A 68396-nucleotide genomic window follows, 5' to 3' on the forward strand; every position below is an offset into this window, starting at 1 on the left:
ATGTCCCGAAGCAAATCATTGACCAAAGCCTGGAAAACATGACCTGGTACTCATAATGTCCACTGGCTGTGTTGAAGGCTGTCTTCCACTCATCCCCCTCGCATATCCGAACCAGGTGGTAGGCATTTCGAAGGTCCAACTTGGAAAATATGGTGGCCCCCGGGAGAGGTTCAAACACAGAGGAGAGGAGAGGTAGGGGGTAACCATTCTTGACACTAATGTCATTAAGTCCCCGGGAGTCAATGCACAGATGCAGGGTCTTGTCCTTCTTCTCCACAAAGACAAACCCTGCACAGGCAGGAGATGCAGACAGACAGACGGTGGCCAGAGACTCCTCTATGTACTCTTTCATAGCTTTGGTCTCTGGTCCGGACAGAGAATACAATCGATCCTGAGGTGGTGTAGTGCCTGGGAGAAGATCAATGGTACAATCATAAGGACGAGGTCATGGTATTCTGTGGGGATAGCAGAGACATCCACAGTCTTGCTAACATCCAGAGGAAGAAGACTTGAGGAAGGCTATGCTGCTTGAAGGCAGTGGGAATGGCAAAATGGGCTCCAACCCAGGATGGAGCTTGTGGTCCAATCAGTCATCGGATTGTGCTTTTAAAGCCAGGAAAATCCCAAAACATGGGGAGATGCAATGAGGAGGAACTGTATTGTCTCACTGTGGTTACCAGAAACCCATAATTGAACGATCACAGTACAGACAACAGTTTTTATTCATCCTTTGTGAGTGTTCCCCAACTGATAACCTAGCTTCCCAACTGCATAGGCTCAGGAGTATCCAACTCACCCGTCGTAGATTCCCGAGAGAGCTCGGGTGGCTTTGAATCCTCTCTGAAGAGCTACCTTCGGAAACTTCCGGATTCCCTTGGAGGTGAACGCACCAAAGCAGGTGCACGAGTGTGCCCGAGACCAGACCTCCTCTCACTCTTGCGTTCCCTTAGGCATCCATCAATTTTAATGGTAATGGCGAGAAGGGAGTCCAGATCCATCGGCAATTCCCGAGCAGCTAGCTCATCCTTCACCTCCTCAGTGCAAAAAAGTATCAAAAAGAGACTGCGGATTCCAGGCACTCTCGGCGGCCAACGTGCGAAAATCAGTCCGCGTAGTCTGCCACACTACGGGAGTTGACGTAAGTCAAGCAGTTTACTGGCCGCCTTTCTCCCAGAAACCGGAGACTCAAATACCTTTCTCACATCTGCCATGATTTCCTCCAGATGACCACAAATGGCAGATTGTTGCTCCCAAACTGCCGTAGCCCAAGAGAGCGCCCATCCCGACATTAGCGTAATAATATACACTATCTTCGGTCTGTCTGAAGGAAACGAAGATGGCTGTAGCTCAAAAATAAGCATGCATTGAGAAAGAAAACCTCAGCAGAATTCCCCGAGAAACCCGCTTACCTCCTCCGGAGCGATATTCGGGGAATTCTTTCTCATTGCACGCTTATTTTGGAGCTAGGGGGTAAGCGGGTTTCTCGGGGAGCCGGGATAGGCTGTACAAACTCACCACAGATAGGGGGAAAATTACTGGGTGATTGGGGTTTTTCAGAGGTGGCAGGTAGCCTCTGAGCTAACTCCCTGATTTGATCCATAATGGCCTTTAACCCATGGTCGTGGCGTTCCATCAACGACCTGAGCCCTTCCAAAAGGCCCTGTATCAACTCCTCATGTCTCCTAATGATGGCTCCCTGCAGGGAGACAGCGTGGTGGAGCTGGTCCAAGTCTGCTGGGTCTCTCATGGCCAGTTCGTACTATAAGGGCACAAGGCGAGATCCAGATGCAGACACAGGAGGCACATGGTTGGAGTCTTACAATGTGTAATAATCCAAAGGGGTAGGCAAGAGAATGGTCATGGACAGGCAAAAAGGTCAAAACTAGATCAGAGTCCAGGAGGTACAGAGTGGCAGAGAGGCTCTTGGTCAAGGCAGGCAGAATGGTCAGGCAGGCAGGTACAGAGTCCAGAAACAGGCAAGGGTCAAAACCAGGATGACTAGAAAAAGGAGAATAGCAAAAGGAGTACAGGAAAAACACGCTGGTTGACTTGACTAAACATACAAGACGAACTGGCACAGAGACAGGAAACACAGAGATAAATACACTGGGGACAGTAAGTGACACCTGGAGGGGGTGGAGACAATCACAGGAACAGGTGAAACAGATCAGGGCATGATACCTGGAGCTGTCAAACCTATTTCATCAGTGGTGGAAAAAGTACCTGTGAAATTCATCCAGTTAAATACTACCTGAGTAAAAATCTAAAAGTATTTGGTTTTAAATATACTTAATTATTAAAAGTAAATGTAATTGCTAAAATATACTTAAGTATCAAAAGTAAAAGTATAAATCATTTCAAATTCTTTATATTAAGCAAACCAGACGGCACCATTTTCTTGTTTTTATTTATTTATGGATAGTCACGGGCTATTGCCATCACTCAGACATAATTTACAAATGAAGCATGTGTGTTTAGTGAGTCCGCCAGATCAGAGGCTGTAGGGATGACCAAGGATGTTCTATTGATAAGTGTAGGATTTTGACCATTTTCCTGTCCTGCTAAGCATTTAAAATGTAACAAGTACTTTTGGGTGTCAGTGAAAATGCATGGAGTAAAAAGTACATACTTCACTACATTCCTAAAAAAAGTAAAAGTAAAAGTTGTCAAAAATATAAATAGTAAAGTACAGATACTCTGCAAAAAACGACTTAAGTAGTACTATTACTTAAGTACTTTACACCACTGGATTTAATAAATAGGCTATTTTATAACTTCAGTTAATTGTTGTTGTAGCCTTGTGTTATTATGCAATTATTAATGCCAATGTTTAGTAAATTAAGTAGTAACTAGTAACCAAACCATAGCAAAGTTGAATTACAATCATAAACCAGATTTTAGTCAGTAGGCCTAGCCTATGGAAATGACAAGTCAATCTCGCAAACAGGCCATTTATAACGGTTTGTAGTCATAACATCTGGCACATAATAACAGCACAATTGCTAGAAAATAGCCTAACATTTGTTTTTTGAAGTTTAATAAGGGCACATTATATTTTCTCTTGCAACATATTCAAATTCCTTTATTAGTCACATTAGTTTACAAGAATGATTATTTTGATGGAAAACCTTCTTAGGTTGTTAGAAGTTAAGTCGATATCCCTTCTTATTTCACTCAATAACGTTATTGATAAAGGGTTTATTGGCTAAATGTGGCAACTTCTCTCTTACTGTGAAAAAAACATTTAGGCTAGCTTTCAGGGCGTGTTTTGAGTAGTCATTGGGCAAGAAATTTTAACTAGATTGGGTAACTATGGGGCAAAACATACGAGGTTGGCTTAGATTGTTGACATGTAAACTATATTTCATTTCCAATGTTTATTAAAAACATAAATACATTTGCACAATGAGCACTTGTTGTCTCTCAAATACTTTGTTACAGTTGTTGGTTAGCTAGCTAGCAAATTTTAGCCATATTAGCATTGACATGAAATCAGTCAAAACACCTCAAAACAAGACATGTTATAGAGAACAAGATGAAACCAGCCTCTTACGATTCACCACATGGCCATTTCTTGTCATTCTTGCTAGCAATCTGGCCACCCAGAATCACAATAGCTGACTTCTGCCCAATGGAAGCTCGCACATCGTTTTCATGATGTTGTCAGCTAACCCGTCGATAGGCTTACAATTTGTCAAGCACAAATGACTATCTCACAATTTTAACTATAGTTTGTTTATGAGTCTAAAAATATTTAATTGATGGTTAAAGTAATTGATCCATTGTCAAATGCACCGTTAAAGGATTTAACAATTTAAAGTATTTTATTGAGGTGAACCGTTTGTGAACCAGTTTTTACCATTGGGCCTGGGCATCAGACTTAAGATCTTTATTGCAGAGTTATGTCAATGAGGTGGTCGGTTTTCAATTGGCTTACACTTATCACATGGTTTGTGCAGGCTGAAATATGGTGCGTTTGGATGCTATCGGAAACTTTAAGATTTGTAACGAGCATTCGTTGTTACACCCCTGTAATTACAGACTGCAAGTACCACCAGTTACATGTTGTTATTACATTGTAACTATGAATTATTACAATTAATTACAATACTTGTTACAATGTAACTATTACACCATGATAAGGACTACTTAAAATGAAGTGTTACCAGAATTGTCATAATATTGTGGGCAGGCTAGCTCTGGAGCTACACACAAACTACTACCACAATTCAGTTAAATAATTCCTGACCAAAAATGTTTTAGATCATTCTCTTTTGAGTTACTTGTTTACTTTCATATTTGTCTCATTATTTTGAGATGCAAAGGGAAATGGCAAGCTAAGCTGTTGTGCAGAGCACTTATAGCCAGAAGAAGAAAGAAAAGGACTTGAATTTAGCACAGGCCAGTGGATCTGTGGATCTCCCAGCATGAGATACGACAGCCAGCTGAACTGTGTAGCTGCTGCATAACTGGGCTTAGATGGAATTGCAGGCGACAGCAGCCTGAGGGGGTGGCTGCACAGGGGCTTGTACCAATGATTTATACACTAGATGACTGATAGGGGGGCACTGAGTTGAAGCCACCGTGCCTCCATCTTGGCACTCCCCCCACCATTGTAAAAAAAAATATTTTGGAAGCTATAGAAATGCATTTATTAATGTCTACATTTGTTTTTGCCAAATGTATTCTATTACAGACATCTTAATGCATACTTTTTTTGTATTACTAATCTTACTGACACTCTACAACATTTAAATACTTAAATACATACATTTGGTCCTTGAAACATTTAATTGAAATACTGCACAATTCCATTCATTCCTATGGAGGATTGCTTTTACTGGGGAGTGCAAATAGGGCTACCCAGTGGCTTCAAAGCCTCTCAATGGCCAATACATAGCATCAGCAATGCAATGTTTATATACATAATTGTATTGTACTCACAGTTCTCTGCCGCTGTTGTTCTTTGATCCTTTTCCTCAGTCTGAAGAACTCTTTGTGTTGCCGTGAAACAAAGTTTACTGCTGCATACTCCAGCAGTGCAGCGAACACAAAAAGAAGACACACAGCCATCCAGATATCAATGGCCTTCACATAAGATACCTACACAACCCACAAAATAAATTAATAATGGTTAGAATCACAACTTTAACATGCAGGTAAACAACACGGTGATGGTGCTCTTAGTACAGGAACATTCCCACCACTGAAATAATGTGGGGGCCTCCCGAGAGGCTCAGTGGTCTAAGGCATTGCATCGCAGTGCTAGCTGTGCCACTAGAGATCCTGGGTTCGAGTCCAGGCTCTGTCACAGCCGGCCGCGACCGGGAGACCCATGGGACGGCAAACAATTGGCCCAGTGTCATCCGGGTTAGGGGAGGGTTTGGCCGGCAGGGATGTCCTTGTTCCATCGCGCACTAGCGACTCCTGTTGCGGGCCAGGTGCAGTGCACGCTGACATGGTCACCAGGTGTACGGTGTTTCCTCCGACACATTGGTGCGGCTGGCTTCCGGGTTAAGTGGGCGTTGTGTCATGAAGCAGTACGGCTTGGTTGGGTTGTGTTTCGGAGGACGCACGGCTCTGTACGGGAGTTGCAGCGATGAGACAAGACTGTAACTACCAATTGGATACCACGAAAAAGGGGTAAAAAATAAAAGAAATAATGTGTGATGATTGGGTATTAAGTATAGAACTGGTAGTTTCTGAGTTAAAACATATTTTTAAATAAATGTTTATTGACTATATGTTGGTTGTCCAGACAGAACACCTGAGCAGAATACAATATCATTTCTCTCTGACCTTAGGCAGGGATGCCCTGGACCCAGAGCTTTGGGTTGTCATGGTGAGCACTGTGGTGATACCAAGGCCCACTCTAGCCGGGGCGGCGTCCATATTGATCCAGAAGGAGACCCAGGAGAGGATAACGGTTAGCAGGCTGGGGATGTACATCTGGATTAGGTAGTAGCCCATCTGTCTCTCCAGGTGGAACTTTACCTCAATGCAGGCAAATTTACCTGCCAGCATGCCAGATGGTTGGAGATTACTTTTTTTTTTTTTTTTAAATGCACCTTTATTTAACCAGGTAGGCCAGTTGAAAACAAGTTCTCATTTACAACTGCGACCTGTCATAACCTCTCAAGGATTGGACCCTTTAAAATTATTTTTTTTTACCTAAAATGACATGCCCAAATCTAACTGCCTGTAGCTCAGGACCTGAAGCAAGGATATGCATATTCTTGATACAATTTGAAAGCAAACACTTTGAAGTTTGTGGAAATGTGAAATTAATGTAGGAGAATGTAACACATTAGACCCCCCCCCCATCTTTGAAATGCAAGTGAAAGGCCAAAATGTATGTCTATGTCCTGGGAAATGTTCTTGTTACTTACAACCTCATGCTAATCACATTAGCCTACATTAGCTCAACCGTCCCGCGGGGGGACACCGATCCTGTAGAGGTTTTAAGCAAAGTGTGACAATAACATACCATTGGGAGTCCAGAATCTACCTGTGTTATAGTGCTTGGTGCAGTAGCCCAAGTCTTTCTCCTCTTTCAACACAAACTGAGGAAGCATCAGGTCATCAGCCACCTGGACAGGACCAATGTCCAGCCACTGGAAACACAGGTCATTCATGGTGTAGCCAACTAGAGCACAGAGGAGAAGAAGGGAGACCATGGGTTTCTTTTATTCATGGTATAGCCAGTGACAGAGGGAGTTTATTTATAAAGTTGTCAACAGCAAAAGCCTGTGTAGTCAAGTGTAGAGAATGGGGAAAAAGAGGCATCAGGGAGTAAAACTAGCCAAGTGCAAAGAATAGATAAAAAGAGGGAAAAGAAAACTCACAGCTTTCCAGCTGCATAGAGCATGTCTGAATGTCCATTGGGAAATTCATCAGATCCATGGGGCAGGACAGGATCAGAGTTAACCTGGCTCACAAAACCAGAAGCACATAGTGAGAAGATGAATCGAAGACAGGTATGGGGAGCTTGGTACAATCTAACATTACCTGTGGCTTCAAATTGAGTGTAGAAAGTCAAAGATGTGAACTTTTGCTAATTATTGTTACTGATCACATTATAACATTTTACTATTATCTATCATTATGAGGAGACTACTGTTTTAGAGACACCAGTCACCTGATACTGTAGAGGACATTCCCATCTTGGAATATCCTCAGCAGTTTGTTATCTGTGGTGACTTCATGAAAGTTTGCCCCCTTTTCATTGGCAAAGAACAGGTCAGGTTTCCAGATGGAGTCCAACATGGAAGGATCCAGGTCCAGAGAGTCATCAGGGTACTCCTTATAGGCCAGTCGCGGGTCGTTCCATTGTTGACGTAGAAACACATTGAGACGATAATCCTATGGTAGTTATTGTATAAAAGAGACTATTAAATGGAGCGAACAGCCACTGTTTAGATGAAAGGTGGATGACGATAGTGAAAAGACCCTCACCATTGTGGTTTCTGTGATGGATCCAAAGCTGTTGATGAAGAGGTTAATGGTGACATTCACAGGAGGACCTGAAAAATTGTCCATGAGAAACTCAACCATTCATATGTAATATATCTGTAATATAAATATAAATTCCATGTTTCACTTTATGCTGCTTTCTGAAACAGGCAGTGTTCATAGCTTCAGATGTACAGTAAAATGTATTACTTATACATGTTCATTCATATATGTTTATTATCTCACTGAAAGGATGCAGCGTCTGTGGCAAACACAAACTGATCAGAAAACATTTTCAGGTCTACAGTATCTAAATTGCAATTACATGAGGATTGTATTGTCTACCATTGCATAATGGAATAACAGCTCTCTTACATTCATAATGTGGCAAGTTGTCTTGTATTAGATTGAGTTTTCACAAACAGACAAGAATAAAATGGTGTTGTCATTTCCAATACACTCTCATTAGTATATTGCATCTCTCAACTACTGACATCCTACATTCTTCCTAATATAATTTCCTAAGAGGGTATAATTTATTAATTCTACTTGAGTTACATTAGTGTATTTATAGACATCAGCAGGGAGTTACCCTGCAAGGCATGTACTGGCATATTTCAGTGATGTGGAGCATGCATGAAATATATATGACGAGATGTGACCCCTGAGAAATGAAGAGGAAGTATGTCAGAGGGAATCTGCTGGCTTCGCTGGCTGTGAAGAAACAAAATAAACTAGGCCTGTGGGTGAACATGCATTCAAAATGACACTTCTAACCAAAAACAAACACTGAGTTATTCTGGGTTCAAGTACCACAATAAATAGAAAGTGGAAATCTTTCTGATTTATGTCACATTGTGTCTTAGATTTATTCTGTAAAACTACTGTACTATACCCACCTGTTTAGGGTGTACTATACTGTAATGTGTATTAATTACTGTACTGTGTAATCTACTGTACTATGTATTGCAATATACCTTTGAAGTTGGGTCTAATGCGGGCGTCATACCCAGATGTCCTTCCCATAAGTTTATCCAGAAAGTCAGATGGGGAAGGGGCCTTCCCTACCCTGATAGGTAGCTTAATCTCCTTACAGGACCCAGGCCTGCCAAAGGGGAGGAGGAAACCGTGAGAGGAAAAGCAGGAGTGCTATTATCTGGAAGTGATGAGCAACTACTGCTTCAGATGATGGCCATGATAAAGGAAATTTGATTCATACAGGTGAAGGTGAGGAGTTACACTCTGTTTCACAAGTGGTTTTCTGCTAAAATATTTCTCAGAAAATATGAGGAAATAAGATATTCTCTTTGTATTTGCCATCTTTTTGTAATGAACCACATGCACTAAAGTAAATTCGTTTTTGGTAATACAATTGTAATATTACTATAATTACAATTAAAAGGATGGTACTTCAGTGGGAGTGATCAGTTATATATTATATTGAAATTAGAAACACCAAGGTCATGTAGCTTGCCCCTTTATGTAGACTGTTGTATTTCTCATCCAATGGACAAAATCCTATCTCCACTGTGTCTTTCCCAACATTCCAAATTGTCTCTTTCCGTCTCTCAGCGGTTTACAAATCCTAGTTATTGGTCATTCCTTTTACAAAATGCAATGTAAAACATGTTCAGCTCATCACCTCAATAAAATATATATGCTACATGTGTTCCTTAGGCACATTTAAATAACATGAATCTTTCAAATAACTATATTTCTCTGTAGGTAATTAGCCTGATTTTCATATAATTGGCAAAACATTGTAAATTCCCTATGGTTGAACAACTTCTCTCACTTCAAAAGTAGCTGATCTATATTTCTTCATTTGATTACACATTATAAATGTACACTGAAACAACATATTTCGTTTTTCTTAGTCTCCTCCCCAATTTTACTCAAAACAGGCAGAGGCATAGGCTATAATAAAACAATAATAAGTACCTAAAGGCTTAGTAAGCCCAAAGGCAAGACAATCATTAGATGTGTCTTACCTGCCTTGTAGAAAGCAGACAGAGGAGACCCATACCATCCATGGGACTAGTGAAAGCATTCTCTGCTTACAGCAATACACATAAAATAAAGGACAATTTTATTAAGTATTCAGAGGCATATAACTCAGTGAAGAGTCTGTGAACCTATGCAGAGAACCATGGTATTGTTCCGCTACCCAGACAAATCCTTATGGAGCCCTCTGAGCCTCCCGCTCTCTGCAGGTGTAACATCCAAGACGATGCTTGACTATAACTCAAGGTCTGGGGAAGTTTTGCTATATGAGTGTTTGTGTGGAAGACCACAAGCTTTATCTCTTTTTCATAGCCACATGCATGCTGCAGGAATTACGTCAGGAATATTTAAAGAGACAGCAGCATTTTAGACTCTCTTTTCAGTGCACTTTTGGGCCCAAAATACCTTGAGATTTTATCTTATGATGCTTTAGACTTTGACCACAGTTTGGATCCACACTCTTATTTTGCATTTTATGTGGAATAAATCATTTTTTCCCCCCACAAATAAAAACACATTCATAACAGAGAACGTGGACATACATTCCCCAAATATATACTGCTCCAAAAAATAAAGGGAACACTTAAACAACACAATGTAACTCCAAGTCAATCACACTTCTGTGAAATCAAACTGTCCACTTAGGAAGCAACACTGATTGACAATAAATTTCACATGCTGTTGTGCAAATGGAATAGACAACAGGTGGAAATTATAGGCAATAAGCAAGACACCCCCAATAAAGGAGTGGTTCTGCAGGTGGAGACCACAGACCACTTCTCAGTTCCTATGCTTCCTGGCTGATGTTTTGGTCACTTTTGAATGCTGGCGGTGCTTTCACTCTAGTGGTAGCATGAGACGGAGTCTACAACCCACACAAGTGGCTCAGGTAGTGCAGCTCATCCAGGATGGCCCATCAATGTGAGCTATGGCAAGAAGGTTTGCTGTGTCTGTCAGCGTAGTCTCCAGAGCACGGAGGCGCTACCAGGAGACAGGTCAGTACATCAGGAGACGTGGAGGAGGCCGTAGGAGGGCAACAACCCAGCAGCAGGACCGCTACCTCCGCCTTTGTGCAAGGAGGAGCAGGAGGAGCACTGCCAGAGCCCTGCAAAATGACCTCCAGCAGGCCACAAATGTGCATGTGTCTGCTCAAACTGTCAGAAACAGACTCCATGAGGGTGGTATGAGGGCCCGACGTCCACAGGTGGGGGTTGTGCTTACAGCCCAACACCGTGCAGTACGTTTGGCATTTGCCAGAGAACACCAAGATTGGCAAATTCGCCACTGGCGCCCTGTGCTCTTCACAGATGAAAGCAGGTTCACACTGAGCACGTGACAGACATGACAGAGTCTGGAGACGCCATGGAGAACGTTCTGCTGCCTGCAACATCCTCCAGCATGACCGGTTTGGCGGTGGGTCAGTCATGGTGTGGGGTGGCATTTCTTTGGGGGGCCGCACAGCCCTCCATGTGCTCGCCAGAGGTAGCCTGACAGCCATTAGGTACCGAGATGAGATCCTCAGACCCCTTGTGAGACCATATGCTGGTGCGGTTGGCCCTGGGTTCCTCCTAATGCAAGACAATGCTAGACCTCATGTGGCTAGAGTGTGTCAGCAGTTCCTGCAAGAGGAAGACATTGATGCTATGGACTGGCCCGCCCGTTCCCTAGACCAGAATCCTATTGAGCACATCTGGGACATCATGTCTCGCGTCATCCACCAACGCCACGTTGCACCACAGACTGTCCAGGAGTTGGCGGATGCTTTAGTCCAGGTCTGGGAGGAGATCCCTCAGGAGACCATCCGCCACCTCATCAGGAGCATGCCCAGGCGTTGTAGGGAGGTCATACAGGCACGTGGAGGCCACACACACTACTGAGCCTCATTTTGACTTGTTTTAAGGACATTACATCAAAGTTGGATCAGCCTGTAGTGTGGTTTTCCACTTTAATTTTGAGTGTGACTCCAAATCCAGACATTCATGGGTTGATAAATTGGATTTCCATTGATTATTTTTGTGTGATTTTGTTGTCAGCACATTCAACTATGTAAAGAAAAAAGTATTTAATAAGATAATTTCTTTCATTCAGATCTAGGATGTGTTGTTTAAGTGTTCCCTTTATTTTTTTGAGCAGTGTATATTTATAGATACTTCCATTATTAAAATAGTAATTAATTTCTATAATTATTTATTAAATAAATATTCATTGGTAAAAAGGATTTTGAAGTCTAGCATGAGAAGAGGGGCACTCAAGGCAGTCAAATGCAATAATAAAGGGTACAAAGTTAAAGGAAAGTACTTTCAAGGAGTAAAATAAAAAAGGTCAAAAGGGGAAGATATTTTGCATATTTCTTTCTTATGAGAAATGTTAGTTGTCTCAACTAGTTAATTAAACTCTCCCTCGGAGGGTTACATTTTCTGTTCACAGGTTAATTACTTCAGTATCTTTGAACACCTAAATAAATTACAACACGTATGGAGTAACCCCCCCCCCCCAAAAAAAAATGTTTTATTAAAAATAAAGGCACTTCCCTTTTACCACCAGTACAAACTTTGCTGATAAATACTTTGAGGGAAAATGTACATGATATGATTGTGATGTGTACCGTAAATTCCGGACTATAAGCCGCAACTTTTTTCCCAGCTTTGAACCTCGCGGCTTAAACAATGACGCGGCTAATATATGGATTTTTCCCGCTTTCAATTATTTTATTTTTTTTAAACACATTCTGTGACGTGCTCAGTTTTTTGGCGGCATGAAGCTTTCATTAGACCAATGAAATTGCCGAACGGGTTAAGGTCAAACAACATTTTTGTTTACTGTTGAGATTAAATCGAGCGCTCTCAAACTTCCCATCATTCTGATTACGGTAGTCATTTTGTCACCCTCATCATGGCAAAGACACAGAGAAATGCATATGATGCAGCTTTCAAGTTGAAGGTGATTGATCTGGCTGTTGGAAAAGGAAATAGAGCTGCTGCACGGGAGCTTGGTCTTAATGAGTCGATGATAAGACGTTGGAAACAGCAGCGTGAGGAATTGACTCAGTGCAAAAAAACAACTAAAGCTTACTGCAAATGTTGAATTTTTTGTTACAAGCCGTGTTTCGTTAAAGCCTGTGTAAAGTTAATTTGTTTCAATGTACCGGGACGCACCTGTGGCTTATAGACATGTGCGGCTTATTTATGTTAAAACATTTTTAAAAAAGTAAATTCAATGGGTGCGGCTTATATTAAGGTGCGCTTAATAGTCCGGAAATTACAGTAGTTGTCTTACCTAGCTACAGTATCATAAGATGAATGCATTAATTGTAAGTCTCTCTGGATAAGAGTGTCTGCTAAATTACTAAAATATAAATGTAACACAGATTTATAGTAAAAGTCAAACATAAGGTAGCAATACATTTCACACAGTTTTTAAAAATAGTAATTATGCCTACGACTATGCAACAGGGATGTTAGCTGCACATGTTGTCATAAGACCTTTCCCTCACATCTGTAAGACCTTTCCCACCTTCCCACAAGAAGGTGTTTAAGAGCCAAAGTGTCAGCGGATGGGGAAAAATCATTACAATCATGCAGTAAGTTTTCTGCATGTAAAACCATTTCCAGTTCCATAGTGGTGAAGTAGGCCGGCCTTAATTTTAATGTGGCAGCCTTCTTAAGAGCATAACGTATTCTGCAGAGCATACTGCAGACCTACTTTTCCAGTGAGTGGTTCTGTATGCTATAACCCGCACAGGTCAGGTACTCTCTGAGCAGGACTGCCTTTTCCCAGCCACTCCAAGGAGAGCCATGGCACTTTTACCAAGCCAGGAACAGTCTGTAGGAGCAGTGCAGGCAGGTTAGTAGTGATGGTTGAAATTTGGGAATGGCTCTTTTGATTAACTTCAACATGGTGAGCCCTTGCATAATAGATTCCAAATTTGAGCTTGTGTAATTTAATTACCAACATTTCAACGATGCGAAACCATGATGTCTTAATAAAGTACATTTCCAAGAAAACTTGCATCAAGGTGCTAGACTATAGTGCTATCATTTCATATCAGAACCAGTTCCCCGAACTGAGAGGTCATATCTTTGGACATAATAATGCAAATGGTAGGATAATTCAAAATATTTTTATTGCAGCCTTTAACATAATGAACTGCTCTGATCACACTGAAAAATAACCTCCACGTACCAGTATATTGTTAGTACTTTGTACACCGTCACCTGTATTCCCGGGATGAACAATTTCACCTTGATCACAAAATGCAACATTTATACTATAGATTGATTAGACAGGGTGAATATCACTATTCACTATCTTGAATAGAAAATAAAAAAACAGATGCATGTGATATAAATTACCAACATATGAAAATATTCCAGCGACATGAAATGTACATGTACAGAGTAGATGTGTCAGAGAGTCTCCCTTTTCTTTTCAAATGCATCATCATATCAGGGTCTGCCAAAGCCTGGCGATGACTGTGAAAGTTCAAAGCCTTCATGAGTAGTGACAGTGTACATCTCCCAGCATAGGCTCAGCCTCCCCAGAGGAGCGAAGACTCAGTCATCGTGAATGTTGAAGAGCTTAGCCACTTCATTCAGATCGGCATGTTCCTCTCCATCTTTGATGATCTGCAAAGACAAGAATGCAAAGCAAATCAGTCTATATTTAACTCTGCTTTGAACTTCACTTTGGTGACACTAAGTGTTAGAACAGAGAAAATATTTATCCTCCTACATTTGTGACGGTTCTCACCTTCCTTGCAATGGGCATTCTGTTGAACACGTTCCACTGGATAATGCCTACCACCACTTTGTGCCTACCACCACTTTGTCTCGCAGATAGAAGTTCACTCCTTTCCTGTAGTCGTCCTTCTGCTGGGGTATTGGAGGGGGTGCACAGGTGGAAGAGGCTACAGGGCTACTGGTCATCCCCTCAGTCTCTCTCCGAACGGATTCCAGTTATTACAGCAATCAGAGGAAAGACGCTCAGTCTATGTCTTCAAATCAATTGTTTTGGGGGGATATTAAATATTTATTCTTGATTTGTAAAGTACACAGAGGTCCTTCTGTAGAATCAGATGTTGACTGTAAATCAGTATATTGTGGAAGGTCATACCTGACTTCTCTGTGGCAGCTTTGGGGGTGTTCTTAGCAGTGGCTTTGGCAAACACTCCAACAGTTGGAAGGTTACTGTCTACTATCCCAATGGACTCATAGCCTACATCAGGCCCCAGGTCACTACTGTGGGACACAATAGGACATGAGATGCATAGTCAGGGTTCAGAGGTCAACGGAGAGGGAATCATTTGCTGAATCCCAAATTATTCCCTTCCCTCGCCCCTCCATTTGTGCGTTCACACGCGCCTCTGGCATATGCACAAGTATCCCAAAGCTGAGGGAGTGAAAATTACGGAGGGTGTAGGGGCTCATTAGACCCTCCAATAGCCACTTTGACTGAGCCAGCTACGCTGCCGGCTTCAGAGCTAAGTGGTATCCCATAACGCACTGCGTTGTTTTTTAGCTTGTGCAATTTCACACAAAAGAATGAAGAGGCATGCCTAATTATGAGCCACCTGTATTTGCTTGTGTCTGATTTCGAGGCTTGACACATGCATACAAAATACCTCAACATTTTAATGTTTCATTGTTACTGAGGTTTATGTCTTGTAAAACGGCAGCGGACATTTTTTTATTTGAATTTAATGCTTGTTTTATTATTTAAATGCTTTATTTATTTATTTTACCAGGTAAGTTGACTGAGAACGCATTCTCATTTATTGCAACGACCTGGGTAATAGTTACAGAGGAGAGGATGGGGGATGAATGAGCCAATTGGAAGCTGGGAATGATTAGGTGGCCATAATGGTATGAGGGTCAGATTTGGAATTTAGCCAGGACACTGGGGTTAACACCCCTACTCTTACAATTAGTGCCATGGGATCATCTCTTATCGGCTCTTAACCAACCATGCTATTTTGTTTAATTTTTCGCATTGTTGTTGCTACCGTCTCTTATGACCGCTAAAGTTCAATCGGTGGAAAACAAATGGGACGAACTCAAAGCACGTATATCCTACCAACGGGACATTAAAAACTGTAATATCTTATGTTTCACCGAGTCGTGGCTGAACGAGGACAGGTTATACAATCTATCGGCAGGATAGAACAGCAGCCTCTGGAAAGACACAGGGCGCGGTCTATGCATATATGTAAACAACAGCTGGTGCACGATATCTAAGAAAGTCTCGAGGTTTAGCTCGCCTGAGGTAGAGTATCTCATGATAAGCTGTACTATTTACCAAGAGAGTTTTCATCTATATTCTAAGTAGCTCTCCACTGTTGACGTTGAGACTGGTGTTTTGCGGGTACTATTTAATGTAACTGCCAGTTGAGGACTTGTTTCTCAAACTAGACACTCCAATGTACTTGTCCTCTTGCTCAGTTGTGCACCAGGGCCTCCCACTCCTCTTTCTACTCTGGTTTGAGCCAGTTCGCGCTGTTCTGTGAAGGGAGTAGTGCACAGCGTTGTACAAGATCTTCAGTTTATTGGCAATTTCTCGCATGGAATAGCCTTAATTTCTCAGAACTAGAATAGACTGATGAGTTTCAGAAGAAAGTTCTTTGTTTCTGGCCATTTTGAACCTGTAATCGAACCCACAAATGCTGATGCTCCAGATACTCAACTAGTCTAAAGAAGGCCAGTTTTATTGCTTCTTTAATCAGAACAAGAGTTTACAGCTGTGCTAACATAATTGCAAAAGGGTTTTCTAATGATCAATTAGCCTTTTAAAATGATAAACTTGGATTAGCTAACACAACGTGCCATTGGAACACAGGAGTGATGGTTGCTGATAATGGGCCTCTGTACGCCTATGTAGATATTCCATAAAAAAAAAATGCATTTTCCAGCTACAATAGTCATTTACAACATTATCAATGTCTACACTGTATTTCTGATCAATTCTATATTATTTTAATGGACCAAAAAATAGCTTTTCGTTCCAAAACAAAGACATTTTTAAGTGACCCCAAACTTTTAAAGGTAGTGTACATATTACCTCAATTACCTCAACTATGTGCCCCTGCACATTGACTCTGTACCGGTACCCCCTGAATATAGCCTTGCTATTGTTATTTTACTGCTGCTGTTTCATTATTTGTTACTTTTATTTTCAATTTTTTACTTAACACTTCTTTTTCTTAAAACTGCATTGTTGGTTAAGGGCTTGTAAGCATTTCACTGTAAGGTCTACACCTGATGTATTCGGCACATGTGACAAATCAAATCTGATTTGATTTGAAATGGGTGAGAAAAAATCTATTGAATCCATTTTGAATTCAAAATGTGGAATAAGTCAAGGGGTATAAAAACTTTCATAAGGCTAAACTTCGCGTCAGTTGCATGTTCTACCTCTTTCTCTTTAGGTACGTTGGACATTTTATCTACTACATCAAAATGTCTTTGATTGGTAGTGGTCAAAACCTATTTCCTGCACTTGGAATGGACAGAATAAGGTAGAGTTTCATTCCACCTTGAAATATGCAAATTAAAATGTAGGCTATAGGTTTTGGGTTAAATGTGATTATTTGAGTTTATATCCCCCTTTCATCTGTTTAAACAATCTCTTTCATATATTTTCCTGCACGCTGACATTTTAATTCTAGTGAATATTGGTGTACCATTTATTCAATTTTCTCTAAAGATACACCAGTGTGGTCCTTGAATCAGGATACATCCCTACTTTCAAAGACCTTTCTGAGATCCTGGATGGTAACTTTGGAGTTGAAACATACAGTCTTATAAAACTACACATCAAACTAACCAGCTACTCCTGAGATCTATGGACTGTCTCATGGCTAAATGAAGGTCAAGCTAACCAGCTACTCCTGAGATCTATGGGACTGTCTCGAGGCTAAATGAAGGTCTGCACTAAAAACAGCATGCTCTGGGTCCAGGCCTGATGTCCAGTCACATCACATTCTTGCTGCCTCTGGAAATACAGAATACCTCAAAGCTCGCATTGTTTCGTTTAATGGCCAACTATTAAAGAGAAATCTAACAGACCTGAAAAATGTCAAAACATTTACGCTATTGTTTTGATCTGCAAAAAAATGTTAAGAGCAGTTTGTCAATGTGGTAAGTTGTAGACTGCAGTGGAGACTGATAAGTGGAGAACGGCTCATAATAATGTCTGGAATGGCGCAAATGGAATGGCATCAAACACATGGAAACCTTGTGTTTGATACCGTTCCACTAATTCTGCTCTAGCCACTATCACGAGCCCGTCCTCCCAAAATAAGGTGCCATCAACCTCCTGTGGTAGACTAGTAAAAAAACAGTTGATGTTTTTTTGGACAAACACTTGATTTCAATGTTTAAATGGCCATAGAGTTAAAAGCCCTATTTTACTGTATACCAGTTTGTACAGTATATTAGACAAGAGGAACAATGTTATTGTATAAGACAAATATACCTTTATATTATTTATATTCCATATCATTTTCACTGAGAAGCGTAGCAGTGTTTTGAAGTATACTGAACATAAATATGAACACAACATGCAACAATTTCAAAGATCTTACTGAGTTACAGTTCATAGAAGGAAATCATGATTTCACATGATTGGGCAGGGGCGCAGCCATGGGTAGGCCTGGGAGGGCATAGGCCCACCCACTGGGGAGCCAGGCCCAGCCATTACTCTTGTGTATTGATATTCTAGTTTTGTCCCTTTAGGGCACCTGTAACCCCCCCCTTGCTTACCTATGTTGAAATGCTTGGAATGTTCTTCCTATGAAACGCATTAAACAATGCCCACGTTAATTTCTACTCCTGTCTCATGTCCTGTCCTTATATTAGTTGTATAAGTAATACAGTGTGCTATACAACAAAACTGGCGACGAGGAAGAAACTTTCTCACGTTTGTGCTCATTATCTTCGGCAGAAAGTCAGTTAAATTCTTTTTTTTTTTTCGCTGTAGAAAGACGCAAACAAAACGTGGAGCTAACCAGTCGAGTGATGCTAGCTAGCTTTTGATGTCACAGAAACGAGAGCCTCAAGGGATAGGAAGAATTTTGCTGCGGGAGAAAATGAAGTCATCGTGAGTTAAAAGAACAAAAAAAGGGTCTGGGAGTAAGGGACTGTCAGAAAAGTGTAAGAAAGAAAAAATAAACCGAAAATGTCTGCATTGGTTGGAAATATTGGAACATTTGATGAATCTGTGGAACAATGGAGTTGTTACACATAACGTTTTGAGTACTTTGTGTTGGCAAATGGAATTAAAGCAGAAGTCGTTGTGCCAACATTTTTGACTGTTATGGGAGGAAAAACATTCAATCTACTGTGCAGCCTAGTAACACCTGAAAAACCTGGTGATAAATCATATGATGAAATTGTGGTTATCTTAAAAGGACATTATTCTCCCAAAACACTGATAATCGCAGAGAGATTCAGGTTTCATAAGAGAAATCAAGAGGAAGGGGAATCAATCTCACAGTTTGTGGCTGTATTGAAACAGTTATCTGAACACTGTGAATTTGGGCGATCAATGAGTGACACTATACGTGATAGGTTAGTGTGTGGCATGCGCAGCGAAGCAATTCAGAAACGCCTTTTGACTGAGAGTAACTTAACATTGCAGAGAGCAATAGAAGTGAGTACGTCAATGGAAATGGAAAATAAGACGCACAACAGCTCAGTGCATCGACCAAAGGTGTCTACGGAGTTAAAAAAACAAGGCAGGAGGTGGCAAGCCATGCTATCGCTGTGGGAAACCAGGTCACCAAGCAGAGGAGTGTTGGTGCAAAGACTTAGACTGCAGAAGTTGTGGGAAAAAGCATCACATCAAACGTGCATGTAAAAACAAAAAGAGACAATCAAGCAAAAGTACTGAACAAAGGAAAAGTGACTTTACGGAGTACAAAAAGAAAGTGCATAAAATGGAGCACACAGAGGATGAACAAAGTGATACCCTGTCTGAAGGGGAAGAATCTTTGCATGTTTTGTCCATTTCAGACAATGGACAATAAACACCGCTACTGGATGGAAACGCAGTATGGATGCAAGTGGACACTGGAGCAGCCATATCTTTGCTGTCAGAGGCTGTATACAAGGATAAACTACATCACCTCACACTACAGCCCACAAAGATGACGCTGAAAACATACACCGGTGAGATTGTTCCAGTGAGAGGAAGCGTGATTGTTACAGTGGAGCTCAACAAACAGAAGGTAAAGCTACCACTCTACATTGTGAAAGGCAACCATCCAGCATTGCTAGGACGCATATGGCTGGAAAAGATCAAACTAAACTGGCAGAAAATTCAACATGGTTGCAAAAGAGGACACAAACCTACAAAGGATATTGAGGAAGCACTCAGATGTGTTCAAAGGAGAACTTGGCAGTATGAAGGACATTACAGTTAAACTGACTGTGAAACCAGACAGCAAGCCAAAATGCTTCAAAGCTAGACCTGTCCCATACACCATAAAACCAAAAGTTGAAATTGAGCTAAACAGTGAATGTTAGTGAATGGGCTACACCCGTTGTTCCAGTCATAAAAAAAGATGGATCACTCAGACTCTGTGATGATTTCAAAGTCACCATTAACCCAGTCTTGACTGCTGAAAAATATCCACTACCCCTCATTGACGACCTCTTTTCTGGTTTAGGTGGAGGACAAAAATTCAGTAAGATAGACTTATGTCAGGCCTATTTACAGATGCATGTGGACCAAGAGTCACAAGAACTGTTGACCATAGTGACTCACAAAGGACTGTACAGGAACCGGAAGCTTCCTTTTGGAATCACCTCAGCTCCGGCCTTGTTTCAGAGAGCTATGGACCAGATACCGAGTGGGCTCACTGGGGTCCAATGTTACCTCGATGATCTACTCATCACCGGCAAAGACGAGCAGGAGCACCTGAGAAACCTGAACACCACACTACAGAGATTGGAGGGACAAATGCGAGTTTTTCCGACCCTCTGTTGAGTACCTGGACCACGTCATTGACAGTTCGGGCTCCACACAGAACGTGAGTCAGCTGAGATCATTCTTAGGACTACTGACATACTAGGCAAAGTTTGGGCCAAACCTAGCTAACATGTTAAAGCCACTGCATGAACTTTTGAACAAAAGCAAACAGTGGAAGTGGACAGACAGATGTGAGGAGGCCTTCAAGAAAGTGAAAACAGCCTTAGCTCAGTCAGAGGCCCTAACCCACTTCAACCCCAACTTGCCATTACAGTTGGCATGTGATGCATCGCCTTATGGCGTTGGTGTGATTGTCTCACACATCATGCCATCAGGTGAAGAAAGGCCAATTGCTTTCGCATCATGGACCTTAAGTAAAGCCGAGAGCAATTATGCACAGATAGAGCGTGAAGCACTCGCCATTGTGTTTGGAGTTTCATCAGTTTCTGTTTGGCCGACGATTCACACTGCTGATGGACCATAGACCCCTCACCTCCATCTTTGGTCCCCACACCGGCATTCCGTCGCTTGCAGCCAGCCGCATGCAGCGATGGGCATTATTGTTATCTGCTCACCAGTACAATATCAAGTACAGAAGGTCTGAGCAGCACAGCAATGCAAACGGCCTCTCAAGGCTTCCCTTACCTGTCACACACACTGAGCACTCCCAGGCTGAAATCTTCTACTTCAAGGAAGTGACGAACGCCCCAGTTACATCTGTCCAAGTGAAAAAGTTCACCCCACTGATCCAGTGATGTCTGAGGTCGTGGAGAAGGAGTGCTGTTGGAAAGCCTACAACCTTACCTAGTGAGGAGAAACGAGCTCACAGTTCAGTTTGGATGCTTGCTATGGGGTTTTGGAGTCATCATACCGCCGCCACTGAGAAGGCAGGTGCTTGAAGAATTCTATTCAGGGCACTGTGGCATGGTGCGAATAAAGGAGATTGCACGCAGCTACTTTTGGTGGCCAGGTTTGGACGCAGCTATCGAAGACCAGGTCAAGTCATGTTCTGCATGTCAAAAGATGAGGAACATGCCTCAGCTAGCGCCACTACACCCATGGGACTTCCCAGAGGAGCCTTGGCAGCGCGTCCACATAGACTATGCAGGCCCACTGGAGGATCGTATGTTCTTAGTTATAGTTGACGCACACAGAAAATGGCCTGAGGTCACAGTGATGAAGAGCACCTCAGCGGAGAGAACCATCGAAGAGCTACGGTCAATCTTCAGTCGCTTCGGCTTGCCAACGCAACTCGTTAGCGATAATGGCCCCCAACTGGTGTCTGAAGAGTTCCGGTCATTCACGGAAGCAAATGGAATTCAGCACATCAAGTCAGCACCATATCACCCTGCAACGAACGGCCTCGCTGAAAGGTTTGTCCAAACAATGAAGCAAGCTTTAAAATCATCACAAGGGAACGGCTCCCTCAATAGGCGCCTAAACACCTTCCTGTTAACCTACAGAAACACTCCCCACACTACAACCAAAGTGGCACCCGCGTCAGCCATGATGAAAAGACAGCTTCGCACGCCACTCGACCTCAAGACCTCCAAAGACTAAACAGGTTGTACAGACACAACAGACAGCACAGGTGGAGAGACGGAGCAAAGCAAAATACAGAAGCTTCATAGCTGGAGAGAGAGTTCTTGCTCGGAACTACTGCAAGATCAAAAGTGGATACCAGTGGTTGCACAAACAGGGGCTGTGTCCTATACAGTTGACACACCGGAAAACATCATCTGGAAGAGACACGTGGATAAACTGTTGCCAGGAAACAACCTCAGAGATGACTCCTGTCAAGTGACAAACCAAGATCAGATACTGGAGACCTACCATGACTACGAGCTATCACCTGAACATCCACTGCAGCAACATACAAATGTGGAAAGTGCTCCAGACTCACCTGAACCCAACAGAGTGCCTACTCAGGGTAGTGTTGCACCCCAGTCTGGGCATACACCATCACCACTCAGAGACAATGTGACTGTCGACTCACCTGTACGCCATCATTACTCTGCAAGAGAAAGACAACCCCGACAGCTTGACTATTTAGTTCAGACTAACCTCCGACATTGGGGCAGAATACACCCCAGGGTTAAGTCTGGGAACTGAGGCAGTCTACCCTCTTTCCCTTGTTCAGAAAAGGTTAATCTGAAAAGTTCATTTATTTACATGAAGAGAATTTATGTTAAAAAGAAAACAATAGGCAAAACAGTGAATATGAACTTTTTCTTTATGAGTCATCAAAAGTAAAGGGGCAGGAATATGTTGTGTATTGACATTCTAGTTTTGTCCCTTTAGGGTACCTATAACCCCCCTTGCTTACCTACGTTGAAATGCTTGGAATGTTCTTCCTTTGAAACATATTAAACAACACCCATGTTAATTTCTACTCCCGTCTCATGTCCTGTCCTTATATTAGTTGTTTAACAATACAGTGTGCCATACAAATACTAATGAGTTTTCCCCCCACAAAAGGGCTATATTACAGACCAAAATACTCCTGACAACCCCCCCCTCCCTCCCCATCCAGCAGACGAAGAAGCCAGATGTGGAGGTCCTGGGCTGGTTACATGGTCTGCGGTTGGATGTACTGCCAAATTGTCAAAAACAACATTGAGGGCAGTTTGTGGTAGAAAAATGAACATTCAATTATCTGGCAACAGCTCTGTTGTACATTCCTGTAGTCAGCATGCCAATTGCACACTCCCTCAAGACATGAGGCATTTGTGGCATTGTGTTGACACAAAACTGCACATTTTAAAGTGGCCTTTTGTCCCCAGCACAAGGTGCACCTGTGTAATGATCATGCTGCTTAATATGTCACACCTGTCAGGTGGATGGATTATCTTGGCAAAGGAGAAATGCTCACTAACAGGGATGGAAACATTTTGGGATCTTTTATTTCAGCTCATGAAAAATGGGACCAACACTTTTCATGTTGCGTTTATATTTTTGTTCAGTATAGAAATACTTTAAAGGCCAAGTCATGAAACTTACTTGCAACTACACTATCCTCTTATGCATGTCTTCTATTCAATTGATTTCACAACACCTTCGCTGAACCAGCCTTTTGAAGGAAAGGATTACATTCTAACACGGTTAATGCACAAATAAAACACATGAAAAAGTACCAAGGAATTACAATTTTATTTAAAACTGTTCAGAAAGGCTTATTGAGAGAGAGTGAGTGACACATTTACTATTGCTATATAAAACGTTGCTTTGAGGAATAAAAAAAAAAAATCTATACAGAATCAGTATTCATCTGAAATACGAAAATGCCAACTCGTGATGCTATTTTAAAACAAAAACATTCTGAATATTTCCCATGCAATTTTCACAGTACATAACATGTATGAATTTTTAAATATAGTACAGTTTGAAAAGTTTAAAAAAAAATGTAATTGACCATTTTAGAATCTGCGACGCTTGTTGGCACCAAAGTCCGCAGGGCCTTGGCCAGGGACTCTTGGGAACACAGGCTGGCCTCCTACCGGCATGTTGTTGTTTCCTGCCCCCTGCTGGGAGAAAACAGAAAAGACACGCAAGATGAGCGATAATGACAAATGAAAGAGTTTCTTGCAGCTATATATTTACATGAGATTTACAAGATTAACATAGAGGTGAAATGATGAAATACATATTTGGTTACCCTATCCCTGGTGGCACAATAATTGTGTTGATCTTGGTATGTAAATATATTGTTTGTTATTCTAAAATATCTAACATTACCATTAAAGGGGGGTTCTCGGCAGGTATGTTGGCAGCTCCAGGGATGGGCACGCTGGGGTTTCCTTCACCACCACCCATCGAGTTTCTGTTAATTCCTTGAACTACACCAAACCAAAAAACAGACAGCACATCAGCAAACCAATACAATCGGGTCAGGAATGATTGGATCCCTTGATTAAGATTAGCAAAAAAAATACTAAAATAAAAAAATACTGAGCTATATTGTACGCTAAAAATAAAATACAAAATATAGATTTTATCCAAATGCAATTGCTCAGCGAAAGAGGTTGCTTAACAAGTAATTTTTTTAAATTCTAAAAAAGACGGGTTCAAAAGAACACATTGGGAGGGATCTAAGACATGTATTAGTATAAAATAGAATTCTTCATATTTTATACATTTTTCTGTAGTTTTCAATATAATTATTTATTTTACACTGTCTTTTTTACTTATCTTTATCAAGGGATCCAATAATTCCAGACCCCACTGTATATACTAGATAACATGGTGACCATCACCCTTGACAGCTCAGTGAAGATCTGAAAGCTAATGTAAACCTTACCTTGCATGTGCATCCGCATCTCCTGCTCCCGCTAAGAAAAATGATAACACATAGATTAAACAATAGACAGCTTAGAATAAGCAACCAAAATATTGTTTTAGTGAATAATGGTCCTTTTTCCAATTACTTAACCACAAACACAATTGCAAAGGTGCTTAGAAACATTTAGGCAACTTCCATTTGTGTATAGAGGAATAATGACAGATATTTGTTTTATCAGAGTATTTAAAACAGTGTCAAATAGCAATGACTCACATTTCCAGGGAAGTTCCCCTTGAAGCCCTCCTGCTGCCGCCTCATCATCTCCTCACTGTGCATCCTCATCTCCTCCTCCCTCCTGCGACAGTCCTCTTCCTGACGCAGCGCCATCTGCTTCCTCTTCTGCATCTCCTGGTTATGGATCTCCTCCATTCTCCTCAGCTCCTCTTGACGCCTCAGCAGGTCTGTAATGAGATGAATAATGAGACACCCCATTCGTTAGTAACCTAGTCAAAAGGCCTACACCATATGAATCAATTACCAACAGGATTGGATTCAAGTGGTGTATGAGATTGACATCTGGGCTATATCTGGTGGATGGACACTCCAAGAAATACATACATTTCTCCATGAGACACCCTGTTGTTTTGTGTTTATTAGTGTCCTTAACGTTGGATTGATAAGGTGTCTGTAGAGTGGACCCAGACCATACATACCTTGTCTCATCAAGATAACCTGGTGCTCATGTCTAGCTGCCTCCATCTCTTGCTCCAGCTTCTCCTGAGCCTCCTTGATGTTCCTGTCCACCTGCTCAAACTGCTGCTTCTCCATCTCCATCAGGGCCTTCCAGCGCATGGCATACTCATACTCAAATGTCCCTGGCTGAGCAAATCTCGGTGGCTGCTCCCGCTCCCTGGCAGAGAGATTTTACACAAGAAAACCAGATCAATATGCAACACTTTAATGTCATGGATTGTACCTCTTTTCAACAGCATGGTGCAAGATTGTTCTATGCACAGTTCTGACCAATGTATTTGGAGAAAGTATGCCAAAACCCAAAAACTATGATTACTCACTTGTGAAACACTTGGTTTTTGTTTACAATCCTCTCTGGCAGTCCCTCATCCTCATCAAACTGCTCCATTGGCTCAACTGTCACTGGCCTGGGGAATCTGAAAAGCGTAAAACAATCAGCATTACCTCTCCCATTTTGAAAACATTACAACAAAATGCATTTTAAACATTACATGTTTTCATTTTATTTACAGCCTGATACTTACGCAGTCAATAGAAAGGCTCCATCTGCACACCTATCCAGAGCCTTCCTTGCTGCAGGCTTGGCTGTGTATTCCACAATCCCTTTTCCTGTGGGTCTCCCTCTATCATCTACTATGACTATGGCCCTTTCAATCTGGCCAAAGACAGAGAAAGCCTCTTCCAGGAGCTCATTGGAAATGAACTGTGGCAAATTCCTCACAGTTAGAGCAGCACCATGTGTTGCAAATCGCACACGCAACTGTCTGCCTCTGAATGAGGTGTCATCAAGCTCCGCTTTAGCAATCTCAGCCACTGTTTTTGTCTCCTGTTGGTAGAAAAGTATAAAATAAGAACATTTACAAAGTAGTCACACGTGAATGCTTTCCCATTAATTTAAGATTGAGGAATATAACTTCTATCCTTTGAACATGCTACTGTGACAGAGTGGAAATTCATCCCAAACTGGGGTGAAAACTTACAACCCTCCCCACTGTAACAAAAACTCAAGAGGCACTGTCAATATAACTGACCCAGAAAGCTAAGGCAATTCTGGATCGGGGGGTGACGGTACTTCTTCATCTCAGGAAGGCAGTAGTGATGCACTTGGTCAGTCGCTACACTAACTACTTACCAGTCTAATGAATCCAAACCCCCGGTCCTTGTTGATGAAAATCTCAGCTGCCTTGCCATACTTGGAAAACAACTTCTCCACCTCTGCCTCTGTAACACCAGTTGGTAAATTTCCCACAAACAGACGGCTACGCTGAGTGTAAGTCTTCTCTCCAGGTTTCCTGAAGTTTTGTAGATCTATGGTTATCCCTGCATCTAAAGAGAAGCAAAATATTAGAATCATCTAATACTGGATAATTTCATTTCCTTCCAATACAGGGCTCAGGAGTCAATGAAACCTATCTTACTTGGGCTCTCCTGCTCATCTGCATGCTGTCCATTGCTGTTGACTCCAGGATTTCTCTGGTTTTCAAACTGGTGTCTAGATGGGCCATGGTACTGCTGTTCTCCACGGGGGCCCTGGTTTCCTTGCATCTAATTAAAAGGACAGTCATTAACAGAGTCACCACATTGATTTTTATAGCTAACACTATCGGGCAAAAAAAAAATGCATGATGATGCAAGCGATGGATGTCAAAGCCAGAGGAACGCTATAGCTAATGTTAAGCTGGCTAGCAAAGTGTTTCGTTATAACGTTAGCTATAACAGATAATTTCAGTCTAAAACATATTTTGGTTAACGTTTAACAAGCAAATCGTATATGGTAACGAGTGGCGTTGAGAGCTACCATTGGCTAGGTAACAAAATGTAATATACAGTAGCTAAATCAACTAGCTAGCCAACGTTAGTTACTGTAGAGTAACGTTACCAAAATGTGAAAGCCACCGGCTTTGTTTGTTAGCTAGCATAACTAGCTAAATAGTTCAAGACGGGCAGTTGCAACTAGCAAACCAATATCGATTGTTCAACAATCTGTTAGTTAGCTAACGAATTAAAACATGTTAGTTAACTGTTAGCTACTTATGTGAAGTTAGTTAGCAATTTCGCTACTTACCTAAGCTAACCATCCTCACCACTAAGCTAACATAGCTAACTAGCACAATCGTTTTGTTCCTAGCAAATGTATGTAACATATTGCTAGTTAGCTAATATAAGCAACTTCTCAGATGAAAGCAACATTCTTGCATATTCAACTATTACGTTTTCATACCTTTACAAAATAAATGTTTGGCGATTCCAACACACGTAGAAGGGAAAATCGCTCTTTACAAAGAACAGATAATGGATTTCACAAACAACCTTTTGATTCCACTTGAGGAAGCAGATTGGCTGACTGGGAGAAGGCGGATGTAGTGTAGACATGCAGTGATTGGAAGAATCCCCGTCAATTATATAGAGAATAGTAAATCTAACAATCTAATTGGTACATATTCTATTTTGACTATTCCTTGATTTTTGCCAGAGATCTGAAAATATTGACGGTGTTGGAACCTCTAACTCTTGTGTACACTCGCAATGGCTGCCTGGTATTATGATGCAATAATTTCCATGTAATGTAGAATGTTCCCTCGGATGATGTTAACTGATGCGGATCATGCAATTCAATGTACTTTTTGCAACGTCAGTTGCGTTGAATCAACAAATCACAGCACATTTTGATCGGTACACTTCCTGCTTTTACTTCTTTTACTTCCTGCTTTGCTCCATAGTGCCACAGTATGAGCCATAATACCCATAAAACCTAGCAGTCAAACAGGGAAATGGTTTCAATCATTTTTCGACCATTCATTTTTACCATAGGAAACACTTAAAACAAGGGCTGTGTTCCGTGTAGGCTTACCCCGGCTCTCTTGGACAAGGTCACTTTTATCAATATAGTCGCCTGCAATTACCCCCAGAAATGAAACGCTAATTAGCCGCTAATATACAGAACTACACATCTTGTCGCAAGATTTGACGTCATCCCTTAAGGCACATTTCTCCATGCAGTAACCTAGCAAGTAAATATAACTTTTTTTGTTTGATATTGTGTATTTCTTGTGTGTATGCTTGTTAAGCATTTTCTAAATTAACTAGCTAGCTACCTTTAGCATTTTTTTGTTACTAGAATTACCCTCTGGCCTTTGTAGTGAACTAGCTAACCTTCGGTGTCTCCGTTGATCTGAAGCCAGCTGCCAGGATGGTTCAGTGCTATGTACCAGATTGTAACCGCTACTCCGATAAGCACACATGCGTTTTGTTTTCCGACCTCTATAATCGAAAGGCGTTGTTGGAGCTGTGTGATAAGGTAAAGCGGAGTCAATCACCACCTTCCGGAGACACCTGAAACCCCACCTCTTTAAGGAATACCTAGGATAGGATAAAGTAATCCTTCTAACCCCCGAGGCTTTCCGAAAGATGGCGGCGAGTGTAGACGAGATTTCAGCTTGCTCCGAGTAACCTTAACTTTTATCCCTCTCAAACTTACTTAAATGTAACGGAACTTGGCTTATAGTAAACACAATAGAGAACAACACTTAGTTGATCGATAATTTGATTCATAACTTTGAGAAATGGAAGGAAAAAATGTGCGAAAGAGCAAAGGGAGGAGAGGGCAGTTGCTAGCTGAGCACTCATGCGTTGGAGAAAAACCGCCACCTGACTCCTCAGGAGAAGAAATGGAGGATTCTGGACATTCGGTTGATTCTGAAAATGCAGTCAATAGTCCTGCACCCAAAAAGACACATAAAGAATTATCTTTGCGCGAACTACAGATCAACATAATCGATGCTGTAAACGAAAGAGCCGACGGTCTGGAGAAAATGATACGCGAAAACACATAAAAAATAGTTGACCTCGAGACCTCTCTGAATCATGCATACAAGAGTATCGAAGAGCTTAAACTTGCAAACACTGCTACGTCTGAGAAATGCATTGCTCAGGAGAAGACCATCGCAGACATGCAAGAGCGCTTATCGGAAGCAGAGCGATACCGGAGAAGGTGGGGGCTACGGCTTTACGGTGTCCCCGAGAACCAGGATGAGAATGTGAAGCGCTTAGTAAGAGACATCTGTAACCGTGTGGCACCGGACTTCCCCGATGGATATATGGATATGGCTGTGGATGTCGCTCATCGTATTGGGAAGAAACAAGATGCCATCGTCAGCCGATCGATCATCATCCAGTTTGCTTTTCGCACAGCGAGAGATGCAGTTTGGAAGAAAGCAAAGGAAAGCGCCTTTCTGAAAGAAAGAAAACTTAGATTCGGTGAGGACTTGACTGCAGCAGACAAGGCAGCAAAGGCAAAATTGTGGCCTCTCGTACAACAGGCCCGAAATCAAGGAAACGGTGGATACTACAGGGGAATCAGAGCTTTTTTCGCCAACGGTAAAGAAATACGACCGGGGTGATTTGATTTGTTCTGTCGGTAGGTTTACAAGGTAGTTCCTTCCCCACTGCAAACTGAACGTTCTACTTTTGAAACATGGTGTTACTATTTTACAAGTTAAGAATTCTGTTAATACATATATGAAGCAACTTTTTATAGAGAGGGTAAAGTTGAGATTGCATAGGATTTTTCTTTCTATTCTATAGATATGGACTTGAAGTTTATGTCAATCAATGCCAGGGGGATACGTAACATGTTGAAGAGAAAAGCTTTTTTTTTGTTTTGTAAGGACTGCAACGCAGATCTTGTATTCGTTCAAGAAACACATTCATGCAAAGAGGACTATAATTATTGGAAAAATCAGTGGGGCAGTGACATTTTTTTGGCCCACGGGACAAATTATTCAGATGGGGTTTCAATTTTAGCACACAATTTCAAAGGGAAATTTTTGTTTACTCAAATGGACTCCAGTGGACATTGGCTAATAGCGGTCATCAACCACATGGACAGATTATTTGTGTTGTGTAATGTATATGGATACTGTTCTAGTCCTCCAAATAACTTACTTCTAGAGGAAATTGAAGAAATTCTTAAAAATCTTCTGAGAAAATATCCATCCAGTCAGATAATAGTTGGTGGAGATTTTAATATGGTTTATTCTTATGAGACTGATAGATTGCCTCATAGGCCTAACATTGGTGTGAACAAGTTGGTGAATTTCTGCCAAAGCCTGGACTTAATTGACATATGGAGAGTAAAAAACCCTGGAGAGATACAATACACATGGAGTAATAGAGATCGTTCCTTACAATCAAGAATTGATTTGTGGGTGATAACCTCTAGTCTTGTGCCCAACACTGTAGAGGTGAAAATACTGCCTGCAGTCCTGACGGATCATAAAGTCATATGGTTGACTGTAAGAATATGCAGTAATGATGGTAAGAAATACTCTGGTGGTTACTGGAAACTAAATAACTCATTGTTATTGCATGATGATTTAAAAAATGTGATTAAGAATCTAATTTCTGTTTACTGGAGTTTAGCTACATCTAATGCAGAATATGGGAAATATTGGGAACTGCTGAAATTTAAAATCCGCTCAGCCTGTATTACTTATGGAAAACGGCTTGCTTTAAGAAGGAGATGTGAGGTAGCTGGACTCTCTAAGACAATTGCCGATATCACAGATATTGAGCATCTTGATCTTAATGAGAAAGCTAAATTGAATGATTTACAGAATCAACTAGATACATTGTATGAGGAAAAGGCTAGAGGAGCTTTCATAAGATCTAGAAAACAATGGCTTGAAAAAGGAGAAAAGAACAGTAGATACTTTTTTAATTTGGAGAAGAGGAGAGGGGAACTCAACACACTTCGGAAACTTAAAATTAATGGGGTTACCACTGAGGATAGAGAGTTGATATCAGAATTTACCACAAAATTTTATGAGAATCTTTACTCCTTAGATAACAATTTGAGTGACTCTAAGGATCTCCTTGATTCTATAGAGAATGTTAATTCGATTAGTGAAGAACTCAATCAGTCTTGTTGCCAAGATTTATCCATTATGGACATCCAGTACGGGGTTGCTCAGTTAAAAAAAGAACAAATCTCCAGGTTGTGATGGATTAACCTCTGAATTTTACAAAACCTTCTTTGAAGAAATAGCACCTTTTTTTACTTGAAACCTTTAAGGAGGCTATAAAGAAGGGAGAACTACCTGCCTCTCTGAAGCAAGGTGTTATTACTCTTATACCTAAACCACACAAGGATCTCCTAAGTATTGATAATTGGCGTCCAATCACACTCCTAAATAACGACTACAAAATTATAGCCTTAATCTTTGCAAAAAGGTTAAAGTCTTGCTTAAATGATCTGATTGATGAATGTCAATCAGGGTTTATGAAAGGGCGCCATATATCTAATAATCTGAGGCTGATATTAGACTTGGTTGAGTATCGTGATCTATTAGATGACTTCCCTGTTATCCTATTTCTGGATTTTCAGAAAGCATTTGATACAGTAAGTCACAATTTTATCTTTGATTGTCTTAAGCATTTGAAATTTGGTCGTTTCTTTGTTGATGCTATTAGAACTCTGTATAATGGTGGCAATAGCTGTATCAAACTCTGTCATGGAACATCCTCAAGATTTAACATTTACAAAGGAATACGACAAGGTTGTCCAATTTCACCTTTTTTATTTTTGTTAGTTTCTCAAATATTATGCTCATTAGTTCATAAAAGTCAATTTGAAGGCATTACATTCCAGTCCAGAGAGATCAAGATATCCCAACTGGCGGATGACACCTCACTTTTTTTGAAAAATGTATCTCAAGCTAGATTAGCATTGGATATCGTGAAGCAGTTCTCCAAAATCTCAGGCTTACATTTTACATTTACATTTTAGTCATTTAGCAGACGCTCTTATCCAGAGCGACTTACAATTTGGTGCATTCACCTATAATATCCAGTGGAACAACCACTTTACAATAGTGCATCTAAATCTTTTAAGGGGGGGGTTAGAAGGATTACTTTATCCTATCCCAGGTATTCCTTGAAGAGGTGGGGTTTCAGGTGTCTCCGGAAGGTGGTGATTGACTCCGCTGTCCTGGCGTCGTGAGGGAGCTTGTTCCACCATTGGGGTGCCAGAGCAGCGAACAGTTTTGACTGGGCTGAGCGGGAACTGTGCTTCCTCAGAGGTAGGGAGGCGAGCAGGCCAGAGGTGGATGAACGGAGTGCCCTTGTTTGGGTGTAGGGCCTGATCAGAGCCTGAAGGTACGGAGGTGCCGTTCCCCTCACAGCTCCGTAGGCAAGCACCATGGTCTTGTAGCGGATGCGAGCTTCGACTGGAAGCCAGTGGAGAGAGCGGAGGAGCGGGGTGACGTGAGAGAACTTGGGAAGGTTGAACACCAGACGGGCTGCGGCGTTCTGGATGAGTTGTAGGGGTTTAATGGCACAGGCAGGGAGCCCAGCCAACAGCGAGTTGCAGTAATCCAGACGGGAGAGGACAAGTGCCTGGATTAGGACCTGCGCCGCTTCCTGTGTGAGGCAGGGTCGTACTCTGCGAATGTTGTAGAGCATGAACCTACAGGATCGGGTCACCGCCTTGATGTTGGTGGAGAACGACAGGGTGTTGTCCAGGGTCACGCCAAGGCTCTTAGCACTCTGGGAGGAGGACACAAGGGAGTTGTCAACCGTGATGGCGAGATCATGGAACGGGCAGTCCTTCCCCGGGAGGAAGAGCAGCGCTCCGTCTTGCCGAGGTTCAGCTTGAGGTGGTGATCCGTCATCCACACTGATATGTCTGCCAGACATGCAGAGATGCGATTCGCCACCTGGTTGTCAGAAGGGGGAAAGGAGAAGATTAATTGTGTGTCGTCTGCATAGCAATGATATGAGAGACCATGTGAGGATATGACAGAGCCAAGTGACTTGGTGTATAGCGAGAATAGGAGTGGGCCAAGAACAGAGCCCTGGGGGACACCAGTGGTGAGAGCACGTGGTGCGGAGACAGATTCTCGCCACGCCACCTGGTAGGAGCGACCTGTCAGGTAGGACGCAATCCAAGCGTGCGCGGTGCCGGAGATGCCCAGCTCGGAGAGGGTGGAGAGGAGGATCTGATGGTTCACGGTATCAAAGGCAGCAGATAGGTCTAGAAGGATGAGAGCAGAGGAGAGAGAGTTAGCTTTAGCAGTGCGGAGAGCCTCCGTGACACAGAGAAGAGCAGTCTCAGTTGAATGCCCAGTCTTGAAACCTGACTGATTAGGATCAAGAAGGTCATTCTGAGAGAGATAGCAAGAGAGCTGGCCAAGCACGGCGCGTTCAAGAGTTTTGGAGAGAAAGGAAAGAAGGGATACTGGCCTGTAGTTGTTGACATCGGAGGGATCGAGTGTAGGTTTTTTTCAGAAGGGGTGCAACTCTCGCTCTCTTGAAGACGGAAGGGACGTAGCCAGCGGTCAAGGATGCGTTGATGAGCGAGGTGAGGTAGGGGAGAAGGTCTCCGGAAATGGTCTGGAGAAGAGAGGAGGGGATAGGGTCAAGTGGGCAGGTTGTTGGGCGGCCGGCCGTCACAAGACGCGAGAGTTCATCTGGAGAGAGAGGGGAGAAAGAGGTCAAAGCACAGGGTAGGGCAGTGTGAGCAGGACCAGCAGTGTCGTTTGACTTAGCAAACGAGGATCGGATGTCGTCAACCTTCTTTTCAAAATGGTTGACGAAGTCATCCGCAGAGAGGGAGGAGGGGGGAGGGGGAGGAGGATTAAGGAGGGAGGAGAAGGTAGCAAAGAGCTTCCTAGGGTTAGAGGCAGATGCTTGGAGTTTAGAGTGGTAGAAAGTGGCTTTAGCAGCAGAGACAGAAGAGGAAAATGTAGAGAGGAGGGAGTGAAAGGATGCCAGGTCCGCAGGGGAGGCGAGTTTTCCTCCATTTCCGCTCGGCTGCCCGGAGCCCTGTTCTGTGAACTCGCAGTGAGTCGTCGAGCCACGGAGCAGGAGGGGAGGACCGAGCCGGCCTGGAGGATAGGGGACAGAGGAAATCAAAGGATGCAGAGAGGGAGGAGAGGAGGGTTGAGGAGGCAGAATCAGGAGATAGGTTGGAGAAGGTTTGAGCAGAGGGAAGAGATGATAGGATGGAAGAGGAGAGAGTAGCGGGAGAGAGAGAGCGAAGGTTGGGACGGCGCAATACCATCCGAGTAGGGGGAGAGTGAGAAGTGTTGGATGAGAGCGAGAGGGAAAAGGATACAAGGTAGTGGTCGGAGACTTGGACGGGAGTTGCAATGAGATTAGTGGAAGAACAGCATCTAGTAAAGATGAGGTCAAGCGTATTGCCTGCCTTGTGAGTAGGGGGGGAAGGTGAGAGGGTGAGGTCGAAAGAGGAGAGGAGTGGAAAGAAGGAGGCAGAGAGGAATGAGTCAAAGGTAGACGTGGGGAGGTTAAAGTCACCCAGAACTGTGAGAGGTGAGCCATCCTCAGGAAAGGAACTTATCAAGGCGTCAAGCTCATTGATGAACTCTCCAAGGGAACCTGGAGGGCGATAAATGATAAGGATGTTAAGCTTGAAAGGGCTGGTAACTGTGACAGCATGGAATTCAAATGAGGAGATAGACAGATGGGTCAGGGGAGAAAGAGAGAATGTCCACTTGGGAGAGATGAGGATTCCAGTGCCACCACCCCGCTGGCTCGATGCTCTAGGGGTATGCGAGAACACGTAGTCAGACGAGGAGAGAGCAGTAGGAGTAGCAGTGTTATCTGTGGTGATCCATGTTTCCGTCAGCGCCAGGAAGTCTAGGGACTGGAGGGTAGCATAGGCTGAGATGAACTCAGCCTTGTTGGCCGCAGACCGGCAGTTCCAGAGGCTGCCGGAGACCTGGAACTCCACGTGGGTCGTGCGCGCTGGGACCACCAGGTTAGAGCGGCAGCGGCCACGCGGTGTGGAGCGTTTGTATGGCCTGTGCAGAGGAGAGAGAACAGGGATAGGCGGACACATAGTAGACAAGCTACAGAAGAGGCTACGCTAATGCAAATGAGATTGGAGTGACAAGTGGACTACACGTCTCGAATGTTCAGGAAGTTAAGCTTACGTTGCAAAAATGTTATTGACTAAAATGATACAGTACTGCTGGCTGGTGGAGTAGGCTAGCTAGCAGTGGCTGCGTTGTTGACTTTGAACGTGTAGCTGGCTAGGTTTAACTGGCTTGACTTTAAATCTTTCCAAATGTGAGTTGTTTGTTTTGAAAGGGGCTGTCAACCCAGCAGATTGTAACATCTCTGAAAAAGATACTGTAACCTACCTCGGTGTAAAGATCACCAAAAATCTTAAGGCTATGAATGATCTTAATTTGAACCCTGTAACTGAATCTGTCAAAAAAAAATTATCCTCATGGTTAGGGAGGGATTTAAGTCTTCAAGGAAGGGTGCTTTTATCCAAAGCTGAGGGCCTATCTCGTGCATCCTATCTTTTTTCATCTATTGACATTCCCAAATCCACTTGCTGTACCTTAGATAGGCTTTTGTACAACTTCATATGGAAAAACAAGCCACATAAGATAAAAAGAGATGTTATCACCAACAGGGTTTGTGATGGCGGTCTAAATGTCTTAGATTTCACTCTCTTCAATCAGATATCAAAGGTCAACTGGATTAAAAGGTACATAAAAAATCCTCATAGTTTCTGGAATATTATACCTCATTTTGTTTTTCAGAAGTTTGGAGGGCTTAATTTTTTACTACAATGTCCATATATTGTGGGTAAAATTCCTGAGAAACTGGCGGTTTTTCACAAGCAGGCTTTAATGTGCTGGGCTTTGTTGTATAAACACAACTTTTCACCTCATAAATGTTTTATTTGGAACAATGGGTCAATATTACATAGAAATAAGATGTTATTTAACCATAAATGGTTCTCGAAAAACATTGTTCTTGTCAGCCAATTGGTTAATAACAGTGGGAATCTATTTACACGGAGAGAATTTATGGAAAGATACAACTTTGAGGTTTCAAGCAAGGAATATGACACTGTTATTAAAGCTATACCTAATGGGATAAAAACTTTACTTCAGAATAATACATATTTTGGAATATCTCCGATTGTAAGCGATATTCAGTTGAATGGCATTGGTCTACTAGATACGAAATTCAACAATCGTTTAATAAGGGATATTTTCTACAGGAAGTCTATTCCCTCTGCGATATTTTGTTGGGCTTCATCGTTTGATGTAAACTGGCGCCGTGCTTGGCTCACTCCACACAGATTTATGGTGACCAATAAAGTTAAGGAGATCTCCTTTAAGATAATCCATAGATGCTATCCGTGTAATAGCTTGATCTCTAAATATATATTTGACGTTACCAGTGAATGCAGTTTTTGTGAACTAGAAACTGAATCTATTGAACACTTATTCTGTAATTGTTTATATAGTGAAGTGTTTTGGACTGATGTAAAACTATATCTTAGCCGCAAATTGCATACAACCATTGATATTACTAAGTTTGACATGTTATTTTACTACACTGATTCCACAATTGAACGTGAGTATGTCATAAATCTCTTTATTTTATTAGGAAAATCTTTCATCCACAAATCAAAATTTATGAAGAAAAAGCCCCTTTTCTTAATTTTTTTATCTGATTTGGAACAGTACTTAGAATCTTTAAAACGTATACAAAACAATATGTCAAAAAAATGTATTCGATATATGTCTGTATTTGATTTGATATAATAGTTGTTGTTTTTTTCTCTAATTTTTTTGGATTCCCTCTAGCTGTTATGTTTATGTTCTGCATGTTACTGTTATTTACAACAAGTTAAATAAAGATTTGTGCAAACTTTAAAAAAAAAAAAATTTAAATCCTTCTAACCCCCCCCCCCCTTAAAGATTTAGAAGCACTATTGTAAAGTGGTTGTTCCACTGGATATCATAAGGTGAATGCACCAATTTGTAAGTCGCTCTGGATAAGAGCGTCTGCTAAATGACTTAAATGTAAATGTAATGTAAATGTAAACCCTGTTTGCTAGTTGCGAACAAGCTGTTTTGTTAGGTCAAAGAGCTATGGTTAGCTAGGTGTATATGAAAATTAGCGAGATAACCACTGACTGTAGTAACGTGTACAACGCACGTTGCCTTCCTTACAAGTAAAAAGAAAACCAGCATAGACTAGCACAATGACTGTTGTGAACTTTTTATTGTCAAGTATTTAGTGAGCTAGCCAGCTAGTTAACATTAGTTCACAGTTTGGTAGTCATACTTTTTCACGTGGTGACATGCTAGCTAGCATTAGCCCACCAGGGAAAGGATATTTAGCTAACGTTAGCTATTTAACGTTAATTCCCCATTCGTGTAGTCAAGATTTTCTAGCTAACGTTACGACGGCACCATGGCAAGGAGAATTGGTTAGCTAGCATGTCACCACTTAGAAAAGTCTGACTGCATGAACTGTTTATTTTTAATTAACTTTTACCCCTTTTTCTCCCCAATTTTGTGATATCCAATTGGTAAGTATAGTCTTGTCCTATCGCTGCAACTCCCCTACGGACTTGGGAGAGGTAACGATCGAGAGCCATGCATCCTCCGAAACACGACCCTGCCAAGCCGCACTGCTTCTTGACACACTGCTCGCTTAACCCGGAAGTCAGCCGCACCAATGTGTCGGAGGAAACCCCATCCAGCTGGCGACCGAAGTCAGCTTGCAGGCGCCCGGCCCACCACAAGCAGTCGCTATAGCGCAATGGGACAAGGAAATCCTGGGCCCGGCCAAACCCTCCCCTAATCCGGACGACGCTGGGCCAGTTGTGTGCTGCCTCATGGGTCTCCCAGTTACGGCCGGCTGTGACACAGCCTGGGATCGAACCCGGGTCTGTAGTGACACCTCAAGCACTGCGATGCAGTGCCTTAGATCGCTGTGCCACTCGGGAGGCCCCGGTGAACTAATGTTAACTAGCTAGCTAGCTCACAAAGTACTTGTGGACTCAATGTTTTCCCCATACAAAACACAAACTCATCAAATGATACGATATTGTGTAAAACATTGAATTTGTAGATGCATCAAAATGGACTTCATATCCCCTTTTCCTCGTGTTTTAGACATGAGGCGGAACATCAGGCTCACCCCAAGAGAAAGCAGTGCATGATAAATGCCACCCTCAGCAAGGAGATCTGTTGGATGTGATGGGGGAAAGACATAATTTAAACATCATGGATATAAATTCCAACTGTGCCCATGATAAAATGCAATGTGAATTGTGTTGTACTACTGAATGAAACTGAACAGATGGACTCAGACCAGCCTTTGTGATTTAATTTACGTTAACTACATTACTTAAGCTCGCTGTTTTTGAGCAAAACTTGTATAATATAACCTATTCTGGGAGCCTAATGTGTGTATGAACTTTGCGGAAGATTTGAACCATTGGCTTCCCTGTAACAGGTACTGACAGGAGGCGCGACGAGAACGCTGATCCGGAGCCCGCCCAAAAAACTGATTGGAATAAAACCTCAAAGTAAGAACAAAAACAGTGTGAAAAAACTATTTGTAAGATATTTAGATGTTCACTGTTGCAAAGACAGCTTTGGGAGCATGTGGTGCTTGAAAACTCCTCTAATCCAGCAAAATGAGTCTGCCAGAGGTCGTCATGCTGGATGAGGGTGAGGATGGAGGCATTGGTGGTCCACACAACGAAGAAGCAAGTGTCCCTTCCATTGATGTCGAGCTGCCCTTGGACCTAATGCCAGTAAGGATGGTCTTCATGGAGGGTGTAAGACCCTCCCTCCTGGATCTAGAAATCCTTCGACTTCACTGCCTCCTCAATGGTAAGGTCCCTTGCACCGTAGAGACACTTGACGTCCACCACAGCTGTGGTGCCCACCAGACCATCCGGTGAAGCACCCAGGATCCCAGACCCTGCACATTCCTCCCTGTAGTCATTTTGAATGCCTTGATGCCCTCCTCTTTGTCATCTGTGCCCCACTTTACAGAAAACACCTCATCCAACGACTGTGATCCCCTGGTCACCTATAGAGACCTGCCGAGAGGAAAGATGTTAAGTGTCACATGCCATTTCAATGCATGACTTTGAACACCTTGAAATGCATTTGTTGTAAGAAATGTGCTGTAAAATAATTTGATTTGGTTGATGACATTACAGCTGTAGAATATTTAATAAACTGTAATTTTCACATGAGAACAAGTGCAGTTTTTCCATAAACCTTTAATTGATCATTTGGGATTTTATCACTTGACATACTATCAATCTATAAAGAGGAAGGATCATATAAATCAAGACTGAATGCATGTACTGTACCACCCTGAATCAATATATTCTGTGCCTTTCAAGATGTCTGGTCATGAAACTTTACAGAAAACCTCATCCAACGACTGATCCCCAGGCTGGATGTCTAAACAAAGTCAGTTCTGAATGTCAAAAGATTTTTAGGTTCATTCTCCTTCAAAGACAACATTCTAGAACTGAGTTATAGCTCATCAAAGTCTGGTGTCTGGGGTTGTGATGCGTGGGTTGAACTGGGGCGGATGGGTTTAGGGTCATTAAATATTTTGTTTCCTGAATGGCTGTGGGTTGAAATAAGGAGCAACAAACTTAAATCCATAAATGTATATTTATTGAGCAACTTATATAGGCTATATTGAGGTTTTTCTTTAATTATTTTAGACTATGTGGTATTAGTGCTTCAGCCTTAACTTTAGGGCTGTGTAGGCCCCAAATAGCCTACACAGCCAATCGCCAAATAATGCTTTTGGGAACGGAGGCAAAAAGGACATTGTCAAAGTTTAAGTCAATAAGACAAAAGCTGTGAAATGGGAGTTGAAAATAAAGAGAACAGTGATGTTTGGAAAAGATTGGGTGAAGTGGTAAAAGAGGATGGCAGTGCCGGCTATGTTGTGTGATGATTGTGAGGCACTATACAAATTCAACAGTCACAAGACGGGACTTCAAATAGGCCTATCGCATGTCAAGGGAACAGTAGCCTACTGTTTAGATGGGTTAAATGGAAACTGAAATCTGGACATTGACAAAGTCCTCTGATAATTGTATTTATTTTATTTCACCTTTATTTAACCAGGTAGGCAAGTTGAAAACACGTTCTCATTTACAATTGCGACCTGGCCAAGATAAAGCAAAGCAGTTCGATTCATACTACAACACAGAGTTACACATGGAGTAAAACAAACCTAGTCAATAATACAGTAGAAAAAGAAGTCTATATACAATGTGAGCAAATGAGGTGAGATAAGGGAGGTAAAGGCAAAAAATGCCATGGTGGCAAAGTAAATACAATATAGCAAGTAAAACACTGGAATGGTAGATTTGTAGTGGAAGAAAGTGCAAAGTAGAAATAGAAATAGTGGGGTGCAAAGGAGCAAAATAAATACAGTAGGGGAAGAGGTAGTTGTTTGGGCTAAATTATAGATGGGCTATGTACAGGTTCAGTGATCTGTGAGCTGCTCTGACAGCTGCTGCTTAAAGCTAGTGAGGGAGATAAGTGTTTCCATTTTCAGAGATTTTTGTAGTTCGTTCCAGTCATTGGCAGCAGAGAACTGGAAGGAGAGACTGCCAAAGGAGGAATTGGCTTTGGGGGTGACCAGAGAGATATACCTGCTGGAGCGCGTGCTACAGGTGGGTGTTGCTATGGTGACCAGTGAGCTGAGATAAGGGGGGACTTTACCTAGCAGGGTCTTGTAGATGACCTGGAGCCAGTGGGTTTGGCGACGAGTATGAAGCGAGGGCCAGTCAACGAGAGCGTACAGGTTGCAGTGGTGGGTAGTATATGGGGCTTTGGTGACAAAACGGATGGCACTGTGATAGACTGCATCCAGTTTATTGAGTAGGGTATTGGAGGCTATTTTGTAAATGACATCGCCGAAGTCGAGGATCGGTAGGATGGTCAGTTTTACGAGGGTATGTTTGGCAGCATGAGTGAAGGATGCTTTGTTGCGAAATAGGAATCCAATTCTAGATTTAACTTTGGATTGGAGATGTTTGACGTGAGTCTGGAAGGAGAGTTTACAGTCTAACCAGACACCTAGGTATTTGTAGTTGTCCACATATTTTAAGTCAGAACCGTCCAGAGTAGTGATGCTGGATGGGCGGGCAGGTGTGGGCAGCAATCAGTTGAAGAGCATGCATTTAGTTTTACTTGTATTTAAGAGCAGTTGGAGGCCACGGAAGGAGAGTTGTATGGCATTGAAGCTCGTCTGGAGGGTTGTTAACACAGTGTCCAAAGAAGGGCCAGAAGTATACAGAATGGTGTCGTCTGTGTAGAGGTGGATCAGAGACTCACCAGCAGCAAGAGCAACAACATTGATGTATGCAGAGAAAAGAGTTGGCCCATGAATTGAACCCTGTGGCACCCCCATAGAGACTGCCAGAGGCCCGGAAAACAGGCCATCCGATTTGACACATTGAACTCTATCAGAGAAGTAGTTGATGAACCAGGCGAGGCAGTCGTTTGAGAAACCAAGGCTGTTGTCTGCCGATAAGAATGTGGTGATTGACAGAGTCGAAAGCCTTGGCCAGGTCGATGAATACGACTGCACATTATTGTCTTTTATCGATGGTGGTTATGATATCGTTTAGGACCTTGAGCGTGGCTGAGGTGCACCCATGACCAGCTCGGAAACCAGATTGCATAGCGCAGAAGGTAGGGTGGGATTCGAAATGGTCGGTAATCGGTTTGTTGACTTGGCTTTCGAAGACCTTAGAAAGGCAGGGTAGGATAGATATAGATCTGTAGCAGTTTGGATCAAGAGTGTCCCCCCCTTTGAAGAGGGGGAGGACCGCAGCTGCTTTCCAATCTTTGGGAATCTCAGACGACACGAAAGAGAGGTTGAACAGGCTTGTAATATGGGTTGCAACAATTTCAGCAGATAATTTTAGAAAGAAAGGGTCCAGATTGTCTAGCCTGGATGATTTGTAGGGGTCCAGATTTTGCAGTTCTTTCAGAACATCAGCTGAATGGATTTGGGAGAAGGAGAAATGGGGAAGGCTTGGGCGAGTAGCTGTGGGGGGTGCAGTGCTTTTGACCGCGGTAGGGGTAACGCGGTAGGGGTAAATCCCGGTGGAAAGCATGGCCAGCCGTCGAAAAATGCTTATTGAAATTCTCAATTATAGTGGATTTATCGGTGGTGACAGTTTCCTATCCTCAGTGCAGTGGGCAGCTTGGAGGAGGTGTTCTTCTTCTCCATGGACTTTAGTGTCCCAGAACTTTTTTGAGTTTCTGTTGCAGGAAGCAAATTTCTGCTTGAAAAAGCTAGCCTTGGCTTTTCTAACTGCCTGTGTATATTGGTTTCTAACTTCCCTGAAAAGTTGCATATCACGGGGGCTGTTCGATGCTAATGCAGAACGCCACAGGATGTTTTTGTGTTGGTTAAGGGCAGTCGGGTCTGGAGAGAAGCAAGGGCTATATCTGTTCCTGGTTCTAAATTTCTTTAATGGTGCATGCTTATTTAAGATGGTGAGGAAGGCATTTAAAAAAATAATAACCAGGCATCCTCTACTGACGGGATGAGGTCAATATCCTTCCAGGATACCCGGGCCAGGTCGATTAGGAAGGCTTGCTCGCTGAAGTGTTTCAGGGAGCGTTTGACAGTGATGAGTGGAGGTCGTTTGACCGCTGACCCATTACGGATGCAGACAATGAGGCAGTGATCACTGAGATCTTGGTTGAAAACAGCAGAGGTGTATTTAGAGGGCAAGTTGGTTAGGATGATATCTATGAGGGTGCCCGTGTTTACGGCTTTGGGGTGGTACATGGTATGTTAATTGATAATTTGTGTGAGATTAAGGGCATCAAGCTTAGATTGTAGGATGGCTGGGGTGTTAAGCATGTCCCAGTTTAGGTCACCAAGCAGCACGAGCTCTGAAGATAGATGGGGGGGGCAATCTGTTCACATATGGTGTCCAGAGCACAGCTGGGGGCAGAGGGTGGTCTATAGCAGGCGGCAACGGTGAGAGACTTGTTTTTAGAGAGGTGGATTTTTAAAAGTAGAAGTTCAAATTGTTTGGGTACAGACCTGGATAGTAGGACAGAACTCTGCAGGCTATCTCTGCAGTAGATTGCAACACCGCCCCCTTTGGCCGTTCTATCTTGTCTGAAAATGTTGTAGTTAGGGATGAAGATTTCAGAGTCTTCCTAAGCCATGATTCAGACACAGCTAGGACATCCGGGTTGGCAGAGTGTGCTAAAGCAGTGAATAAAACAAACTTAGGGAGGAGGCTTCTAATGTTAACATTAGAGGTCGACCAATTATGATTTTTCAACGCCGATACCGATACCGGTTATTGGAGGACCAAAAAAAGCCGATACGGATTAATCGGCAGATAATTTTTTTTTTTGTTTATTTATTTGTAATAATGACAATTATAACAATACTGAATGAACACTTATTTTAACTTAATATAATACATCAATAAAATCAATTTAGCCTCAAATAAATAATGAAACATGTTCAATTTGGTTTAAATAATGCAAAACAAAGTGTTGGAGAAGAAAGTAAAAGTGAAATATGTGCCATGTAAGAAAGCTAACGTTTAAGTACCTTGCTCAGAACATGAGAACATATGAAAGCTGGTGGTTCCTTTTAACATGAGTCTTCAATATTCCCAGGTAAGAAGTTTTAGGTTGTAGTTATTATAGGAATTATAGGACTATTTCTCTCTATACGATTTGTATTTCAAATACCTTTGACTATTGGATGTTCTTTTTAGGCACTTTAGTATTGCCAGTGTAACGGTATAGCTTCCGTCCCTCTCCTCGCTCCTACCTGGGCTCGAACCAGGAACACATCGACAACAGCCACCCTCGAAGCAGCGTTACCCATGTAGAGCAAGTGACGTTTGAAACGCTATTAGCGCGCACCCCGCTAACTAGCTAGCCATTTCACATGGGTTACACCAGCCTAATCTCGGGAGTTGATAGGCTTGAAGTCATAAACAGCGCAATGCTTGAAGCATTGCGAAGAGCTGCTGGCAAAACGCATGAAAGTGCTGTTTGAATGAATGCTTACGACCCTGCTGGTGCCTACAAAAGCTCAGTCAGACTGCTCTATCAAATCATAGACTTAATTATAATATAATAAACACACAGAAATATGAGCCTTAGGTCATTAATATGGTAGAATCCGGAAACTATCACGTTTATTCTTTCAGTGAAATAAGGAACCGTTCTGTATTTTATCTAACAGGTGGCATCCATAAGTCTAAATATTCCTGTTACATTGCACAACTTTCAATGTTATGTCATAATTACGTAAAATTCTGGCAAATTAGTTCGCAACGAGCCAGGCGGCCCAAAATGTTGCATATACCCTGACTCTGCGTGCAATGAACGCAAGAGAACTGACACAATTTCACCTGGTTAATATTGCCTGCTAACCTGGATTTCTTTTAGCTAAATATGCAGGTTTAAAAATATATACTTCTGTGTATTGATTTTAAGAAAGGCATTGATGTTTATGGTTAGGTACACGTTGCAGCAACGTCGCCTTCACCTCAAGGGCCCTGAGCCCCACAGAACAACGGTACTCTGTGGGCGAACGAGAAGCACTGGCCTGTGTCTGGGCGTGCGAAAGGTGGCACCTCTACCTATATGGCCGTCTGTTCACGCTCCGAACCGACCACCAGTCCCTCACAATGCTACTGTCAGCATCAGGAACAGGCCACAAGCCACTTCGGCTGCACAGATGGGCCGACCGCCTCAGACAGTACGACTATCAGCTGAAATTCACTCCGGGGAGGGATAACGAAGGTGGCAGACCTCCTCTCACGCTCCTTTGACGCTCCTACTCCGACCGTCTTGCCAGACGACAACTAAACAGAGCTTGTACAAATGCTTTACGCTCCTCTTCAGTCAGTCGTCTCACTGGAGGAGCTGAAGCAAGCATCGGAACAGGATCCCACACTGTCTAGCATGCGCACCTACATACACACTGGATGGCCAGCACACGTGCAGGAAGAGCTGGCGACTTTCGCCAGGGTGAAGCACGAACTTTCTTGCTGGGAAGAAGTCTGTGTCTCTCGAGGGCTTTGTACTGTGGTCCCGAGTGGTCTGCGTGCGCGTGTTCCATGGCGCATGAGGGGCACTTGGGCATAGTGAAGGTCAAACAGCGATGTCGAGACCTTCTGTGGTGGCCAGGCATCGACCACGACATTGAAGCCCTGGTCAGGGATTGTGCTGCATGCCTCTTCAGTGGGAAAAAGGACAGTTCCCCCCCCCCCCTCCCCCCAGCCTCTCGCATGGCCGTCCCGCCCCTGGGAGCACATCCAACTGGACATTTGTGGCGAGATCCATGGACACGCAGTCCCTCACCATCAGCGCTTCCTGGTGGTGTATGACCTCCACTCTAAGTGGCCAGAAGTGGTTCCTGTCGGAACTGTCTCAGCACAGGCCATCGTGGACATCCTAGACAGCCTGTTCACAAGGTGGGGCCTATCCCTTACCCTTACCACGGACAATGGGCCCCATTTAACCTCTGCCGAGTTCTCCTCATATCTCAGCAACAAGGGAATCAAACACATCCGCACGGCCTACTACAACCCACAAGCTAACGGAGGGGTGGAACGCTTCAACCAAACGCTGAAGAACGGCATCAGAGCGCACCTGGTCCAGGGGTGCACGTTCCAAACTGCTTTGAATCAAACGCTAATGCACTACAGAGCAAGCAAACACACAACAACACAGGTCTCCCCGGCATCCCTCATGCTAGGTTGTGAGATGGAACTGCCACTGGACAGACTCAGAACACAGAGAGTAGCAGAACCGGCGACTAGGTGCACCCAAGAACAGCAGGCAATGACCAGGCACCAAAGAGCAATGAAACAGCGTTTTGACAAGGCACACAGGGTGAAGAAGTCGATCATCCAAGTGTCTGACTGGGTCCGAGCCCGACGGCCTCAGCGGTGCATCAAAATGGCCTCATTCTGGTCGGACCCCTTGCAGGTCAGTCGACAACTGGGGCCCGCCACATTCATGTTGAGCAATGGATCACGCTGGCATGCCAGCCGCCTCAGAAAAGTCCCTGCCCCTTGAGGAATACGAATGCACACAAAACAGACATGCAGGCCAGAGATGCCACCGGATGGACCTCCCCCACCACTACCACCCGAGCCCCAGCCTCTGTGGGCTCCCCAAGGGCCAGAGCCACAAGCGGTGGCGGTTGAAGAAAGGCCTATGCAGGCACGAACTCCTGGGGAATGGGAGTGGAGCTAGGCACTGCAGGGCCTGGATTCACCTCTACATCATCAGAGGACCAGAGAAGAGGTAGGATAAGGGTACGGCTAAAAGCTATGAGAATTGGTCATCTATGACGTCCGGAATAGAGAGTAAAAGGAGCAGGTTTCTGGGGGTGATAAAATAGCTTCAAGGTGTAATGTACAGACAAAGGTATGGTAGGATGTGAATACAGTGGAGGTAAACCTAGGCATTGAGTACTGATGAGAGAGATATTGTCTCTAGAAACATCATTGAAACCAGATGATGTCATAGCATGTGTGGGTGGTGGAACTGAAAGGTTGGATAAGATATAATGAGCAGGGCTAGAGGCTCTACAGTGAAATAAGCCTATAAACACTAACCAGAACAGCAATGGACAAGGCATGTTGACATTAAGGAGAGGCATGCTTAGCTGAGTGATCATAAGGGTCCAGTGAGATTCAGACAGCTAGCCGGGCCATAGGTAGCAAGCTGGCAGAAGATGGAGGGAGGTCTGTTTTTAGCCACCTCGTGCGTTTCCGTCTGTAGATTAGTGGGGTTCCGTGTGGTAGAGGGGACCAATCCAATTGGCAAAATAGTTATAGTTATAGTGGCCCAAGAAAATTGTCCGATAGACCTATTCAGATAGCAGCCGATAAGACAGCTAACGATTAGCGGGCCGCAGATGGGCGTTCAGGTTACGTTGCGACGGAGGGGCCAGTTGGATAACTCCCTCGGGCAGATAACGTCGGTAGTCCAGTCATGAAGGCCCGGTGAGGCTCCGCATCGGCAGTGAAACGGGTCCGGATAGGTGATTGTAGCCCAGGAGTGGCTGATGGAACTCTTAAGCTGGCTAGCTTTGGAATAATTGATGTTTGCTCTGGGACCGACGTCAGCCAATAGTCACTCGGATAGCAGCTAGCTAGCTGCAGGATCCAGGTGTAAATGTCCAGAGCTTGCGATAGAAATCCGGGGATATGGAGAGAAAAATACGTTCGGTATGCTCTGGTCTGAGTCGCGCTGTACAAAACTGGCGATAGCTATTCGAGCTAAGGGATAGCTGATGACCGCCAGCCGTGGTTAGCTGAATACTAACGCTAGCTTCTGGCTAGCTTCTGTTGTGGATTTCAGATTTGAGGTGAATAATACTTTTTTTTGGTTTTTTTATTATTGGTGAGGCGGGTTGCAGGAGAGTTTTGAAGTTGAGTTTTTTAGAAAAAAATATATAAAAAGATATGCGAAGAAAATAAGTAAATATATATACACGGGACATGACAAGACGAGGACAAAAGACGTCTGACTGCTATGCCATCTTGGTAAAATGTAAAAAAAATAATACTAGTCCCGTGCGAATCGACATACCTATGTTTTGAGAGAAATGTCTGAGTTTGATAGGTATTGCGCAAGGTTTGAGCAAGAAAACAAGAACTGATTCGTTGAATTAAACGAAGTGCTGCGCGTAGCCTACAGTGCATTCTGAAAGTTTTCAGACCCATTCACTTTTCCACATTTTGTTACGTTACAGCCTTATTCTAAAATGGATTCAATAAAACATTTTCCTAATCAATCTACACACAATACCGTATAATGACAGAGTGAAAATAGGTTTAGACATTTTTGCAAATGTATTACAAATAAACAGATACCTTATTTACATAAGTATTCAGATCCTTTGCTATGAGACTCGAAATTGAGCAGAAGCATCCTGTTTCGATTGATCATCCTTGAGATGTTTCTACAACTTGATTGGAGTCCACCTGTGGTAAATTCAATTGATTGGACATGATTTGGAAAGGAACACACCTGTCTACATAAGGTCCCAAAGGTGACAGTGCATGTCAGAGCAAAAACCAAGCCTTCAGGTCGAAGGAATTGTCTGTAGAGCTCCGAGACAGGATTGTGTCAAGGCACAGATCTGTGGAAGGGTACCAAAAAATGTCAGCAGCATTGTATGTCCCCAAGACTACAGTGGCCTCCATCATTCTTAAATGGAAGAAGTTTGGAACCACTAAGACTCTTCCTAGAGCTGGCCACCAGGCCAAACTAAGCAATCGGGGGAGGTGACCAAGAACCAGATGGTCACTCTTACAGAGCTCCAGCGTTCCTCTGTGGAGATGGAAGAATCTTCCAGAAGGAAAACCATCTCTGCAGCACTCCACCAATCAGGCCTTTATGTTAGAGTGGCCAGACGGAAGCCACTCCTCAGTAAAAGGCACATAACAGCCCACTTGGAGTTTGCCAAAAGGCACCTAAAGGACTCTCAGACCATGAGAAACAAGATTCTCTGGTCTGATGAAACCAACATTGAACACTTCGGTGTGAATGCCAAGCGTCACGTCTGGAGGAAACCTGGCACCGTCCCTACGGTGAAGCATGGTGGTGGCAGCATCGTGCTGTTGGGATGTTTTTCAGCGGCAGGGACTGGGACACTAGTCAGGATCGAGGCAAAGATGAACGGAGCAAAGTACTGAGAGATCCTTGATGAAAACCTGCTTCCGAGTGCCTAGGACCTCAGACTGGGACGAAGGTTCACCTTCCAACAGGACAACAACCCTAAGCACACAGCCAAGACAACGTAGGAGTGGCTTCGAGACAAGTCTCTGAATGTCCTTGAGTGGTCCAGTCAGAGCCCGGACTTAAACCTGATTGAACATCTCTTGAAAGACCTGAAAATAGCTGTGCAGTGACATTCACCATCCAACCTGACAGAGCTTGAGAGGATCTGTAAAGAGTAATGGGAGAAACTCCCCAAATACAGGTGTGCCAAGCTTATAGCTTCATACCCAAGAAGACTCGAGGCTGTAATTGCTGCCAAATGTGCTTTAACAAAGTACTGAGTAAAGGGTCTGAATACTTATGTAAAAATGTCTAAAAACTGTTTTTGCTTAGTCATTATGGGGTATTGTGTGTAGATTGATAAGGGTAAAAAAAACAACAATTTAATGCATTTTAGAAGAAGGCTGTAACTTAACAAAATGTGGAAAAAGTTAAGGGGTCTGAATACTTCCCGAATGCAACGTATATATGAAGGGCCTACATGTATAAACTTTGACAGTGAATGCTTTTGTTTGTTCGTTTTGTGCAAATTAATTGAACATTGCCAAATGCATAAAAATAAAAAAATACACCCATTGAGCATGTTTGGGATGCTCTGGATTGATGAGTATGACCACGTGTTCCAGTTCCTGCTAATATCCAGCAACTTCGCACAGCCATTGAAGAGGAGTGGGACAACATTCCACAGGCCACAATCAACAGCCTGATCAACACTATGCTAAGGAGATGTGTCGCGCTGCATGAGGCAAATTGTTAATTCATTCAATATACACTGCTCAAAAAAATAAAGGGAACACTTAAACAACATAATGTAACTCCAAGTCAATCACACTTCTGTGAAATCAAACTGTCCACTTAGGAAGCAACACTGATTGACAATAAATGTCACATGCTGTTGTGCAAATGGAATAGACAACATGTGGAAATTATAGGCAATTAGCAAGACACCCCCAATAAAGGAGTGGTTCTGCAGGTGGTGACCACAGACCACTTCTCAGTTCCTATGCTTCCTGGCTGATGTTTTGGTCACTTTTGAATGCTGGCGGTGCTTTCACTCTAGTGGTAGCATGAGACGGAGTCTACAACCCACACAAGTGGCTCAGGTAGTGCAGCTCATCCAGGATTGCACATCAATGCGAGCTGTGGCAAGAAGGTTTGCTGTGTCTGTCAGCGTAGTGTCCAGAGCATGGAGGCGCTACCAGGAGACAGGCCAGTACATCAGGAGATGTGGAGGAGGCCGTAGGAGGGCAACAACCCAGCAGCAGAACCGCTACCTCCGCCTTTGTGCAAGGAGGAGCAGGAGGAGCACTGCCAGAGCCCTGCAAAATGACCTCCAGCAGGCCACAAATGTGCATGTGTCTGCTCAAATGGTCAGAAACAGACTCCATGAGGGTGGTATGAGGGCCTGACATCCACAGGTGGGGGTTGTGCTTACAGCCCAACACCGTGCAGGACATTTGGCATTTGCCAGAGAACACCAAGATTGGCAAATTCGCCACTGGCGCCCTGTGCTCTTCACAGATGAAAGCAGGTTCACACTGAGCACATGTGACAGACGTGACAGAGTCTGGAGACGCCGTGGAGAACGTTCTGCTGCCTGCAACATCCTCCAGCATGACCGGTTTGGCGGTGGGTCAGTCATGGTGTGTGGTGGCATTTCTTTGGGGGGCCGCACAGCCCTCCATGTGCTCGCCAGAGGTAGCCTGACTGCCATTAGGTACCGAGATGAGATCCTCAGACCCCTTGTGAGACCATATGCTGGTGCGGTTGGCCCTGGGTTCCTCCTAATGCAAGACAATGCTAGACCTCATGTGGCTGGAGTGTGTCAGCAGTTCCTGCAAGAGGAAGGCATTGATGCTATGGACTGGCCCGCCCGTTCCCCAGACCTGAATCCAATTGAGCACATCTGGGACATCATGTCTCGCTCCATCCACCAACGCCACGTTGCACCACAGACTGTCCAGGAGTTGGCGGATACTTTAGTCCAGGTCTGGGAGGAGATCCCTCAGCAGACCATCCGCCACCTCATCAGGAGCATGCCCAGGCGTTGTAGGGAGGTCATACAGGCACGTGGAGGCCACACACACTACTGAGCCTCATTTTGACTTGTTTTAAGGACATTACATCAAAGTTGGATCAGCCTGTAGTGTGGTTTTCCACTTTAATTTTGAGTGTGACTCCAAATCCAGACCTCCATGGGTTGATAAATTGGATTTCCATTGATTATTTTTGTGTGATTTTGTTGTCAGCACATTCAACTATGTAAAGAAAAAAGTATTTAATAAGATTATTTCATTCATTCAGATCTAGGATGTGTTATTTTAGTGTTCCCTTTATTTTTTTGATCAGTATATTAGTATTACAGTCTTTTACAGTTCTCACTGTCTAAGTGGACACGTTGTTTGCAGAGTGCACAACCTAGGCTACACTTGTGACAAAAGAAGTTTGGGTTTATTTCATTCCATTTACGAGTTGTATATGTATTAATTGTGTTTTGTTTGGAATGCTCCTGTCAATGTTGAGTAAGGATCTGCACCTGACTACGCATAGAAATAGACCTAGGCTTCCTGGCCTGTGCACAAATGTAGGCTTAGGAATGTGCCCATTTGGGGATCTGATAGTATTTCTGATTGTCTTAACTCACCACCACTAATGAACTGTGAAGCTTATCAAAGTAATTTTTTCTTCACCTCAAACAGCAAGTAAACAAAGTCTGTTTTTACATCCATTGAGAATGACTTCTTCCCAGCTCTCTCCCTGTCGATAACCATTCAGTGTGAAAGGGAAATAAATGGCATGCTCTGATCCAGTGGAATCTTCAGAAAATTGGCCTATCCGATTTACTTCTTATCAAATCAAATTTATTTTTATATAGCCCTTCGTACATCAGCTGATATTCTCAAAGTGCTGTACAGAAACCCAGCCTAAAACCCCAAACAGCAAGCAAAGCATGTGAAAGAAGCACAGTGGCTAGGAAAAACTCCCTAGGAAAAACTCCCTAGAAAGGCCAAAAACCTAGGAAGAAACCTAGAGAGGAACCAGGCTATGAGGGGTGGCCAGTCCTCTTCTGGCTGTGCAGGGTGGATATTATAACAGAACATAGTCAAGATGTTAAAATGTTAAAATGTTCATAAATGACCAGCATGGTCAAATAATAATAATCATAGTAGTTGTCGAGGGTGCAACAAGCACGTCCGGTGAACAGGTCAGGGTTCCATAGCCGCAGGCAGAACAGTTGAAACTGGAGCAGCAGCACGGCCAGGTGGACTGGGGACAGCAAGGAGTCATCATACCAGGTAGTCCTGAGGCATGGTCCTAAGGCTCAGGTCCTCCGAGAGAAAGACAGAAAGAGAGAAAGAGAGAATTAGAGAGAGCATATTTAAATACACACAGGACACCGGATAAGACAAGAGAAATACTCCAGATGTAACAGACTGACCTTAGCCCCCCGACACATAAACTACTGCAGCATAAATACTGGAGGCTGAGACAGGAGGGATCAGAAGACACTGTGGCCCCATCCGATGATACCCCCGGACAGGGCCAAACAGGCAGGATATAACCCCACCCACTTTGCCAAAGCACAGCCCCCACACCACTAGAGGGATGTCTCCAACCACCAACTTACCGTCCTAAGACAAGGCCGAGTATAGCCCACAACGATCTCCGCCATGGCACAACCCAAGGGGGGCGCCAACCCAGACAGGAAGACCACGTCAGTGACTCAACCCACTCAAGTGACGCACCCCTCCCATGGACGGCATGGAAGAACACCAGTAGGCCAGTGACTCAGCCCCTGTAAAAGGGTTAGAGGCAGAGAATCCCAGTGGAAAGAGGGGAACCGGCAAGGCAGAGACAGCAAGGGCGGTTCGTTGCTCCAGCCTTTCCGTTCACCTTCACACTCCTGGGCCAGACTATACTTAATCATAGGACCTACTGAAGAGATAAGTCTTCAGTAAAGACTTAAAGGTTGAGACTGAGTCTGCGTCTCTCACATTGGTAGGCAGACCATTCCATAAAAATGGAGCTCTATAGGAGAAAGCCCTACCTCCAGCCGTTTGCTTAGAAATTCTAGGGACAATTAGGAGGCCTGCGTCTTGTGACCGTAGCGTACGTGTAGGTATGTAGGGCAGGACCAAATCGGAAAGATAAGTAGGAGCAAGCCCATGTAATGCTTTGTAGGTTAGCAGTAAAACCTTGAAATCAGCCCTTGCCTTAACAGGAAGCCAGTGTAGGGAGGCTAGCACTGGAGTAATATGATCAAATTTTTTGGTTCTAGTCAGGATTCTAGCAGCCGTATTTAGCACTAACTGAAGTTTATTTAGTGCTTTATCCGGGTAGCCGGAAAGTAGAGCATTGCAGTAGTCCAGCCTAGAAGTAACAAAAGCATGGATTAATTTTTCTGCGTCATTTTTGGACAGAAAATTTCTGATTTTTGCAATGTTACGTAGATGGAAAAAAGCTGTCCTTGAAACAGTCTTGATATGTTCTTCAAAAGAGAGATCAGGGTCCAGAGTAACGCCGAGGTCCTTCACAGTTTTATTTGAGACGACTGCACAACCATCCAGATTAATTGTCAGATTCAACAGAAGATCTCTTTGTTTCTTGGGACCTAGAACAAGCATCTCTGTTTTGTCCGAGTTTAAAAGTAGAACGTTTGCAGCCATCCACTTCTTTATGTCTGAAACACAGGCTTCTAGCGAGGGCAATTTTGGGGCTTCACCATGTTTCATTGAAATGTACAGCTGTGTGTCGTCCGCATAGCAGTGAAATGTAACATTATGTTTTCGAATGACATCCCCAAGAGGTAAAATATATAGTGAAAACAATAGTGGTCCTAAAACGGAACCTTGAGGAACACCGAAATTTACAATTGATTTGTCAGAGGACAAACCATTCACAGAGACAAACTGATATCTTTCCGACAGATAAGATCTAAACCAGGCCAGAACTTGTCCATGTAGACCAATTTGGGTTTCCAATCTCTCCAAAAGAATGTGGTGATCGATGGTATCAAAAGCGGCACTAAGATCTAGGAGCACGAGGACAGATGCAGAGCCTCGGTCTGACGTCATTAAAAGGTCATTTACCACCTTCACAAGTGCAGTCTCAGTGCTATGATGGGGTCTAAAACCAGACTGAAGCGTTTCGTATACATTGTTTGTCTTCAGGAAGGCAGTGAGTTGCTGTGCAACAGCTTTTTCTAAAATTTTTGAGAGGAATGGAAGATTCGATATAGGCCGATAGTTTTTTATAATTTCTGGATCAAGATTCGGCTTTTTCAAGAGAGGCTGTATTACTGCCACTTTTAGTGAGCTTGGTACACATCCGGTGGATAGAGAGCCGTTTATTATGTTCAACATAGGAGGGCCAAGCACAGGAAGCAGCTCTTTCAGTAGTTTAGTTGGAATAGGGTCCAGTATGCAGCCTGAGGGTTTGGAGGCCATGATTATTTTCATCATTGCGTCAAGAGATATAGTACTAAAACACTTTAGTATCTCCCTTGATGCTAGGTCCTGGCAGAGTTGTGTAGACTCAGGACAATGGAGCTTTGGAGGAATACCCAGATTTAAAGAGGAGTCTGTAATTTGCTTTCTAATGATCATGATCTTTTCCTCAAAGAAGTTCATAAATGTATTACTGCTGAAGTGAAAGCCATCCTCCATTTGCGAAGGCTGCTTTTTAGTTAGCTTTGCGACAGTATCAAAAAGAAATTTCGGATTGTTCTTATTTTCCTCAATTAAGTTGGAAAAATAGGATGATCGAGCAGCAGTAAGGGCTCTTCGATACTGCACGGTACTGTCCTTCCAAGCTAGTCGGAAGACCTCCAGTTTGGTGCGGCGCCATTTCCGTTCCAATTTTCTGGAAGCTTGCTTCAGAGCTCGTGTATTTTCTGTATACCAGGGAGCTAGTTTCTTATGACAGATGTTTTTAGTTTTTAGGGGTGCAACTGCATCTAGGGTATTGCGCAAGGTTAAATTGAGTTCCTCGGTTAGGTGGTTAACTGATTTTTGTCCTCTGACGTCCTTGGGTAGGCAGAGGCAGTCTGGAAGGGCATCAAGGAATCTTTGGGTTGTCTGAGAATTTATAGCACGACTTTTAATGCTCCTTGGTTGGGGTCTGAGCAGATTATTTGTTGCAATTGCAAACGTAATAAAATGGTGGTCCGATAGTCCAGGATTATGAGGAAAAACATTTAGATCCACAACATTTATTCCATGGGACAAAACTAGGTCCAGAGTATGACTGTGGCAGTGAGTAGGTCCAGAGACATGTTGGACAAAACCCACTGAGTCGATGATGGCTCCGAAAGCCTTTTGGAGTGGGTCTGTGGACTTTTCCATGTGAATGTTAAAGTCACCAAAAATTAGAATATTATCTGCTATGACTACAAGATCCGATAAGAATTCAGGGAACTCAGTGAGGAACACTGCATATGGCCCAGGAGGCCTGTAAACAGTAGCTATAAAAAGTGAGTGAGTAGGCTGCATAGATTTCATGACATGAAGCTCAAAAGACGAAAACGTAATTGTTTTTTTTTTTGTAAATTGAAATTTGCTATCGTAAATGTTAGCAACACCTCCGCCTTTGCCGGATGCACGGGGGGTATGGTCACTAGTGTAACCAGGGGGTGAGGCCTCATTTAACACAGTAAATTCATCAGGCTTAAGCCATGTTTCAGTCAGGCAAATCACATCAAGATTATTATCAGTGATTAGTTCATTGACTATAACTGCCTTGGAAGTGAGGGATCTAACATTAAGTAACCCAATTTTGAAATGTGAGGTATCACAATCTCTTTCAATAATGGCAGGAATGGAGGAGGTCTTTATACTAGTGAGATTGCTAAAGCGAACACCGCCATTTTTAATTTTGCCCAACCTAGATCGAGGCACAGACACGGTCTCAATTGGGAAAGCTGAGCTGACTACGCTGACTGTGCTAGTGGCAGACTCCACTAAGCTGGCAGGCTGGCTAACAGCCTGCTGCCTGGCCTGCACCCTATTTTATTGTGGAGCTAGAGGAGTTAGAGCCCTGTCTATGTTCGTAGATAAGATGAGAGCACCCCTCCAGCTAGGATGGAGTCCGTCACTCCTCAACAGGCCAGGCTTGGTCCTATTTGTGGGTGTCCCAGAAAGAGGGCCAATTATCTACAAATTCTATCTTTTGGGAGGGGCAGAAAACAGTTTTCAACCAGCGATTGAGTTGTGAGACTCTGCTGTAGAGCTCATCACTCCCCCTAACTGGGAGGGGGCTAGAGACAATTAATCGATGCCGACACATCTTTCTAGCTGATTTACACGCTGAAGCTATGTTGCGCTTGGTGACCTCTGACTGTTTCATCCTAACATCGTTGGTGCCGACGTGGATAACAATATCTCTATACTCTCTACACTCGCCAGTTTTAGCTTTAGCCAGCACCGTCTTTAGATTAGCCTTAACGTCGGTAGCCCTGCCCCCTGGTAAACAGTGTATGATCGCTGGATGATTAGTTTTAAGTCTAATACTGCGGGTAATGGAGTCGCCAATGACTAGGGTTTTCAATTTGTCAGAGCTAATGGTGGGAGCCGTCGGCATCTCAGACCCCACAACGGGAGGAGTAGAGACCAGAGAAGTCTCGGCCTCCGACTCGCTTAATGGGGAGAACCGGTTGAAAGTTTCTGTCGGCTTAATAAGCGACACCGGTTGAGCATTCCTACAGCGTTTCCCTCCAGAAGCCATGAGAAAGATGTCCGGCTGCGGGGACCGTGCGAGGGGGTTTATACTAACGTTACTATCTGTACTTACTGGTGGCACAGACGCTGTTTCATCCTTTCCTACACTGAAATTACCCTTGCCTAACGATCGCATCTGAAGCTGGGCTTGCAGCACAGCTATCCTTGCCGTAAGGCGATCGTTCTCCTGTATATTATAGGTACAACGACTGCAATTAGAAGGCATCATGTTAATGTTACTTAGCTTCGGCTGTTTGAAGTCCTGACGAACCATGTCCAGATAAAACCTCTGGGGTGAAAAAGTTGAATGAAAAAAGTTGAGGGAAAAAGTAAAAATATACGGTAATGAAAAAGTAAAAAACCGTCAGGTAGCAAAGTAAGATCTTATCCCTTGTGCAAATGGCTTACAGCCGTCAGGTAGCAAAGTAAGATCTTATCCCTTGTGCAAATGGCTTACAGCTGTGTCTGTCCTGAGCTCACTGGTGCAGGAAACACTGAGGGTCCAGAATATGCAAGCTTTGGCTTTAACAAGTTGATAGTTGATATAATGTTTCAAGTTCCTTGCAGACAGACCATGAATAGCAAATGTGATTTAATTTTATTAGGATATTTTCTACTTGCAGGCCGCAATGTTTTTATATGTTGGCTATTTTTGTAGGCTATTTTTACATAGTTGGCAATGGCAATATAAATTACTTTTAGATTTGTATCTAGATTTGTATAGTTTTCATAGATCACATTTTTATTAATCATATGACAATGATTTTGAGATAAGACTTTATTATAAAATAAATAAAACTGTTCCATGAAAATGTGCATATGAAAATCATAACTGGCATGCAGATCGGTAGAAACGGTAAGATAAATTGGCACTCCAAATGGAAAAGGTTGCTGACCCCTGGTGTAGCCTATTACTGGCAACTTCGAGCGTAACAGCAGAATCTGCAAAGCCCAGCAGCAGCTGGAGGAGGAGATTTGGGAACAGTTTATTTTCTTCTGGTTAGGCTATCTTGATTTCTGGCTCCATCGAGTAATTTGTGTGTGTCTTAATTATTTAATGACAGCGTGCTTAAAGCATCAGACAAGCTTAGTAGCCTACATATAGTTGTTTTTATTAAAACACATAGGGTGTGTGTATGTATGGAAAAATACACGTTTTAAAACTTCAACCAGTCAATTGGTCGATAGACCAGACTACTCTTGGTCGACCAATATTTTTTGGGGTCGGGGACAGCCCTAGTAAAATCTTTGAAATTGTTGCATTTATATTTTTGTTCACCATTCTTTGTAACAAGTCAGATTTGTCTGTCAATTACAAAAATACACGAATCTACAATCCAAATTGCATGATGTTTACATAAAGAAGGTGAATGGCACCTACATAAAATCAAGGGCAAAGTGGATAGGATTATCAAGTCAAGACAATTCTATTATTGAGAAGTGTGTGTTTCTCTGGCTGGACATTGGTCATCAGAGGGAGAGAGAGAGACAGACGCTACTCCTGCCAGGAGGAATCATGCTCCATAAATCAAACTGATGACATAGAGTCCACAGCAGGAAATTATTTTGCTTCAATTGGCTCAGTACATTTTGTCCCATTGGATTAGACATTTTTAAAATTAGGTTATTGATTTGCTGCTCAAGTTTACCTGAACAAATACTACTATATTAGTATGCACCTAGTCTTGTGAAACCAGACGACTGTGTCTCAAGTCAAATGTATTTGTCACATGCGCTGAATCCAACAAGTGTCTCTAAATATTACGCAGTAACTGTCTGGCCATGATATTAGTATGCACTGGAACAGCCAGACATATTTAATATGGCTGTATGTTTATATTTACTAAGTTAGACCACTAAAATTATTGTTTTGTCTCTTGTAGGAAACATCTTTGGTGAGGATGTTGGTAGAAGACGTGGTGGCAGTGTACCCCTACCCCCTGGCTCTCCTGTCCATCTTCCACAATGACTGGATCGTTGGGGACATGCACTGCCAGCTCAGTGGCTTCATCATAGGCCTCAGTATCATTGGCTCTGTCTTTAACATCTTGGCCATTTCCATCAACCGGTACATCTGCCACAGCCTGCACTATGACCACATGTTGTGCACCAGGAACACCTGCTGTTACATGGGCCTCACCTGGCTGCTCACTGCCATGGCCACAGTGCTCAACTTCTGCAGTATGACCCACGCCTCTACTCCTGCACCTTCACCCAGACTGTCAGCTCCTACTAGACCATCTCTGGTGCTGATCCACTTCCTGGTGCCCCTCTCGGTGGTCTGTTACTGCTACCTGAGGATCTGGGTGTTTATCATCCGGGTGAAACCAGATGACAAGCAGAAACTAAAGTAACTTCTTGACTATGTTTGTGGTGTTCCTAATGTTTGGTGGGCTGGGGACCACTAAACATTATTGGCCTGGCACTGGCCATTAACTCGGGAATGGTGGCAGCAAATATCCCAGAGTGGGTCTTTGTCACCAGGTACTTTATGGCCTATTTCAACAGCTGTCTCAATGCTGTCATCTACGGGTTTCTCAATCAGAACTTTTGTAAGGAAAACATACACATCCTCTTACTGCTGTGTACCCATCAAACAATTTTTATGTAAGGCTACAGGTGTTGGACTGAGGGATTTAAAAGAACAAATAAACCATCCAGTGGCGAGCCGTCATTCAGCCCCACATTTCTAGCAAAAATGGCCTGTTTTGCATGTTATTTTAGCATTAATACGTGTCACATATCAATTTACAAACAAGGTAAAAATAATATATACAATTGAGTTATTAAAGCCGCATACAAACATGGTCTCTTTTTTGTTTTCTTGAGTAAGGCAGCTCCAAAATGCAGGTGTTTCAGCCTAGCTCAGTGCTTTCTGTGGTGGTGGGGCAAGCCAACAGAAAATACGGAGCGTTGCGCTGTGATTGGCTCAGTGTTCTGTCACTCATGGGGACTTTACGTTACTGCCAAGAGGAAGAGGAGACCTTAAATTCTAGCCCTTCAGGTGTTACATTAGAAGTGCTCATCCAAGAAGACTTAAGGTCATTGGCCACAGATAAAATTACATCAAATCACATTATATGTACAGTAGCTTTGATTGGACTGATCATGTCAGCATCATACTTTCACAATCTTAGCTAGCAGTCATCATCGTGAATCAAGTCGACAATCTACTGGCAAATCCTTTTTAATCCTTGTCATATGAAGAGAAATAATGAAGAGAAATTATAGATAAAACGTATCGATGCTCATTGGCCATTGGACATTACACAACAAGTTGTAAATCGCAAATTCAACAAGTGGTTTGGAAGAAATCAGTGACAGTGGTTGTGTGGTCCCAAATCTGGTATTAAGGGGCTCTTTTCCAAGTTTAAAATGATAAACATTCAACATTGGCCATGCTGTCAATGAAACATGATTTGTGCCACGCTCAAAACGGCTGTTAACTTGACTTCAGTGAGTTTCAAGACAACTGGCAAGTCGGGAATAAACGAGCTCCGACTGGGAAAATACGTTTTGAATGGTCATCCAACTCGGTGTTCTAAATCTGGCCTCCAGTATAGTTGTTTTGAAAGCACCATAAATCCAGAGAATGCCAGACTTTGATGACAAAATTTGCCCACGAAGACTCGCCGTGCCACCTTCCTGTTCAAGTGATCACAACAAGTTGAGTCCAAAAATGTATTATATGCTGCTGCATAAATTATGCAATATGCCAGGGAGATATGTATACTATAGCTAAGAAAGTAATACTAAGTGTATGTTGTGTAGTAAAATGTTAGTAGCCCATGTGCCTCACCCTAATAATTTGGTCTATTTACCCCTCTTAATTTCACCTACTGTTCTGACTTGGTGGTGCACATGTAGCCTATAACCTGTTTTAGAGAAATGTAATCATCAAATATTGTAAGAGCTTTCATTGTCTGCTTATACTGTATGCATCCTACGGTTCCTTTATTTATCCTACGGTTCTGACTTGGTGTACAGGGAGAATACTGTAAGAACGGCCCATGTTCTGAATTCTGTCGCTGTACATTTCAAAAGTGCTAAACAAATAGTTATATTCACTAACGTTACGCCCATCATAGCTCGCTGATTAATGTCTTAATCGAATTACGGATTGCCTCTTATCCGCTTGTCATCCCCTTATGCCATAGTTTGTACATCTCAATTGTCATTAGAAACCACATTTGTTTAAGCAAGTGAGCCATGTTTTTTTTAAAGGCAGTAAATGAGGCTGAATTAACTGTTTCACTGCCAGACAAGGCTCCGCTGATAGCCAGGTGTAGCAGTGGTAAGATGTTGGGACTGCTGTTAGGAAGGCTTTATGTAGGCCTTAACAGTTTGTGGGTACCGTTTGTCACTCACCGTTATAGTGCAATTAATGTATTGTTTAGTGTTGTGTTGTGGCTTTGCTGGAATGCATCAACTTTATTTATTTTTCCCCCACCATGATTGACATGTTAAAATCGCCACTGAAACCATCACACATAGTGTCAAACAGCACACAGGTAAGGGTGATGGAGAATAGCTAATTACTGTTCATTTCTTCCTTTAAAATAACATGAAAGGGCACAAGATAAATGTCATGCTTTCATAGGCTATAACATGTTTTTGATCAAATTTGTTCAGTGTTCAAATGTTGTTGTTTTTTGCGTAACCAGTATATCATTCTTTGTGTCATATTTTTGAGCCTACAGAGAAGTTTGTATTGTAAAATTCTGAGACATTAGATATTTAAAAAAGTTGTCCTTTATAAGTTGTACAGAGATTACTTCATAGAGCATATACAGTTGAAGTCGGAAGTTTACATACACTTAGTTTGGAGTCATTAAAACTCGTTTTTCAACCACTCCACATATTTCTTGTTAACAAACTATAATTTTGGCAAGTCGATTTGGACATCTACTTTGTGCATGACACAAGTATTTTTTCCAACAATGGTTTACAGACAGATACTTTCACTTATAATTCACTGTATCACAATTCCAGTGGGTCAGACGTTTACATACACTAAGTTCACTGTGCCTTTAAACACCTTGGAAAATTCCAGAAAATGATGTCATGGCTTTAGAAGCTTCTGATAGGCAAATTGACATAATTTAAGTCAATTGGAGATGTGTCCCTGTGGATGTATTTCAAGGCCTACCTTAAAACTCAGTGCCTCTTTGCTTGACATCATGGGAAAATCAAGAGAAATCAACCAAGACCTCAGAAAAAAATTGTAGACCTCCACAAGTCTGGTTCATCCTTGGGAGCAATTTCCAGACGCCTGAAGGTACCACGTTCATCTGTACAAACAATAGTACGCAAGTATAAACACCATGGGACAACGCAGTTGTCATACCGCTCAGGAAGAAGACGCGTTCTGTCTCCTAGAGATGAACGTACTTTGGTGCGAAAAGTGCAAATCAATCCAAGAACAACAGCAAAGGACCTTGTGAAGATGCTGGAGGAAACAGGTACAAAAGTATCTATATCCACAGTAAAACGAGTCCTATCTCGACATAACCTGAAAGGCCGCTCAGCAAGGAAGAAGCCACTCTTCCAAAACAGCCATAAAAAAGCCAGACTATGGTTTGCAACTGCACATGGGGACAAAGATTGTACTTTTTTGAGAAATATCCTCTGGTCTGATGAAACAAAAATAGAAATGTTTGGCCATAATGACCATTGTTATGTTTGGAGGAAAAAGGGGGTGGCTTGCAAGCCGAAGAACACCATCCCAACCGTGAAGCACGGGGGTAGCAGCATTATGTTGTGGGGGTACTTTGCTGCAGGAGGGACTGATGCACTTCACAAAATAGGTGACATCATGACCCCAAGCAGACCCCAAGCATACTTCCAAAGTTGTGGAAAAATGGCTTAAGGACAAGGAAGTAAAAGTATTGGAGTGGCCATCACAAAGCCCTGACCTCAATCCCATAGAAATTTTGTGGGCAGAACTGAAAAAGTGTGTGCGAGCAATGAGGCTTACAACCCTGACTCAGTTACACCAGCTCTGTCAGGAGGAATGGGCCAAAATTCACCCAATGTATTGTGGGAAGCTTGTGGAAGGCTACCCAAAACGTTTGACCCAAGTTAAACAATTTAAAGGCAATGCTACCAAATACTAATTGAGTGTATGTAAACTTCTGACCCACTGGGAATGTGATGAAAGAAATAAAAGCTGAAATAAATCATTCTCTCTACTCTTATTCTGACCTTTCACATTCTTAAAATAAAGTGGTGATCCTAACTGACCTAAAACAGGGAATTTGTACTAGGATTAAATGTCAGGAATTGTGAAAAACTGAGTTTAAATGTATTTGGCTAAGGTGTATGTAAACCTCCGACTTCAACTGTATATGAAGCAAAACAACTGCCAAAAGAGTTTAAAGCAAGACACTGCTGCGTCATACAGGTAATGAGATAGAAACAGTTGACCTCATCAGTGATATTGTCCCTCATCAGTCCCAGCTAAAAGTTGTAACCTGTAATTTCGATTTTAAGTTATCTAAAATCAAATCAACCTTTATTTGTCACATGCACCGAATACAAGTGTAGACCTTACCGTGAAATGCTTACTTACAAGCCCTTAACCAACAGTGCAGTTCAAGAAGAGCTAAGAAAATATTTACCAAATAACCTAAAGTAAAAAATAACAAAAAGTAACACAATAACACAACAATAACGAGGCTGTATACATGGGGTGCCGGTACCGAGTCAGTGTGCAGGGGTAGAGGTTAGTTGAGGTAATTTATACATGTAGGTAGGGATGAAGTGACTATGCATATATAATAAACAGTGAGTAGCAGCAATGTACAAAACAAATGGGGGGGGGGTGTCAATGTAATAGTCCGGTGGCCATTTGATTAGATGTTCAGCAGTCTAATGGCTTGGGGGTAGAAGCTGTAAAGGAGCCTTTTGATCCTAGACTTGGCGCTCTGGCACCGCTTGCCGTAGCAGAGAAAACAGTCTATGACTTGAGTGACTGGAGTCTCTGACAATTTTATGGGCTTTCCTCGGACACCCCCTATTATATAGGTCCTGGATTGCAGGAAGCTTGGTCCCAGTGATGTACTGGGCCGTACGCACTATCCTCCGTAGCGCCTTACGGTCAGATGCTGAGCAATTGCCATACCAGGCGGTGATGCAACCGGTCAGGATGCTCTCGATGGTGCAGCTGTATAACTTTTTCAGGATCTGGGGACCCATGCGAAATCTTTTCAGTCTCCTGAGGGGGAAAAAGTTTTGTCGTGCCCTCTTCACGACTGTCTTGGTGTGTTTGGACCATTATAGTTCGTTGGTGATGTGGACACCAATGAACTTGAAACTCTCGACCCGCTCCACTACAGCCCGGTTGATGATAATGGGGGCCTGTTCGGCCCGCCTTTTCCTGTAGTCCACGATTAGCTCCTTTCTCTTGCTCACATTGAGGGAGAGGTTGTTGTCATGGCACCACACTGCCAGTTCTCTGACCGTCCCCCCTATAGGCTGTCTCATCGTTGTCGGTGATCAGGCCTACCACTGTTGTCGTCAGCAAACGTAATGATGATGTTGGAGTCATGTTTGGCCACGCAGTCGTGGGTGAACATGGAGTTCAGGAGGGGACTAAGTACACACCCCTGAGGGGCCCCAGTGTTGAGGATCAGTGTGTAGACGTGTTGTTGCCTACCCTTACCACCTGGGGGTGGCCCGTCAGGAAGTCCAAGATCCAGTTGCAGAGGGAGGTGATTAGTCCCAGGGTCCTTAGCTTAGTGATGAGCTTCGTGGGCACTATGCTGTTGAACGCTGAGCTGTAGTCAATGAACAGCATTCTCACATAGGTGTTCCTTTTGTCCAGGTGGGAAATCAGTGTGGAGTGCGGTTGAGATTGCGTCATCTGTGAATCTGTTGGGGCAATATGCGAATTGAAGTGGGTCTAGGGTTTCTGGGATGTGAGCCATGACCAGCCTTTCAAAGCACTTCATGGCTACCGACGTGAGTGCTACAGGCGGTAATCATTTAGGCAGTTTACCTTCACTTCCTTGGGCACAGGGACTATGGCGGTCTGCTTGAAACGTGTTGTTATTACAGACTCAGTCAGGGAGAGGTTGAAAATGTCAGTGAAGACACTTGCCAGTTGTTCCACGTATGCTTTAAGTACACGTCCTGGTAATCCGTCTGACTCTGCGGCTTTGGGAATGTTGACCTGTTTAAAGCTCTTGCTCACATTGGCTACCAAAAGCGTTATCACACAGTCATCCAGAACATCTCATCTTATTCCAGTGCTGAATGAAGGAAAAATCCATATTATGCATAATGGACTTAATACAAGGGGCGTTGGGACATTGCTGCAAAGACACCTTGGGGTTGATGATTCACAGTACAGAACATTGTGAAACTAATTGCAATTCATCTCACGTAGCTATAAAAGGAGGGGTGTACAACAAATAAGCAGTATTCATTCAGAAGTTGTTGAAATGTTAACTGTGGGACTCGTCTCATCTATTTGGATTTCACAAGCCAGTTGACAGACACAACACATTTCTGGTGATGTCATCTGACTTTAATCACTCATCACACCCTCTCAAGGGGAACTAGAACTGAATTAAAGAAAATAAATATTCTAATCCTGCCATGTGCATATTGCTATGACCTCTGCTTGCCGCTTGTCTTTCATCCTATACTATCGTTGTGAGAGTGGTGTAGGGTAGAGGTCTTCATGGGTCCAAGAAGTTGGACCCGGACCCAAATAGAACCGAAGACAATCAGACCCGGACCTGTTAATAAAAAATAAAAACTGGGGACCTGGACCCAAACGGACCCAAGAACAATCAGAACAATCAGAACCCGAATGGACCTGAGAACAACCCAACCTAGACCCGACCCAAATGGGTCCTGGTGTGTAGACCAGACCTGATTGGACCGAGTGACAAAAAATTATGTTTATCATCAAGTTGCTCTTCTGGTTAACGAATGTCTCTATATGTTGGCTAGGCCTTTGATAAGTCAATAAATTCCCCTTATTAGTGTAAAATAAATATGCTATAGACTATGCAGAGCCTGGTTGGGTCCATTCGGGTTCACTCGGGTCTATCAACTGTAGTTACATAAACCCGAGACCCGATGGCAATCAAACAGTACCCAACCCGGACCCGAGGAACAAGTTAGAATTTTGGACCCGGACCCGCTCAGTATATCAGGTTTGGTTGGACCCGTGAAGACCTTTACCACAGAGTTTCTAAATCCAGAGGCACCATGTTTGTAAATACTGTACAGTATTACTGTGACTTTTCAAGCATCAGGTCATCATGTGAGTGCATCTGTAGGCTAGAGATAGTCAGAAACAAAGTTATCAGTATTTGATAGGACAACAATGTTGGTGAATAAAATGATCCTATTTTAGAAACATAGACATGGTTAAAAGAACACTGATTGGCACTGCACAAATAAAAAATATGCCATGTCAAAACTATTGACTTTAGCCTGTGTGCCAGTCTATTTCTGCTCTCTTAATTGAACTCCTGATGAAATTGTCATGACAAACATGACAAGGAGTGGAATGATAGCTAATCAGACTGACTGGTACCCAGGCTACATTGACTTGGTCAACTCTTGGTTTCTATAGACTGGTTGGCTGACAACTTCACAAAAATAATGTATGTGCAACGTGGCCGGAAGGCATGTGTTGTTATGATTCTGAAAGGTCAGATGGCTATCAACAAATGACAAGAAGCCGCCATGTGGGGAATCGTAGGTGACTCGTTTCAGCTTGTTGTATCTTGTTATTGATACCATGTCTTGTTTTGAGGTGTTTTGACTGATGTCATGTCTATGTTGATGTTACAGGTCCCATGTGGCGGGAACTAAAATGCAGATAATGTTGTGTTTCTGTTAAACAGAACCAATAAAAGGGAGACAGGAGGAAACAGTTGAAGTTGTAACAGGCGTATTCCTCTAGTGTTTATTCACTTTTCATTTGATAAAGCACTCAATCATGTTTTCTTTACTAGTTAAAGTTCAAAAAGGTCATGTGTACAAATTACTATTCCAATATTCTAAAACAAATTCACATGAGAAACCACAATGAAATACATTCAACTTGTTTTCCCTTTAGAAACTCATGAGACCTTATAAAGTACTTTAAGTGCAGCAATATAATACAGCCTCTGTATTTAAAATAGTCCTACTAATACATTAACTTCAATTTCAAAATATACCTTTGCAGTATTTATCATGTATTTATCATAAAAATGAATAAAGGTATAAATGAAGTAGAAAAGAAACCACAATATTATATTAGAGGAGATATTAACCAAACGTTCAAACTTGAATATTAGCAGGCGCCATTTTGTCTAATATTATTCTATTAACTAGCCTAGCTTAACCCATTTATCTCTATGGTGAGATCACTTTGAAAAAAGATTGCAGTCTGAGTGCAGTACAAATGCAGTATGTGGCAAATAGTGCATTCCAATTATTATTTTTTTACTGCAGTAATTATGCAATTCAACTACAGTTAGAGTGCAGTTATTCTGCAATTACTGAGTCCAAAATATCAGTCGATTGCAATTACTGCACTTTTACTGCAGTTTCAAAACTGCAATCTTTTTTTGTAAGGGTCATTTTCACTCGATCAATTTATACATTTAAACTTTTCAATTTCCACATAAAAAGGTAAGTATCACTCGGATAACCATTTCGACTGTAACATTTCCTATAGATAATGTGATTGTGTACACTACATACCTGTTAAACAGAATACATTAAAGAGAGACAAGAGGAAACTGTTAAAGTTTTCACAGGCATCTTCCTCTGGTGTTAGAGTTGAGACACAAACCGCTGTGCTCATGCTCCTACCACGTATGCTGCTCGTGGCAACAGGCATAAACCTGAACAACAACTGTAACAACATACAGTATTTGACAGACAAGTGCTCATTGTGCAAATGTATTTATATGTTCAATAAACATTTGGAGACTAAATATTAGTGTACATGTTGTCAACAGTCTAAAGGCGTCAGCATGCTTCAGTTCGGCTGGCACCTAGCGGAACTTGGCAAGCCGAACCAAACGAGTGTGCTCACATACTCCCTTAAATGACATTCTCTTGAAAAACAAGATAAACAAATAAAAAATACGGTTTGCGTAAAGTGGAATTGGTTCTTGTGACCAGGAGCGGTATGATGCTGATTTCGTGTGTGTCAAAAGCGCAAAAAGAGAAAGCTCTGTGGCTCAAGATGTCAACGTATGATGTGGAAAGCTAAGATTTTCAGAGTAGGGCACCGGTTAAAGGTGTCATCTCTGGTGTTTTGTTGAACATAGAGTCTGTGTGGTTTAGGAATAACATTCCAGGAGTGGTAGACGAGTGTCGATTGAATCGAATGATAGACGGAAGGAAGGAGCAAAGCATATCGCTTTTAAAAGTTTTTGGGTGAAGTGATTCTCCCAACTGATGTAAAACTTGGGTATGTGAGATATGCGGTGAGACTGTATGAACAGATGCCGTTGCAGTGTTATAATTCTAAAAAGTTTGGACTCGTAGCAAGTGTTTTTTGAATGAATAAATATGTAGTAGTTGAAGAGTCAGATGAAGTATGTTGTTGTAATTGTGATGGGAATCACATTCCCAAGT

At 42.8% G+C, this 68396-nt stretch overlaps 3 protein-coding genes across 7 annotated transcripts; 1 reads left to right on the forward strand and 2 right to left on the reverse strand.

Annotated features, from left to right (window-relative positions):
• Window positions 1–6417: 6417 nt before the first annotated feature.
• Window positions 6418–9481, reverse strand: LOC106603294 (glycine receptor subunit alpha-4). The gene is made up of 4 exons (XM_045716252.1): window positions 9444–9481; window positions 8430–8557; window positions 7456–7523; window positions 6418–7362 (listed from the first exon to the last, which is right to left on the reverse strand). The coding sequence occupies exons 1-4, from the start codon at window positions 9479–9481 to the stop codon at window positions 7135–7137; spliced, it is 462 nt and encodes a 153-aa protein (XP_045572208.1). The 3' UTR covers window positions 6418–7134.
• Window positions 9482–23555: 14074 nt separating this feature from the next.
• Window positions 23556–28037, reverse strand: LOC106603296 (non-POU domain-containing octamer-binding protein). 3 transcript variants are annotated; one of them, XM_014196788.2, is made up of 10 exons: window positions 27764–28037; window positions 26872–26998; window positions 26586–26779; window positions 25978–26279; window positions 25774–25869; window positions 25414–25610; window positions 24974–25161; window positions 24719–24749; window positions 24157–24257; window positions 23556–23942 (listed from the first exon to the last, which is right to left on the reverse strand). In XM_014196788.2, exons 1-10 carry the CDS (start codon window positions 27824–27826, stop codon window positions 23838–23840), a joined length of 1404 nt encoding a protein of 467 aa, XP_014052263.1. In that variant the 5' UTR covers window positions 27827–28037; the 3' UTR covers window positions 23556–23837. The 3 variants fall into 3 exon arrangements, with proteins under 3 accessions (XP_014052263.1, XP_014052262.1, XP_014052264.1); XM_014196787.2 differs by having other exon boundaries at window positions 23556–23945; window positions 27764–28036; XM_014196789.2 differs by having other exon boundaries at window positions 23556–23945; window positions 27675–27977.
• A 74-nt stretch (window positions 28038–28111) lies between these two features.
• On the forward strand, window positions 28112–59855 carry LOC106603297 (melatonin receptor type 1C). 3 transcript variants are annotated; one of them, XR_001328396.2, is made up of 3 exons: window positions 28128–28464; window positions 38750–38822; window positions 38930–39508. XR_001328396.2 is itself a non-coding variant. In XM_014196791.2 (2 exons), the coding sequence occupies exon 2, from the start codon at window positions 58700–58702 to the stop codon at window positions 59150–59152; it is 453 nt and encodes a 150-aa protein (XP_014052266.1). In that variant the 5' UTR covers window positions 28112–28464; window positions 58682–58699; the 3' UTR covers window positions 59153–59855. The 3 variants fall into 3 exon arrangements, 1 of the variants encoding a protein (XP_014052266.1); XR_001328397.2 differs by having other exon boundaries at window positions 28171–28464; window positions 38750–39132; window positions 39298–39508; XM_014196791.2 differs by lacking the exons at window positions 38750–38822; window positions 38930–39508 and adding an exon at window positions 58682–59855 and having other exon boundaries at window positions 28112–28464.
• The last annotated feature ends 8541 nt before the right edge of the window (window positions 59856–68396 follow it).

The sequence above is a fragment of the Salmo salar genome, chromosome ssa04, assembly GCF_905237065.1.
Source record: "Salmo salar chromosome ssa04, Ssal_v3.1, whole genome shotgun sequence".
In the NCBI taxonomy this organism is placed as follows: Eukaryota; Metazoa; Chordata; class Actinopteri; order Salmoniformes; family Salmonidae; genus Salmo; species Salmo salar.

Bases quoted from the DNA above. Each gene is read 5' to 3' on its own strand.
- LOC106603297 (XM_014196791.2), top strand. From the start codon at position 58,700: ATGTTGGTAGAAGACGTGGTGGCAGTGTACCCCTACCCCCTGGCTCTC.
- LOC106603294 (XM_045716252.1), bottom strand. From the start codon at position 9,481: ATGGTATGGGTCTCCTCTGTCTGCTTTCTACAAGGCAG. The intron at 8,558-9,443 runs GTAAGACACATC...CCCCTTTGGCAG, and splicing joins GTCTGCTTTCTACAAGGCAG to GCCTGGGTCCTGTAAGGAGA. The intron at 7,524-8,429 runs GTATATTGCAAT...ACAATTTTTCAG, and splicing joins CATTAGACCCAACTTCAAAG to GTCCTCCTGTGAATGTCACC.
- LOC106603296 (XM_014196787.2), bottom strand. From the start codon at position 27,826: ATGTCTACACTACATCCGCCTTCTCCCAGTCAGCCAATCTGCTTCCTC. The intron at 26,780-26,871 runs GTAAGATAGGTT...GCTTCTCTTTAG, and splicing joins AGATGAGCAGGAGAGCCCAA to ATGCAGGGATAACCATAGAT. The intron at 25,611-25,773 runs GTGAGTAATCAT...TCTCTCTGCCAG, and splicing joins AAAAACCAAGTGTTTCACAA to GGAGCGGGAGCAGCCACCGA.